This window comes from Saccostrea echinata, unplaced genomic scaffold (assembly GCF_033153115.1).
Source record: "Saccostrea echinata isolate AGI-Se365-2 ecotype Australia unplaced genomic scaffold, CSIRO_AGI_Sech_v1 ptg000030l, whole genome shotgun sequence".
Classification (NCBI taxonomy): domain Eukaryota; kingdom Metazoa; phylum Mollusca; class Bivalvia; order Ostreida; family Ostreidae; genus Saccostrea; species Saccostrea echinata.
Window position 1 is genome coordinate 23,469,264 of NW_026889779.1, and position 63,397 is coordinate 23,532,660.

Sequence of the window (63,397 nt, forward strand, 5' to 3'; positions counted from 1 at the left end):
TACTTTTTGATTGTGCACATGTTCAAATACTATGGAAAAATCTGAGTTCTGTGTTAAATTTTGATATACAGTGGAAACATGTCATAATAGGGTTTTATTCTGAAAAGAATTCCAAAATACAATTTTTGAATACCTTTGTGTCTTTCCTAGCGTATAAGATATATAAATTTAAAATGTTTTGTAGATGTCAGAACAAAACTGAAACAAATGATATGTTACTCTCTTATGTAAAAAATAATATTAAAAAAAATATAGACTCATTAAAAATAAGATAGTGTCATTTGTAGAATTGCTATAATAAATATTTGTTACTCTGTTATTTATGTTATACTAACTATCCTGACCCGGGATAGTTGGAAATTGTAAATGGGTTTGCATAATGATTAATAAATTAAAAAAAAAAATTGTTTAAAAAAAATTCAACGATTAGAGCCTATAGAAAGTTTTAAGGAATTCGATATAACGAATTATCAAATTCCTTTAAACGAATTTAATTCATTATAACAAATTTAAGAAATTGTTTCAACGAATCCAATTCGTTATAACAAATTTTAGAATCCGTTTTTAAAAACGAAATTATTTCAATATATCAATTTTTTGGTATTTTGTTGTAACGAATTCAAGAAGTATGTTATAACAGATTTAATAACAAATTCAAATTAGATGATATAACAAATTAAATTCGTTTTGACAAATTCGACAATTCGACAGTTAGACAATTCGTTATTTCGAATCTAAAAGAAAATTTTTTGATGTCATAAATGGGTCTCTGTTACTGTTTAAATAATAATTCACACAAGCAAATTCTTGCCGAAAATAACATATCTTGGTTTCTGAAAAATTCCTTAAGCTGCTATCGTTTCACCTGTATGGAAGCCCATTTAGGACCTAATCAAAAATATTTTCGAATTCGATATAACGAATTGTTAAATTTGTTATAACGAATTTAATTCGTTATAACAGTTTCTTTGAATTCGTTATAACGAATTTAATTCGTTAGAACAAATTTGTTGAATTCGTTATAACGATTTCAAAAAATCGTTATAACGAATTAAAATCGGTATAACGAATTAAATTCGTTACAACGAATTCTGAAACTTGTTATAACGAATTGAATTCGTTAAAACGAATTCTGCAATTTGTAATAACGATTTAAATTCGTTAAAACGAATTCGGCAAATCGTTATATCGAATTCATATATATTTTTCTATAGGCTCTGATTATTGAATTTGATTTAATGAATTTAACTCGTTAAAAGAAATTGTTGAATTTGTTATAACGAATTTAATTTGTATAGCAAATTTTAGAATTCGTTTAAACGAATTTAATTCGTCATAGCAAATTTTTGAATTCGTTATAACGAATTCAACAAATTTGTTATAACAGATTTAATTCGTTATAACGAATTCAAAGAAATTGTTATAACGAATTAAATTCGTTATAACAAATTCTACAATTCGTTATATCGAATTCGAAAATATTTTTTTGATAGGTCCTAAATGGGCTTCCGTACACTTGTAAGCTTCTGTGCAATAAAAAGTAAAACTATCTGTCGATGTCCTCTACAAGAAATATTGTGGCCTCATATAAAGTTTTATTGTTATACTGGTACACATACAGGCGGTTTTTGAAAATTAATTCATGATCAGTTTTTGGGAAATAAAACAAAACACGTACTATCTGCGTGGACACGAAGAACGTGTATGCTCGTTCAATCTTTTATGAGCACTATTTTTGGCTTAAAAAATCGATTTTGTTTTAGATTTTCGAAATGATAATTAGTTCATTATCAGTTACTGTTCATAAGAGAAAAGGGAAGGAAAACATGTTTACAAAATATATTTAAATGAAAATGAACTAGTTTTGTGTTAGCTCGACTTCATGGTTAATAATCAACAACTAATGTACATGTAACAATGGAAGTAAAATTGTCTCCTGCGTTGAAGTTAAAATAATTGAATTTTTAAATACCGAATTTTGTTTTCTACAATTAATTCATGAAGTATCTTTGTCCATAACAGAGCGGACAGAGTCGTTCTTGTTTCCATAATAATACAACCATTTTGTCAAATCTATGGATCTCCAGAATTCATTTCTTTTTTGAAAATAGCTTGACATATTCTTATTTTATTCTCGTACATGTACATATGCTTTTATATGTTGTTGAGGAGAAGAAAAGTAAAATATTTTGTATATCCAAAAATTTATAAGGAATCTTGTTTCACCTTTCAATTTATTCTGCTTATTTTTCATTTTAATATTACAAGAAATGTAGTTGTTTTGTAGAATATCAAAGGAAATGTTACGAACCTTTGTCTGTTTGATAGTATTTTTATTACCTTTGACGTATACGAGATACTTCCTTGTGATTCCGTTAAATTTAACACATGTTTAAGTACACCATTTTTTTGTTGGTTTTATAACTTTATCCCTTAAATACAGACAAAAAACTTGAAAATTATAAAGAAAGAGATATAAATAAATGGGCATAAATAAACGCTTGTTTCTTCTTTCATAAAATGTATCGAACATCGAACATGATGGACAAACTCTTCAAGCATATTTAGTTTTGCAACAGATTTTTAATACACAAAATTCTTAATATTAAGTCTGAAAATAAAAATATGACCAGAAATAATTATAGACAATGAAAAGCATCCGTTAATGGTGGCCTACATTCATTTTTCATTTCTCTAACAGATAGCTGGATACCGGAATTTCTCAGATGAATGGGCTAAATAAGGTTTCATATCCAATATTCATGAATAAGCATTTTTATGAAACCCCAAAAGGTTTAAGAACCTGTTTAGGTTCCCCCACTCAAAGTTATGAAATTAATTAAAAAAGAGAAAGAAAAAAGAAAAAAAAAAGAAATAACCCTTTCTTAAAGGAAACAACCCGTTCTTAAAGGAAAAAAGCCTTTCTTTATGAACTAATGAATGATTAATAAATAATATTTCTATACAAGTTATGAAATGTATGTCTACATATAACATCTTTCAATTTTACGATTTATTTTAGCCCATTAAGGTATAGACAAGAAAGCGTTTTATTTTTAGTTCCCTTGGAAAAAGGTAAAAATTCTTTGGGTCAATGGAATCTCCATTTGGGTGGATGCATAATGATTGAAGTAATCATTACCCAGTTGTTTTTGAAAGACATATAGAGGATACCTTCCAAGTTTTTTTTTATTACTTTCTGCATATAGGGTTTTAGTAATCCAGTTGAATCGATACGCAAGAACATGCTCTACATATGGACAATTTCTAAAACGAGGCAAGCTCTCGACAAATAAGTTGATGAAACAGGGTTATCAACAGTCTCATTTGAAGTCATCATTTTGCAAATTTTATGGTCGATTAAAGGACCTTGTAAGCAAATACAACCTATCATTAAGTCCAATGCCGACTGACATTTTTCATACTAATTGTTAGGCCATTATTTACACAATGAAATGTCTAAGGATTTTCCCGTTTTTTTCCGATCATGAAAAGGAACACACGGTTGGTGTGACCGGTCGGCAGGGGATGTTCACTCCTCCATGGCACCTGATCTCACCTCTGATGTGGAGGTCCATATTTGCTCTGCTACAGATTTTTATTGCTTTAATAGACTTTGAGCTTGAATACTGTTTGTTTTTCTATATTTCATTTCTACTTCCTCTCTATTCCATGTCTGGAGGCTATAATTTGAACATGAGGAGTAAGTCTTCTGTGTATCTTTAAATAGAAGCTAACGTTTGTTTGTTTATTCTTTAATGTCCCTCGAGAATTTTTCACTCATACGGAGACTTGGTAGTGAAGGGCTGAAAATTTAGATATATTCTCGGCACAGGGCTATTGAGCAGTGAGGAATCTTATTTTTGCCAGCACCTACTGTGTCACGGGACCTCGGTTTATACGGTCTCATCTGAAGGACCCGTCTCCACGTCCCGCAATTGGATTCGAACCCGATTCGAAGGAACAAATCCTTACTTCTTGAGCAAATGCTCTAGATTTGGCTGATGAAGAGTCTGCTGATGTTCAAAATTTTCCCACTTCATGTCCCCACCGCCCTAAGACAATGTATTTGGTAAATATAATTTTTGCCCCGTAATGAGTCTTTCCTATTACAGATTTTATCTTTTCTGTTCCAGTAATTTTCAAAAAAAATATAAAAGCCCCACCATAGCTTTTCTTGTCTAGTCATTCATAATTTAATTAACTAGTCATCATAATCTCTGAAGAAAATAATCTGGCAAGAAATATGTATCAAAATAAACTCAAGAATTTTTATGAATGTTGAGACTGGCCTAGGAATTCAAAGGAAAACTAAAAGAAAGTGTGAAATAATCGGCAGACGGACGTACTCAAACAGTAGTGCTCATTTAAACCTTTTATACCCATCGGCTAAAAAAAAAAAATTAAAATAAATCGAACCATTTTTTGTAAGGTATCAAGAAGACAAAATAAAAAGGTTAATCATTAGCGTGAAAATTTTAATGTTATCCATTAAAGAACTTTTCATAGGTATGCAAGTTCTGTTCAAGTTATATAACTGTTATATTTTTTTTTTCAAAGGATCTGTTCTCCACAGTTAAAATGCATTATGAATGGAACATTTGAAATTGCTCAAATACAACTATATTATGCCAAGTATATAGCTTTATGCATTTCCTTTTTTGAAATAGTTTACATTGATAGGATGAACGAATCTTAATTTTAAATTTCATAATTTCAATATATTAAAGAAAGAAACATTATTGCGCTGGATTGAAACACTGTCTAATAACATTTAACTTCTAATTAAAAATCTTTGATGTTTAGCATTGCTGAATCATACCGTGACTTTCAAATAGTGTACTTGTCACCATTCTTGTCATCTTTCTAAATAAGACAACAATTAACTAATCAGTGTAATTAAGAAACATTTGTTTGTTTTCATGTTATGTTGTGTATAACACAGTATTTGAGAGAATCAGAACCTATATAAACCTGCATCCTTTTTGCTATCGTATCCCACCTCCATAGATAGGCCACTGCTGCTACCAGTCCCAGCCTCCTCCCCACAGCTCTTACAATGACGAGGACCTTGTCTATTCTAGTACTCTTGTTTGGGGTGTCACTCGCTCTCTTCAATGGTAAATACTCTTTAAGTTTTTCATGTCACATCTCATTCTTTATTTTTCAAATAAAGCATACAATTTTTTTTTAATCTCATCTAAAATGATAAGCGGGGCATTTAATCTCTTTAATAAATGTTGCAATTTATGTATCAGTTAATCAACAAATTTCACGTGTAACGTTTGTCAGTGTTGTGACGAACGTATATTCAAAACCTTGCAACTGCTAATAATCTTTCTCAGGCAACAAATCAGTATCTTGTAATTTTTTTCTCTTTTAGATATGAAAGTTAAATTTTCTTCTTTTTTTTTCGTGATTTGACATTTTCTTGATTTAGGTTTATTATTATTTTTACCGCTACAAATTCCAAACGGTATTTAATTAGATTTTGGTATTTATGTATTACCTCTTTTAAGGTACACCCACCCAAGATAGTAAAATAAACATGGCGTATTTGATTGAGGAAACATTACATGAGTTTAAGCATTTAATATATTTTGTTTGTGTTAATGTTTAGGTATGAATAGAAATGGTTTTAATGGGTTTAATAACAACGGCTTCAATAATGGATTGAACAACAACGGCTTCAATAATGGATGGAACAACAACGGCTTCAATAATGGATGGAACAACAACGGCTTCAATAATGGATGGAACAACAACGGATGGAATGGTTGGAACAACAACGGATTTCATGGCATGGGTATTATAGGAGGAAGATCAATGTACGGCTAGAGTATTTAGAGGACGCTGAGATCAATCAAACAAAGGTTAGTGACCAAGTAAATCTAACTTAAAGGTTATTTGTATTCAAAAATGTATATTTTTTTTCTTGGATAAATACTTTGTTGTTATATTTTTCAGATTTTTCTGCAGAGGATTCAGATTGTTCAAAAATAAAAAATGAAATACAAATAAATCATTTGAATCAATTTGTATAGTGATTTGTCTTCTGATAACAAAATTTAACCATGATGTTTATTAGCGGAAGCATCAGAATTATGAAATATCTCTATTGGGAGAAACAAGAGAAATAGACACCATGGAAAACATTATATTTCTTGTTTTTTTAAATTTCTTAGATAACCTTCCATCTCAATTATTCAACCTCAACAATTGATGCTTATAATAAACATTTTTTCTTAAGAGTTATTTTCGCATGAAATAAGGTCCTAACGAATTAGATGATTTTAAAATAAAATGGCCGATACTGATGATGAAAATACCTTAATTAAAAGATGTGTTCAATTTGTTAATCATCAAGAATTAGAAAAGTAGAAATTAAAAAAAAAATTGAAAAAAAAACTGAGTAACATCAAATGATTTATATATATTGCTTAAAGGATGATATAACGTTTTACAAATAAATTAGTAGACCCATTATTTTCGCAGTGAATCGTCTACAGATTTTTTTTATTTGCCCGATCATAACAAGGAGCGCACGACAGGTGTGACCGGTCGACAGGGAATTCTTCTCCTTAACACCTGATCACTGATGTTTAAGAGGTCCATGTTTGCGCGCTCTGCTCTCAATTTTTATTTTTTCAATGGAATATTAAGCTTGATTACAGTTCGTTAACAGCATATCTCATCATAATAAAAAATTGATTGGAACAAAAACTGAAAATAATAATTAATTTGAAACTTGAAACAGATCTGAATTGTGTGTTTCATAAATTAAGCCAAGAACGCTAGAATATATTAATGATTAAAGTCACAATAGTGGCAAAGTGCAACATACCAAGGTGTTTTGTCGTTTATTAAAATGGAGAGTGAGGGCGGTTTCTTGAAATGCTGCGATATAACAAAAACTGTGAGTTGGGTTCGTGGCAGTACACAGAAATGTTAGAGAATGAGAAGTTCCATAAATGAGTTATTTCATTAAAAGAAATTCGCATTGGCAATTGTACATAAAAGTACATAAAGTTTATTTCAATTTTTGAAATCTAACAATATTTTTTCTTTTATATCTTTTGAAAACTGGTTGCTGTTATCATTCCATTAACAATCATACTGAATGATTAAACTGCTTCTAAGAACCTGGTGTTTGAAAGATTTCAAATTTAAGAAGTGGGCTCTTCAATCATTGTACTGTAACACCCTAATACTTATAACTATAACACCCATTCTATACGAATAATTTATACAGTTATAAAGATAAACATTTACAAATGTAATGCATTCTTCCTTCGATCTCGCAATCTCCACCCCGCTTTAACAAAAAAGGCGTATGAAACATTTCTAATTCTGTTTAAGCAGAAAGGCTGCAAAAAAAAAAATAAATAAATAAATAAATAAATAAAAAAAAAAAAATAAAAATAAATAAATAAATAAATAAAGATATATTCTTACTTTCATACTCATGAAATTTGATTGCAATAAACAGAATGTTTCGAAACGATGACATGGTCGATTAAAATATTGTAGAAAACGATTTAAAAAGTTTAGTTTTATATACCGGTAGGTTTTGATCTTCAGCCAGAGTAAGATATAATGAGTAACAATAAAAAGAAATTTCTTTTCCAAAATCCAATAACTAAATATTGTAGCAACATGTTTTTTTTTCAAAGTATATACATTTGATGCACGGAGCGTGAAGAAAATTCAGAGATCTACGAACACAATATAAATTTGAAACAAGATAAGATAAACCATTGTCAGTCTCAAGATCATTTTGTTCCTTGATGAGTTGCTTTTCTTTCTTCACAATTTAGTGAAGTTCTGTTCATTATAAACTAAATAATCAAATACGTACTATAATGTAAGAAAATATTATAAATATACTGCTTAAATAATTTCGTCTTTATCTTTCTTTGGGTGTTTTATCGGAACCTGTACGGTGAAATTGACATTGATATTGAATTTTAGAAATTCACATTTTTTGACCTCTTTAGATATATTGACGACGTATTTCAATTAACAATGGTTATTTCCATTCTTATGTCGACACGATATATCCCGTTGAGCTTGAGATAAAAGATACCACAGAGTCTGACACATCTGTTTCATATTTAGATATTTTACTTGAAAAAGACGTTAATGGTAATCTAACAACCAAGCTTTATGATAAACGTGATGACTTTTACTTTTCAATCGTCAACTTCCCTTACTTATGCAGCAATATACCTTCATTACCTGCATACAAGGTTTATATCTCTCAGTTGATTCGATACGCAAGAGCATGTTCTACGTCTGTACAATTTCTAAAACGAGGTAAATTATTGACAAAGAAGTTGATGAAACAAGAATATCAGCAGTCTCGTTTAAAGTCATCATTTCGTAAGTTCTATGCTTGATACAATGACCTTGTCAGCAAATTCAATTTATCATTGAGTCAAATGCTGACTGTCGTTTTTCATACTAATTGTTAGGCCATTATTTACACACCTGATCCCACCTCTGATGTTTTGGAGGTCCGTGTTTGCTCTGCTCCTATTTTGTATTGTTTAATGAACTTTTGTCTCGAATACTGTTCGTTATCCCCATATATTTCACTCTAGTAAGATAGATTCCATTTCCACCGTAAACAGGGCAAGAACAGAGGTGGGATCAGGTGCGTAGGTGAAATAAGTATCCCCTGTCGATAGGCCAAAACCGCCGTGAACCCTCTGTATTGATGAAGTAAACGGATTGTAGTATGAAACATGTCAATCAAAATACAGCCTAGTGATAGGTTGAAAACAGGGTCTTTATATCGACCACAGAATTTGCAAAATGATGACTTTGGTGAGATTGTAAGAAGTTCAGTTACTTTAACTTATTTGTCAGAAGCTTCTATCGGTCTAAAAATTGATTGTACTCGGAACATTCTCTTGTGTACCGAATCAGCTGGGAGGCATAAATACCATATATTCAATTGATATTGGAATATCACTACAAAACCAATGGAAGTTTATGATGGAAAAGCTGAAGTCATCACGTTTGTCATATAGTTGAAATTTTAGTTGGTCATGAATGTCTATAGTCAGTAAAACAGCTGTATATTAAACAGATATGCCAGGTTGTGGTGTATTTTATTTTGAGTTCAACGGGATATTATATGACACAATATTCATGTATCCACACTTTTCTGCATGTATAACAGATAAACTTTCTAAAGTATACTGTTATTTTTCTAAATATCTTGAGCAATTAATAACTGGTTCACATTTTTTGACAAAATCAAAAGCATCCCAGTCCAGTACACTAAACAGTTTTTCGAGTTTTTAATGATAATGAAACATTTACAGGAGTTAATTTTCTTACGCTTACTTTACACATTGACTTATGTTGTTCGAATTTTTTTTTTTGTTTTCTTTCAAAGCTTTTCAGGAGTTGACGAAAATTATATATGACTTCTAACATGGACCTGTTGCTTCCGTTGGACTACGATCACTACATATATTTGACTTCCATGAATGTCATGCGGGACCTTAATCTTAATATAATCTTAACCTTAATCTCGGCTGTAATTTGGAATGGTTGATATATTAGACGGACGAATTCATCGAATTTTGGAAGATTTCTTCATAATTCATGTTTGGAAATTCAAACTCAACTTCGGTATTATTTTTCACCTAGGTGACATTGGCCTTTGCTCCAAGTAAGTCTCTTAATCTTTTTTACTGCCTTGCAGCAAACGGCAGTGTCATCTAGGTGCAAAATAATACCTAAAACCGGTCGAAGCTAAGTTTGAATTTCAAGACATGAATTATGAAAGACTGTCCGGTAAAGGTATAAGTTCAAATATTCAGCAAAGCTAAATCTAAGCCGAAATTATTTGAATCTCTGTTAACTAGGTGGTAGCATTTCACGCATAGTGATTCCTATATATCTTTTATAGGCATGAAGGAAACATGCTGTTATTATCCGATTGGAACTTTCAAAGAAAATGGTTTCATGGTTTAAACAAATTATCCTTGTAAGGTACATCAAAGAGACAAACACTGACTGAATCTGCAGTGAGAACATATATTTAAACCCTCCTTCACAAATATCAAGGCACTGAAAATAAGATCTGTGTTACTTGAACACTTTCTCGTGGTTTTTATTCCTTATAACTTAGATTTCATAATTGTATTCACCTCACGATTTTATGTAAATTACAAAAAAAAAAGCGAGTCGTTTTGTAAACAAATTAAATCTGTGATATTAAAATATAATTTAAAACTTCAATTCACAATTTTCTAAAATTTATTTTTTAATCATTTAATTTTTATTACAGTGATTTAAAAAAAAAGTACTTTCTATTCTGATTTAAATGGTTGCAGATCCACTGGGTGATTGTGATGGGGCATCGAGGAGGGGGGAAGGGGTTGGGTGGTATCCTTCCCCCTAAATTTCCAAAAATTAGGTTACATGTATGCAAATTTAAGGTCAGACGATACGTTCCTCAAATATCTGTTTTGTATATCTTCGTATTGTGTGGAAAACATTCCAAATTTTAATTATCTTCTGAGTTCTAAACTGGTTTTAAATTGTCTTTTAAATAATGAAACACTAACAAATGTGTTATTGGCTAATTAAGTTTTTTCCTAAAGGATTTTATAGGAAACAACATCCTCTGGTATCTTGCACAAATGCCTGGTAAGGTACCTTGATTTTTTGCGAGTAAACACGTTAAAGTAGCAACACTTCAGTGACAAAATCTTAGAAAAAAATATATATTATTGAGGAAGGTATCGTCTGTCCTTAATGGTTCAATGCTGTCATGATATTGAAATAGGCATTTCAAAATTATATTACTATATGAAGGAAATAGAAGATATGGTAAAATCTGACTTACGTTGATTCAACTTTATTTCGAAAAGTCAATATCAGAGGAGACAAACCTGCCATAAGCTAATTGATGTTTAAAAAGTCTTATGATATGACATTTGTTCTGAAGTTGTTACTTTATTGCCTTGGCAACTCTTTAAAACGCCTTCACTAACCTCAGGAAGTAGAAAAGAAATGTTCTATTTAATGTAAAACGGTAGTCATCGGTCTATATGAATTAAACACACTTCAATTACCAAGTGTCAAAATTAGGAGAATTTGAAGAATTTCTGAGGCTAAAAATGTGACAATTTCAGTAGTGATATATTTCAAATTTTCTTAGCTTCTTAGCTAAAAAGGCTATAGAATTAATTCCTGACTGATAGATGTAATAAAATTATTCATCAAAGAAAATATTCTAAATAATATTTACCATCAAGTGCAAATATAACGGCGATTCAAATGTTTAGATTTATTCTACGAACTCAGTAATTGATATGTACCCCATAAGATAAGCAATAAAAAAAACTAACCAAATCAACTGGTAATGTTTTATTTTGTTAGCTTTATACATAAATTAGGATGATTTCACAAAGTTCATAAAATTAAATGAAGTTATAGTCCGAAGTCAGAAAATCCAAGGTACAAAGAATACCCTTATTTTCGTGATGTTTTGTCATTTTTCCACCTAGGTGATAAACTTTTCTTCGAACACTCCGAAGAACAGTAAAATATCCATGATGAACGTAGTGAAAACATTACTGTTACACAGTATTAGATTAATTCCTAACATCTCAGAATTACAGGATTTAATGTAAATTCGCTTCGACTAACCTGACAAGAAATCGTCCTTAATTCATATTTGGACACTAAATGCTTATTATTCATACAAGAGCAAAGTGAAATCTCTTTAAAATTCCGACAAATTAAAACATATCATGAACAATATTGAATTTTGTTAAAATAATCTAGAATTACTTGAAATAACCATTAAGTAAAATAAATGTAATATGACAGCTGAAGGGTGATATTCTATATGCAATTCGAAAACATAAAACGACTAGATATTATTTCAGACATATGTGCTAGAAGAATTTATATGATATCCACTTTGCTTTACTTGCATTAAATAAAATGAATAGATAAATAAACAAGCAAATAATAATTCAAGAAAAAAATAAAAAAAAATTCTAATACGTTAAATGTATATTTTTAAAAATCAATAATAGATTTTAAAAGTCAAACTTTTCTTGTATCTCAAAGTATAAAACAGGGTTTACGTGTCTAATCAGACACGGAATACGTATCTAGACGATGGTTTTGCAGATTGTAAGCGCTGAATTTTACAACAACTGGTGTGTTTGTTAACTGTAGCAGTATATGTTGTCTTGTTAAATGAATATTCTGAAAGTCTTACTAATCAATGTAATTAGACAAACATTTGTTTTGCTTTAATCTTACGGTGTGTTTTACACAACCTGAGTGAAAACTAAAACCTATATAAACGTACCCAGCTTGCCATCAAATTCATCCCCGACAGCCAGAGGAAACCTGCCATACCGTTCCGGTTTTTGCCGCTCATTCTTGCACAATGTCTAAATCTTTCCTGGTATTAGTTCTCTTGTTTGGAGTATCGATTGCCTACAATGGTAAGTTGTTCTGGACCGAAAGGCTATGGAAGTATTTTCATCCTGCAGATCACATTGTCATATGGAATTTTGGTATTCTTTATCTCTTTGGGGAATATTAAAAAAATATATTTGTGTAAAAGATTTTTATGGCAATCCTTTTATTCAAATTATATTATATATAGTATCTTTAAGTAAGATTTGTATTTTTAAATTGATTTTAATTATAGGAAGTAATAGAAATGGCAGAATGATTGGTCGTAGACTAAATGGTCTCAACAGTAATGGACTAAATGGCAACAGCAATGGTGCCAGCAACAACCGTTTGAACAGCAATGGTTTTAACAGATTCAACACCATTGGTTTGAGTGGATTAAGCAACAACAGGTTTAGTGGATTCAACAATAATGGTTTCAATGGGTTCAACAATAACGGTTTTAATAATGGTTTTAATGGTTTCAACAACAATGGTTTCAATAATGGTTTTAACAACAATGGTTTCAACAACAATGGTTTCAATAATGGATTCAACAACAATGGTTTCAATAATGGTTTCAACAACAATGGTTTCAATAATGCTTTTAATAATGGTTTCAGCAACAATGGTTTTAATAATGGTTTCAATAATGGTTTCAACAACAATGGTTTTAATAATGGTTTCAATAATGGTTTCAACAATGACTTTTTTAATGATGGTTTCAACAACAATGGTTTTGGCAACAATGGTTTCAATGGCTTCAATAATGGTTTCAACAATTTTTTTAATGATGGTTTCAACAATAATGGTTTTGGCAACAATGGTTTCAATGGCTTTAACAACAATGGTTTTGACAATAATGGTTTCAATGGCTTCAATAACAATGGGTTCAACAACAATGGCTTCAATGGGTTAAACAATGGCTTTGATGGGCTGAACAACAATGGTTTCAATGGGTTCAACAACAATGGTTTCAATGGGTTCAACAACAATGGTTTCAATGGGTTCAACAACAATGGTTTCAATGGATTTAACAATAACAATGCTTTTAGTGGACTCAACAGTAATGGACTTAACAACAATGGTTTAAGTAACAATGGTCTTACAAACAATGCACTCACTAACACTGGTGAGAACAACAATGGGGCAGCGGGAGGCATTGAAAGTGGACAAGGACGACAAACATATGGCTAAATAGACGAGAATTCTTAAGATGCAATCATATACAAGTGAGTACATAAGGACTGTAATTAAGTTACTGTTTTCTTGCTGAAAATTAATTACATACTAATGATTTATTAATAATATGGTTTTATTTTTTGATTTCAGATTAAAAATAAGACTCAGAATGTGTTCTTGGATTAAAATATTTCTTATATTGCTGACTTTTTTGCTTTTTTATCCTGACTGTATAATACAAATCTAAAATTAGAATAAATAGACAACATCGTTGTTTTAGCATGAAGGTCTTGTATACTTGACGTTATGATGTGACCAAATCAGAATTATTGCTATGAAGTAAAAATAACTGCAGATCTAGAGTGTATTGGCATAAAAGTACTTTTAAGAGAAACTTCATTCTTATTGATGAATTTTTAGATCATATGATAAAATATGTTCAAGAAATTAATTGAACAAATTAAAGTCTACATTTTAGGGGTATCTTCCTCAACTCACTCAGAATCATTTGGAAAAACTTGAGGCATTACATATTATCACAACATAAATAAACTGAAAACTAGAGAATTCGGAAGAATTATTTAATCATAAATTGATGTCCTTTCGGTCATGAACAGTAATCTGAAAGATTATTTTCACAGGGCTTAGGGAAATGTAGGTAACAAAATACATGGTATAAGATATGGTAACACAATTGAGCAGCTAAATACATACGCTTTATGCTGAGAAAACACACGCTTTCATTATGCCAGCACCATCCATACCATCAGTCGATATTTAAAAATTAAGGATTATCTCCCTCATGCATATCTCTGATCCTTCGACGTATTTGGGTTCAGTCTTTGGCGCCCCTTTTTCAGCTCTTTCAGGATTTTTTTATTTAAATATTTCGGATTTCAAACATTCGGCATGAGTATCACTAAAGAGACATAATTTGTCGAAATGCGCATCTGGTACATCAAAATTGGTATGGTATAAAATTTGCATACTGTGATCTTTTCAGTTAAATTTAAGGGAGATCAATAATTTCTCCTTCAGACTTAAAAAAATAGTGCCCTAAATATTAAAACGAACCCCATACCCAGAATCGAGGATAAAGATGATTAAAAAATTGGTTTAATATTATTATATAGGTTTATCGGTTTAATTATCAACGCACATATTTTAGTACTTAAAAAATTTTGATAGTAAAAAATTAAGTATTACCTCTTAAGATAAGATGATCACAGATAAGCTGTTGATTTAAAAACAAAAATAATATATCCGTGGGTGAAATGATATTATTATACCTCTACTGATATTTTCCCTATACAACATAAGATCGTTAGATGTGACTAATTCCCTAGAAATCGTTATGAATTGACTAATCCCCTTGCGTTAGTCAAGTGAGCTAATCCTTGCTTCGAAAGCTAATTCCCAGTTATCCGTAATCCTCTAGATTTTACTTTTACATTGGTATGATATGTGAATGGACTAATCCCCGTGTGTTAGTTCAGTGAGCTAATTCCTGCTTTGAAATCACGCTATCTGAATGCTCTAGATCTTATGTTTGTATCGGTATAATAAAACAGTTAAAACTATATCATTGCGGGAGTTAGCAAGATTCCAGTTCCCCTCGACCAGGACTATTTCCCTCGGCTTCGCCTCGGGAAATAGTCCTGGCCTTAGGGAACTGGAATCTTGCTAACTCCCTCAATGATATACTTTAACTGTATAATAATAATCAGTGAGGGAGAAACTTCAGGAGTACTGTAGAACAACATATGAGAGAAGTGGTGTTAATCATATTTGGATAAAAAAAAATAAAAAGAACGTTCAAAAAATTTGAAATCCTGAACTTTACTAAAACCAATGACATCAAGACGTACGACTTTTCAACACTTTATACAAACATTCCCCACGATATATTTATGACCAAACTTTTGACATCATAGACAACTGCTTCTTAAGTAAAAATGAAACTCGCAGATTTGCATACCTCCTCATTGGTCATTTATAAACTTCATTTGCCAAAAAAAAAAAAAAAAAAAAAAAAAAAAAAAAAAAAAAAAAACAACAACAAAACAACAAAACAAAACAAAAAACAAAAACCTGTTTCTACTCACAAGTAAGTCAAGGTTGATATCAAAAATATGCTTTAGATTCTCATTGATAAAATCTTTGTAGTTTCTTTTAGATCAAGTCTACATGTACCAACAATCTATTGGATTTCCCATGTGTCTTTATTGTGCCCGTTATTAGAAGACCTGTTTTTGAATTAAAAAGAAAAAGAATTTATTCAAAAACACCTATATGAAAAGAAGATTAATACCCCCACGACACATTATGATGTCAATTTTTTACGTCATTATTCTTTACGAAGTATTGTTATTTACCAAGTTTGTATGCGAAGATGAATTTAAACTTTTTTCTGTGGAATAAACTTACCTCTAATAAATCTGAAAATTCTGAATTGATAAAACGTTGATGATATTTCTAAATGACGAATTGAAGGCCACAGCAAGAGGTTTCTTTTCGTGTTAATGGGTTTAAAAAAAAAAATTACCTTCTCTATATATTAGGCATAGCCCCTATGCGTGTTAATTATTTAATGTCATAGAAACATCAACCTAGCCTTTAATCACTTGTCTTCAATGTTGATAAAACTCCCTTGGATAATGTAACTAAGACGGCATACTATACTGCTGCATGAAAACACCTTTAGGGAAGTAAAAAAGCCTTGGAGCCTGGAGTTTCCAAAGTGTAATAATATAACGATGTATAAAGAATGAAGCATCTTGTAAAATTAAATGTAGATTAAAAACTAAGTTAAAAAATGTTGTTGTTGTTTTTTTTTTTTTAAATATTAAGGATGAATACATTCTGAAATACCTGAATCAAATTTAGCCTTCAAAATTGTGAAGTTGTCACCATTCTTGTCAAACAATACAAAAAAAAACTTATCAGTGTTCTTAGAAAACATTTTTTTTTTGTTTTCATGTTATGTTGTGTGTTACACGATTCAATGGAGGGTTACAACTTACATACACTTGTTTCTCCTTTGTTGCCCACCCACCTAGGAAAAGGCTGTCCACATCTGCCATCATTTCATTTACCTGTTAACATCAGCTATGTCAAAATCATTGTTTATTCTACTACGCTTGTATTTTTGAATTTTGTTTGTTGAATCTCAATAACGATTTCATTTCCTTTTAAAATATTTCATTAACGTTCTCCAGATAAAATTGCACCAATTAGGACAAAAGTTACTTGTCCTTTTATGCGTGTATGTTTTCATTCTGGCAAAAGCAACATTCTTCTTTAAAAATTATCATAATTCTCAGTCAATTAGGTATTTTCAATTTATATTCTAGCTTTGAAAAGTAGTTGTTAGGATCTACACGGCATTTACTGGTTAATATTTACATCCACTGAATATTTTCTCCTTAATTTCTAACGAAACCCATTGCCGTTTATCAGTTCATGAACAACACTAGGCATATCACCTGTACGGATTTCTTGATCAGTGGCTGTTCCATCAATGAAACGTACTATGACATACATATCAATAATACAATAATTAATCTTTTTAATCCTACTTTTAATGATTATTTATACAGATATAAATATAAACAATAAAATGTCTTTCTTTGGTTGTTAGTACGGGAATTAACGTCTCAGCTATTGCAGAAAAAATTCACATAACCCGCTTACGCGGGTTATGTGTTTTTTCTGCAACAGCTGCGACATTAATTCCCGTACTAACAACCAAAGAAAGCATTTTATTGTTTAACAAGATACCTTAACAATATATGTCTCTACAAAATAAAGATAAAGCCATTAATTAATATTTTCATTAAATACCATTACTCCTATCTTGAATTGTGAAAATGGTGTTGTTTTTGTATGTAAGAGTTTCAAAATATAATTAAGGACCCTCTCTACACTGCACCCTATTTTCAGGGTACTTTTGTGTAATTAGACTGACCTACCATTTGATATACAAGTAGAATAAATTGTAATCTGAACTAAATCACATAATTTGAAATAAATCCAAGTATTCTAAACATTATATTAGACCAAGATAGAGTATTTGAAAAGTTTATTTGCATGTATTTTATCCATTTGAGTAAGTGAAGGCAATTTTTCTTTTCTATTACTTCATTGTCTTTGAAGATTTTTCCTGAATAAAAAAGGCACGCTCCCTTTTTGAAAAATGAGTTAGTTATTTTCAAAATATCCTCCTTTATGCTAAATAATTTTCTCAAAGTCCCAAAAACATTTTTCATCAGTGTATAGAGGGTCCTTAAATTAATATATTACCAAATATATCTTAAAATCTTTAAAAAAAATGAAACATATATTAATATATAACAAGAGGACATTCTCTTTACAATGGTGTCGTATGAACCACAGAAATATCACACGTGACAGGTTCTAGAATAATCAGAATCGTTGTCAATAGAGTTATGGATAATGAAGATAAAGACTAGAAGTAATCGATCTTGTGCAAAAAAAGAAGGTGTTATTATGCTTTTCAAATGCATAAAAACGCATATTGAAGGTTGTTTTAGCACCTTTCACAAAGACATAACAAGAAAACATTGATGTAACCATCAATTGTCGCCCGGGAAATAATGGAAATGAGTCTTGATCATCAAACCGCTTCGATATGTGTGAAAAAAGGCATGCGTCTAAATGATGGAGACGATAGTAGAGACTATTTTGAAAACTTATAGTCGGATGAAAATCGAACAAAAACGATACCCTTTTAAACTTTATCAATTCCTCAAGTAAATGTTGGCTGCATAAAATATAATTTGAAACCAGACACATGCATCACCTATTTTCAAAAATGTCTTTCACTTCAAGATTATAAAACACGAACTGTGTAAAGTACGTTTTTACGTTTTTATGCGATAAGTAAAATTCGATGTTTTAAAAAAAAAAAGACCTGTCGTTTTTTCGATAGTAAATGATAAGCAACTTTATATATTAAATATGAAAAACATATATATTTTTACAGATTCACTTTATGGAAGTAAATATATTGTGTATCTCGTAATTTATAAAGGGAAAGAACATTCTGATTAACAATCTTTTTAATGTTTAGAAAACCTTTAATTCTGAATAACTTCTCCCACCTCAATCCCCATATACCAACACTTAAACTTATATGTATAGAGCAGCCCGGTCCTCCGGGCTGCAATAAAGCAAAGTTTAAAGGCATAAGAATACAACGCAAATAATGGCGTTATGTCCTTACGCGAATCAAAAACATTATAACACAAGGAATCGTTTTTATACCTTTCAAAAAGCGTTATAATTAAAAATGAAAAGTGTTATTACACATTTTGAAATGGCATCATACTTTATTGTAATCAAGAATACATGTAGCTGCATGTAAATCTTCGATTATATGTAAGAAATAAAGAAAAGTTCATGTATATGAATTTTTAAGTAATAACCACTGAATTCGGGACAATTTTGTCATCATGTTGATTTGTACACGGTTTGCCCGATAGATTGACATAAGTGAAAAAAATTTCAAAACTTGACCAACTTAGGAATGGGGCCTAAGAACAAGGTACGGTTTCAATACAAATCTGGCCCTGTATTTTTCTTAGTACATTTGAAAGAGATCATTTTTCAGTGTAATTTTCTATCAGATAATATAGAGCACATGCATCGCCCACAAAGATTTTGAAAAATGGAATTTTTCAAAGGTTTTACACAACATATCAAAAATTAAAGTGGGCGAGGGCTGTGGAGAATATTTTCTTAAGGAAAATAACCCCCAAAGTGAGTCATATGGAAGCATTTTCTATTTAAAACTTAGAAATGTACCAAATTAATGACGTCATATTTCCAGAACGGCCCTCCTTCAAGCCATATTCTTTCACGATTTATCATATTTATATACTCAACTCATACTTAAGCCAAGTTCATAACTTTTTAAAAACAAACATTTTAGTGCACAATAAAGCCCAAACCGTACCCATGGATACATAGGGCATGAAGTCCAAATCGCACATTATAATACTGCAATACTGCAAACAGTTTGCAGCGAGTTATCCAGAAAGAAAGATTATGACCAGCCTAATCCCAGCCTCAATGGTCATCTACAAACCTTGGAGACCAATTCTAAAAAGTCATTTGGAATTCTCGTGAGTTCTAGTTTTACCACTTCATTAGCTGGCCTGTTTGTGTATTCTTACTCTGTATTCATATGGTGCAAAAGTTCAAGAACTTCTTCATGAAATGTAGGTCTTTTGCTTTTGCCTACATTTCGCCATTTAAATATATCGATGAAGTTTTATCAATAAACAATATTCATTTGCAGTTATACGTTCATTTGATATATCCATTTGAAAGACACACTGAGTCTGACACATCTATTTCATATAGTGGTCCTTTGTTAGAGGGTTGATAATTATTTATACTTCTTTAATAATTTTTGAAAATACAAGTTACAAAAGAGTTAGAATAGATTTAGGCTTTTAGCACAAGACCATGCGTTGAAATATCATATGTCTGCAAAGCATACATAGGAATGTTTGAGCCATGAAAAATATCATGTTGAATTTCCTAGCTTATCAAAGATTTCAGAAGACTTATTCAAATTAATCTGATTAATACACGGTCGAGAAGTTTGTTGAATACAGGAAACATGCTGCTTTCATTGCAAAAGAACTAACAAGCGACCTGTTTTTTTCTTTAAAACAATTTGTCCCTGGTGGAATTTGCAAATTTTAACAGACAAACTGTCTAGCTAGAGTAAGAAAAAAGTGTAAAGAACATTTTATCATTGTCACAAAACTAAAAATTATGAAGAAGGTTATTTTCGGAATATTTAAACATGGTCTTTCTTTGCCCTCAGAAATAAGCCTTTGTAAAAAAAAAAAAAAAAAAAAAAAAAAAAAAAAAAAAAAAAACCTCACTCTTTTATTCAAATTAGCAAGAAGTTTTCGTGTTTCAAACTTACCTTCATAAAACCAAGACAGTTTTAAAACAGGTTTTACTTAATTACGCAGGTGATTAATAATTAAGTTGTTTTTCCCTAAGAAATTAAATCTTTTCATTTCTATTTAATAGCGATACAGCACTATAGAGCTCTCCATTCTTTTACCTCTCAGGAAACTTTCAATCAAAGCTAAAGCTAACCGAATGACATAGTTCATACTATGATATATTTAGAGGCGTGTTAATGAATTTATTTGCATAGAAGCACCTGTCTAGCCTTAAATTATTTTCGTTAATTGTTGATAAAACTCCCTTGGATAATGCAATGAAATGTATGGTATAACGAACAGTATTCAAGCTCAAAAGTCCATTAAACAATACAAATAATGGAGCAGAGCAAACACAGACCTCTAAAACATCAGAGGTGGGATCAGGTGACATGGAGGAGAAATCATTCCCTGCCGACCGGTCACACCCGTCGTGTGCTCATTCTCATGATCGGGAAATAACGGTAAAAAAAACCGTCGACAGTTATTCAGTGTGAAAATAATGGCCTAACAATAAGTATGAAAAACATCAGTGAGCATTTGACTTAATGATAAATTGATTGATTGATTGTATATTGTTTTACGTCCCACTCGAGAATTTTTCATTCATATAGAGACGTCACCATATACCGGTGAAAGGCTTCAAAATTTGACCTTTACTCGGCACTCACTGCCAATAAGAGACACACCTTGTCATCGGTGTTTTGGTTTAGGGTAAATTGCAATATATTAAAAAATCGTTTATTTTTAAGAGGGGATTTACATTGTATATCACGAAACACGTTTTAAAAAATAAAACATTTGAAGCAAAGCTTTCTAAATGAAAATTTATATTACTATTAAAGTACATGCATTAACAGAAGTATATCTTATTCCCATTATATTTTATATCTATGCTGTTTGGTGCTAAGATTAAAAATATATCCAGATAAAGTTCATTACTTCCGGGTTAATTATGTAATTTGGATGTGCCTTAGGCTCAATGACATTCCAAACAACTTTCTCATTAGGAAATTAAAAGAAAAAAATCAGAATCAGAATACATTGTTTTCATGTATTTTACCAATGTATGTAAACAACAGTGATTTCTTTAAACCAAAATTGCCTTTAAACATTTTTCTTGAAAAAAATTAGCAGGTACCCAATGTTGAAAATGAACTTGATCAACTCAGTATGTACTCCTAAATATGATACATTTTTTTCTTATGGTCTAAAGAAAAAAAAGATTAGTGTTAAGATCTTCCTTAAAGATAATTCTAGTTTTACCTTTTAAAAACGCTTTAATAACATATATAATCACGTTATCTAAAAGCTGTCCGATTGATATCGAAAGTAATTCAAAAAAGTTACATTTTTGTGGCCTCATTCATTCATTACTTGGCCCATTTATTAACAGCTTCTTTTTTTTTTACTATAAATTGTCTGCTCATGTATGATTTCTGTATATATTTACGGTTTATTCCCCGAACGTCTACTCGCTAAAACAACTATTTAATTATCACACTCAATTAAAAGGCCCTCGAAGGGGTCCAGGTAGCGTTTACCTGTGTTATCTTGATTTAACAAAGTAGACAAAATTAAATGATTTAATATTTACTGATAAAATTGTGTACTAAAGCACATATTTATTGATTAAATACTTGCTATTATTGAAGGCACGGAACAAATATTTTTTTTTCATATACGTGTACATGTAATAAATATTTTTATTTAAAATACATTTAATTTCGAAAAAGAAACATAACTGTACAAGACATTTAAATTAACAAATAGCATGTTATAAATTATTTTCAAATAAATCTAACACTTGGTACTTGAAGCATCATTTACATCACATATTCACATTTTAAGCTTTGTTTAATCTAATTATTAAACATGGAGAACTTTTTTCACATCGCATTTGCAGGTCCATATAACGAAAAAGAAGGGGGGGGGGCATTTTTCTGAGCATAGACTTTTCCTGTAGTATAGTCTATTCCTCTAGATCTAATATGTAAATTTCATTTAGATGCTGCCCCTCTTACTTTCTGTTGCTGTAAAGTCGAGCGCTGGCGAATTCCAGCACTTGAAAAAAAAATCTACAAATATTTAGAGAAAGTCCACCCCTCCCCACACATGAACACACCCCTTAGAGAGCCCCTTAATTGAGTGTGATAATTAGATGTTGGTTTAGTCCAGTAGACGTTCGGGGAACACACCATATTTACTTCGGAGATCCATTGAAGACAGAAAAAGAAAACATTTGTTCTTTACATCTAATTTGTTGAATAGAAATCATCATTTTCGTTCTTATGTCAATTTTACACTCAGTGATGGCAGATTGCATTGTGAAACGATGCAATGCAACACCTTTATATTGAATCCGTATATTGTCATGTACATTGCTGTAGTTCACTGTTGCATCATCGCACCATCGAGGTTTAGATCGAGAGTGTGATGTCGCGGTAATACGATGACGATGAAGCAATGGCGCAATAGAACGATGACGATGATACGATGGCGCGATGAAGGGATAGCACGATAACGCAATGATGCGATAGCGATGGCACTATGGTGCGATGAATATGGCGTGATGGTACGATGACGATAAAGCGATGTTCATTATCGTTCCATAGTAGTAGCTCACCATCATCATCTCATTGTCGTGCCATTGCATCATCGTCATCGCGCCATAGCGCCATCGTCATTGTGTCATCGCGCCATCGACCCTTTAGTCGATGCTCGATGGTGCGATAGTGAAGTTCATGGTCCTCTCAGGATCCCATATCTATATTCTTTATCACGACTTAAAGATTGATTGTATGTTGTTATACGTCCTGTTCGAGAATATTTCACTCATAAAGACGTCATCACTAAATACCGGTGAAGGGTTTTAAATTTAGACCTTTACTAGGCACTTAGGGCCATTGAGCAGTGAGGGTTATTTATTGTGCAAACGCCTACCGTGACACGGGGCCTCGGTTTTTAAGGTCTCATCTAAAAGACCCACAACTTCCACTTCAAAATGCCGAGCGCTTGGCGAAGGAACGGTTGCTACCAATTTATTTTTATCGACTTGGGTCAGTGATTCGAACACACGACCTTCCGATCACGGAGCGAGCGCCCTATCGACATCGTGATCGGAAGGTCGTGTGTTCGAATTACGACCTACAGGAATTTTTCTTTAAATTAATTCTACACGTATATGTTCTCTTAATTCAAATTTTTTCTAATTATGTAAACTAGGAAAGAAATGCTTTGAATTATTTTATTTTTTAGTATAGTTTCGATGTGACAGCATAAATTTTATAAATGATATTGCTTAGCTCAGACCAAAGATGAAAATATATGTGTCCAAACAGAAGTGAAACAGAAACTTTGAAAAAGAACCAAAAATCCCAGTTAGTTTTTTTTTCAAATAAAACAAATATTGTGAAAATATACTCTACATAAAAAACAATAGATGTTTTGGACAGATTTAGTGAAAAGTTATTTTTTAAATAGAGTGCAATAAAATAATATTTTTACCGAGGGATTTAAAAACGCCTACGATTGTCATAAACGACAAAATTTATCTTTAAAAGATTCCTTATTTAAAACTGGCATGGCATATATGTCAATGGTTGGAATTCAAATTACAGAATGACCAGAAAACTTTATTTTCCCCAAGCTTTATTCATGTAGACCAATTTATATCGTGAAATAATAAATAGGTTTTCTATACAGGAACCATTGAATTATATAAATCTTCATCTATCCTACTTTATTACTACAAAGACAATGTATAACATGTATAGTTATGATAAAGGACAAGATAGAGTAAGATCCCTTTTTGGCCCCTGGCTTTTGGCTTGTCCCTGAGAACACTGCACTAGTTCATAATCAAAAAATTTTTGTCATCCTTGGTATAAAATTAGCATTGGTTTTAAGTGGCTATGATGTAATACACAGATGTCACAAGAAGGTAATAAAATTCATAACTCTCTTAATTTTCTCAGTTTTTTTTTTTTTTTTTTAAATTTTCAACAATTTAAGGAGAGAGAGTCTGCAGCATTTTTTCATGCTTCATAGTTCTACTCCATATAAACGTTTAGGAGAAATAGATTATCTTCTGTTTTTCCATCTTTACTTTCTCATATTCTTATAGTAATATTCGAGAATCGACTGTTTACGTCTAAAAGCTTATTCGGTGCACAAGTGCTTGTTCTGAGTACAATCAATCTTTTAACTGAGGCAGGCTAATGACAAAAATGTCCATGTAATCGGGGTTTTAAACGTCTTGATTAAAAATTGTATTTTGCAGATTCTATGGACGTTATCATGGCGGGTTTGTTTACAATTGCAACCTATAGTAGGATCGAATGTTGACTGGTATTTATTCCATTTTATTCATTTATGGTGTCTACGTTTCCCAACTGATTCAGTACAAAGAACATGTCCTATTTATGACCTTTCTACAAATACACCTATCATTAAGTAGATACTTTTCAAACTAATTAAGATACCATTTATTTTGACTATTTTGACCACGGATCACTTTTTTCATTCGAATTTAACTGGACAACAGAGGATGCACATTGTCCCATCTTTGTGTTTTCAGGTTCACTGTTCGTTATTTACACCTTTTCATAGTGACTTCAATGCTATACATAGAATGTCAAATTTGTGAAACTGACCTAGAAGAATACAGTTTACCTTTTCTATCAGATCCTCTTCGATCCTTTATTGTCAAGGACTCATTGAATGGTCCAGACTTTCACTTCAAATACCAAACTCTTAGAAAATTCATTTATTACTTAACAGAAAGATAATAATGTTTAATTTAAGGTACATTTAAGGTTTTATTAGAAACACAGCTCTTGCGATAAAGAAAAAATATAAATCAAGATCCACAACATAGAGTACCTTCAGAGTTACCCGTACAAACATTTAAACTACTTTCTATAATAGGACAATCTTTTACGTTAGTCATTGATTAGAAAAAATCAACTATAAGACTTTATTTAGTAAGTTACTGGCTGGTTGCACCACTGTTTGAAGCAACTCACCGAGATTGAGAAGATTTTTATCAAGCAATACTTTGAGCAGTGTCGTTACTATATTTATGACTTCCGCCAGCAATGGCTTTAACTGCGGTAAGAAATCCTGAATCAGCTTCAGAAGAGCTCCAACCAGTTCTCGTACAATCATTCTCCAGTCCGGAAGCATCATATCTAGGAGAGTCACCAATTTTTTCACTATATCAACTAAATCTTTCGTAACTGTTTTCAAAAGTTCGGTAACCTGATTGAGTAGGATGTTCACAAATGGCAATAATCGTACCAATAGAGTCGCAAGCTTTTGAAAGATTTGCTGCAATGTTATCTGAAGATGAGATTGGGACATAGAGGATATTTGTGAGAACAAAGATTGCAGTGGTGAATTCAAAATTTGGGTCAATTGAGGATTCTGAACCCCATAGCCTCTTCTGGCATTTTCTGTAAAAGAAACATATGGTTTAACATTTTGAAGTTTATATAGGTTTAGATTTATATCATTAATGAAAAGCTCAAAATAATGATTTTGAGAAATTGTTTAAAACACGTACTAAAGAGAAAGATCATATTATGAAGAAAGCAAAATGTAATACTATTTAGAAGATACTCACTTTGAGAAACAGCAACTGCACAACACAGAAATATAATGTATATCTGCAGCCTCATTTTCCAACTGGAAACAGTACGACTCCAGTTTAAAACGTATACTGTTTGTGTGACAGTGGGCGAGAGTTTGCCATATATCACTGTGTCTTAATTGCCTTAAAGTTTTAATATTTAAAATTGCTTTTATAACACAATTAAAAATTCAGTGAAGACATCGTATGGACATCAGCGTGTGAGTTGTTTTTATTTTATGAAACGCAGATAGAATAATTCACTTACACCTGTATTTTCAATTGCCATTATTTTATTCACTTTTGTGACTAAACGATCTTTGCATTTAACATAGAAATTGGTGTCAAGTGGACACATTATGCAAGTTCTTGGTCAAGGTAATTAATGAGGTTTGACAGCTAATCACAGTCGTTTCCTGCTAAAATATCATGATTAATTGCTGCTTACAACATCTCTAGATCAGTAATTAACCCTACCTTCATGTTTAGACAATTATATGTGTTATGGGTTGGAGACCCAATTTAAACAAATTACGTAACCACGGAAGACTTTCCAAATCTCTTTCGTCAGTTTAGGTCTAATTTAGCCAAATTCCATTTTTTTTAATAAAGATCCATTATGCATAAAAAAAATTAAGAAAGTACGAGGACTGTTCGGAAAATATTGAAACAATTGTGTTTATTCTTTTGTCTAATGTTCGCCTTTCGGTGAAAATTTGCATATACCTTTGACAAAAACTAAAAATTAATAAAAGCAAGAAATATTTTACAAATATTTAATTTCATTTTTTCAATGGTATATTAATGTGTCAATAGTAGTAGTACCTGACGCAGTCACGAAATCAGACAATGAAAATATGTAACACCTACGTTCAAAATACCGGATGGACCTATTGTAAGAGAGAAAATAATTCATATTATTTTATAATTTTTCTATTTTATTTTGACTTCATTTTGTGCAAGTTTGTTAGAATTTCAATCAGAAATACGGAGATCATTAAAAATAAATCACGGTATAGATATTAGATTAAGACGACAAATTGAATTTTTACGTCAAGGCGGCTCAGTGAGAATACCTAAAATTTTGTGTAACGCTGTGGAGAACTCTTGTTCAGATAAACAACCTGCTAAAAACATGTCTAGGTGTTTTTTAAAATTATTTGTATATTTTTCATTTGTATATTTTTTTCCTACAATTAATTCCCCCAGAGTAAAAACAAAGGCTCCGGACGACCATTATTATGGATTAAATAAAGTTGTCCCGTGGTGCAAAAACCGGTACTGCATGATGCTAAGTCATTCTGTATATGACACTTCATGTAATTTTGTATTGGGTTGCAACAACACACATTTAATTTTATTTTTTGAAGAGGCTTAAAAAAGAGAGAGTTTGATTTTTATAATGTTATGATAGAAAAAGAGAAGGTAATGCTTCGCGATCGTTTAAACATGAGAAAAGAAGAAAAAAAGATCTAAGTCTGACGTTAAAATGGCGTAGCAATGCTGCTCCAGGTCAAAAGACAAATGCAAGTTTATAATTTCACCGAGATATATCTGATTATCCCATTAATAAGAAATTTTACACAATTCTTGTATAATACTTGATGAAGTGTTAACGAATTTTCATGAATTTTTCCCTTTCCTTTATTGAATAAAAGTAAATATCTCAATAATTTAACAATAATAAAGAGCCCTCGTTTAAGAACATATGAAATTTGTTGATAAATGAAATAATCAGGAGAACTCATTAAAATTTGAGAAATGAATAATGTAAATTCAAGTAAATTAAAATTATTTACCCTTGTCTCTGGCTTTTTTCTTCAAAGAAATGAACATGATATTTTTTTTTATTAAATACAAAATTAAAGTGTTATTGTGAAATAACTAATTTTCGTGAGGGGAGGGGGTAATTTTCGTTGTTTTTGTGGTATGAAGAGAACCACGAATACATACCCTCCATAAAATGTTGAAATGTCGTACTACAGTTTAAAGTTTCTTCAAAAACTAAAAAATTAAATCCCCTCAAAATAGTGATTTTTCCTCTAACTACGAAAATTTGACCCCACGAAAATAAGTGATTTCATGGTATTGTTATTTAGAGTATATCGTCGTGACCTATCAAACTACAATATCGATAAAACATCGTGCACTGGACATAACTCACCTATCGTTGGATTGTATTTTGTCTGACATGATACATAGCCTTTGTTATAATTGTAATATTGCCCAAGATGGCAAGTGGAAAAATGAAAAGCGTAAAACCCTTAAAATGAAATAAATCAATTTGATAAATTAGTATATCACAGAAGTTTTGATTGATTATGATTGATATCCAGCTCTTGCCGAAAGCTTGAGGATAGAAATCAAAACTTGTTGGAAATGTCTTTTAGAAACATGTATATTTATAAAACACATGCATCACACAATCACCCCTCCCCCCCCCCCCAACCCCCCAAAAAAGACACTCGGACACAAATAAGTAAAAAAAAAAAGAAATAGAAAAACAAGCAAATAGCAAATATGAGAAAAGCAGTTTTAAAGAAGGGCAAACAACCAAAACATATTAGATCGAAAAGAAATCCTGGCAGCTGTATCTGTACCCAGATTCTGCTGATTTTCATAATCTTAAGAATAGACTACCTTAAACATCATTTTACTTTCTTTACAAATAAAATAAAGATTTAAAAAAAATATCACAATTGTAGGAAAGCATTTGAGCTTTAACATGTAGTGCAACTGATGGTATATTTTAAAAATGTTCAACAGATCACAATTGTTGAAAATATTTGAGCCGTTTCAAATAGGGCAACTTATTCTGACATTCCATTAGTACAAATAAAGCAACTGATAATTTATACATAATAAAACAAGGTGTAGTGTTTATATTTATTGTATTAATATTTACATTTACAAATGAAAAGCAAATTTTCATTTGCTTTATTTGAAAAATTTTTACAATGTATACAATGAAAATTGAAGCTTGTGGAATGGTTGATTTTAAATGACATGCGTTACATTCATCTTAAAGGTAAATTGCACTTCATGTTCACAATTCGGACCAAGTATATTTAAGAAAAAAAATCAGACTTAAAACAGACACAAACATTTTATTTCTATGATTCCAACCAATTTAACTTCAATATTCAGATAATTACATTAAGTACTGTAACTAACAGTTTCAAAATACTTAGAACGAGGCTGTATATTACAACAGGGATCAACAATTTTACTCTCAAGTGCAGTTAAATTAGAACTTTTTCATTATCCATATGCCTAGTCAGCTGATTGTTGCACATTTTAAGTAAATAGAGCAGGTTTATTAAAATTTTAAAAAAGCTTATTCAAAATGTACAAAGGATGACTGCACTTAACGCCGGTTTTGGGTCTTTTTCAGTTGCTTCTGTTGCTTTTATATTTAAACTTTATTTCACTTTTGTATGTTTATGAAAGAATCCTGTCAATTTGAAACCAGATTTAAATCTTAAAATGATTTTAGACTGTGTTACAATAAAATGATTCAATGTTTTTTGTCCTTACTGCTTTTCAAATATAGAGAATTTACACTTACCTGCCCTTGATTGATCATAAGATATGCATGAGAGGTGGAGCTAACATTGTAAGAATAGGTCTAAAATTAGACTTGATAAATAACAATGACTTGTTTGAAAAAAAGAACGTGATCACTCTTTCCAATCTTCCTCTCCATTCTGTATGGCACAAATATACTACTGACAAAGGTTTCAAAACGAAATTAACGATATGAGCACGTCTATGTAATTACAGCAGATTTTATATTAATGCCAGATTCCTTAACGTATTCGAACACAATGTCCTAGTAAGCACAAAACATGCTACCTTACAAGTCACGTGACGGAATATAGTATTCACAAAGTTATCTGAAGTACGAAATCACGTGGTGAATTATAATATTCATCATGTCACAACCCTTGGTTACAACAGAGAGAGCGAAAGTAAGAAGAAGCAGTCTTTTTCTCTTTTTTACCATGAGCGCATGTTTGCCTATTAATCTCCTTTTGGCACATTATTATTTATGCAAATATACAATAACTGTTAAACGTAGAACAATAGACGAACATGCGCTGACTATGTATGAAGTCAGTAAAAAAGTGGACGTCCTCATTATCGAACGGAGATTCAAGAAATTGTGATGACCCCTCCCTTTGAAAACAGATTCGAACTTCGTAAATACATACTTTTATTAAACGTAATTACATAAAGTTGTAGATTGGATGTTGACCATTCTTGCAATGAAAAGAAAAATGCTTGTTTTGAAAGTTTATTTTGTCGCAAATTTCGCATGTCATTTAGTGCAGTCATCCTTTATTTAAAGATGTATATGAGGTAAAATCTGAAGGAAAATAGTATGAAATATCACTTTTCTATCGTATATTGCTTTTATATCCGTATATTCTAAACGCCCGAGCAGTTGATCCTTACGTCGCGGGGTCGAATTCCCACTGTGGGAAGTGGAGACCGGTCCTGCGGATGAGACCGTATCAACCGAGGTCCCACGTCGCAGTAGATGCTGGCACGAAAAAGATTCCTCACTGCTCAATGGCCTTGAGTGCTTAGTATAGGTCAAATTTAGCTGCTCACCACTGGCAAGTGGTGTCTCCATATGAGTGAAAAATTCTCGAGAGGAACATTAAACAACAAACAAATAAACAAACAAACTTATATTCTAATGATATTAAAAAAAAATATCACGTAAATATTTGTCTCATTTCATAAGTGGCTCAATTGAATTGATAGCATTTTCATAACACCGAATCGAGCTATAATGCAGCAATGTATAATTCTAATAGATTTGATTACTTTTACATCAATAATTCCAAAGAAAAAGCAAACGTACACATGTAATTATTTGCATCAGGATTGTTAATTTCTGAGACAAAGTCTGTTTTTGAAGCACATAATTGGTCATTTTGAGAGTTTGTTCCCATTTATTAATGTTTTTCCATGGAAGTGTAAAAATGATGTCATAATATGTTAGTTAAGACTGATTTATTCAAAACAAACTTGATATCATTGCTTATTGACGCCTAAATCGTTTTAATACTAATGAATAAAAAAAATCTCAAAAGTTTAAAGAAGCAGTTTGATGCTACCTGTTTATATATCTGGAAATAGAAATTACAAATAGGAGTTATTCTATTCCAATCCCCTGAGTATTTTACTGACGAAATTCAGAATAGGAAAAAAAAAACTTTTCAGCACTATGTTTTATTGAACACTTTTTTTCATATCAACAGTTACATTAACGTTAAATGAGCAAGAAGAGCTTTATAAACAAATTTTGTGTAATATCATTGTTGCTTTGAACACACTTTCAGACAAAGTTTTATCACAAAGGCACAAATCCTGCAACGAACGATGACTGTTGGCCTCTGGAAGCAAAGCAGCTGACCTTGTCAGCAAATACAATCTATCATTAAGTCAAATGCTAACTAATGTTTTTCATACTTATTGTTAGGCCATTATTTATACATTGAATTGTCGACGGATTTTTTGGTATTTCCCGATGATGAAAAGGAGCACACACGGATGTGACCGGTCGGCAAGGGATGCTCGCTCCTCCATGGCACCTGATCCCTTCTCTGATTTTTAGAGGTCCGAGTTTGTTCTGCTTCAAATTTGTATTGGTTTAATGGTCCTTTGAACCTTAATACCGTTCGTTATCCCCATATATTTCACTATGCATTGTATTGTTCTTTCAAGGTACTTGCATCAATGTATTGTTACTTCAATTAACAATTTTTATTTTCATTTTTATTCATGTGGTTGATTCGGTATAATTCCGTTGAAATGAAATGAAGGACACCACGGTGTCGGACACATCTACTTCATATTTAAATATTTTACTAGACAGAAATATTGACAGCAAACTATCATTTAATATTTTTGATAAAGGTTATGAGGTTATGATTTGAACATTTCTATCGTCAACTACCCCTATTTGTGTATCAATATACCATTAACACTTGCATATTGGGTTTACGTCTCCCATTTAATTCGATATGCAATAGAGTGTCTTCATGCGAACAATTTCTTAATTGAGGCAGACTACTGAAAAATAAGTTGGTAATACAAAGGTATCTATAATCTCGATTGAAGTTTACATTTCACAATTTCTATTTCTATGGTGGATAAAATGACTTTCTTTTCAAAAACAATCAGTCGTTAATTAGAATGTTGACTGAGGTCTTTCATAAAAATGCTATACCATTATTTTCATACAGAATTAACTGCAGATTTCTCCGTTTACCGGATCATGACAAAAGGCACACGGCGGGTTTGACCGTTGAAGAGGGGATGTAATCCTCCTATGCACCGGATTCAACCTCTGATGTTTTCGGAGGTCGGTGTTCTTTTACTCGCAATTTGTATTGTTTCATTGCAATCATTGATACTGTTTGATATCTTCATATTTGATTAAAAATAGTTCAAAGTATACATTGCAGAGAAAATTTGCAAATTGTAAATAATGTACTCGTAAATGTTATCGGTTAGTTAGACATCTGATGATTGAGGCCTCGGATAGTGTATCGTTTTAATATGCGGTTCTTATTTTGTTGACGGGAAAAATGGCAACTACTTATGTCACAAATAAGATCTTTAGAAGAGGAAATTCAGGGACTTTAAATTGGACTGAACATGACTACACCTTGGCCAAGGGTTTAACTCTATTTTAGTCATTGTAATCAGTAGGGTTGTAATCAAAATCTATATTTTGTTGCAGGGGTTAAAAAGTATTCAGTTTAAGAAAATATTTTATCCTGATTGATTACAAGACATCGACTCTTGAAAGTGTTTGTCTTACAATATTTTTTCATTCTCACAACGTCAGAGGTCATGAATTCACTCGTGGTCGTGGGACCCCTGATGTACTTCATTCGTTCATTACAGGCTGACTGCTGACTTAAATATCAATTAATTGTATAATATTTGTTATTCTGATTAGTTGGATCCTTTAATTAAATATTAGCTGAAGTTTGGAGATAACGAACAGTCATCAAGCTGAAAAGTCTAATAAAACAATACAAATTTGGAACAGAGCAAAAACAGACCTCTAAAAAATCAGAGATGGGATCAGGTGCCATGTAGGAGTAAGAATGCTCTATGTACTGGTCATATCCGCTCATTGTCATCATTGGAAAAGCGTAGACAATACAAAGATTAGACAATGCCCTAACAATTAGCATGATAAACGTCCGTCAGCATGCGATGTAATGATAGATTATATTATATTTGTAGATGTTTTAGAGGTACGTGTTTGCTCTGCTCCAAATTTGTATTGTTTCTTTGAAAGGACTTTTGAGCTTGATTACTGTTCGTTATCTCCATACTATGTAATTGTAAGAAATACAAGGTGTAGACTTCAACGTAAGATATGGTGGAATAGAAGAGTGGACTTTTTGTGATTATGAATATTACTTATATATTAACCGCTTCAATTCCTTTATGGGCATATTGAAGTTAAAGGAAAAAACATGTTGTTGGAACAGTATTTTCTACTGTAAAACGTGGCGATTTAAATAGCCTATGATTTGCAATATCCATAATCACAGACCAGAGCCTGTATTGTGGTGTCGAAGAATCCAAACATGGTTTTCCTTGACTTTTTCAAATAAACTATTTAAAATTTTTAAAGGGACAGAGTAAAGTTTGGTGCAAATGTGATGAAGACCTAGCTGTTTATTTTCACAAGGTAGTAGTGAGTCAAAGAAGACATCCAGTATATTAGGTTTATAATAAGACCAATGTCCATGACTACGCTTACGTCTCTGTGTATATTGTTAAAAATTCCCATCAAATTCACATTGCGACACTGTTGATCATGACTTGAAAGATACCCAAACTGTTGACATTGTCATCGCTACCATATGGAAAACCTCAGCCTAGTTTTCTAATCCAATATTCTTCTTGTTTTCTACAGAAAGGTGAACTCATTGATGGGCTATTATTATAAAGGTAAATCTCTTCTAGAATTCTAACTTTCATTGACAAAAATACAAACGATCGGGTTATTTAAAGTACTTGTATAAAAGCTGCTGGTCCCCGTTGTTAATTTGAAATATAGGTTTCATGATAAACTTAAACCTAAAATTTAAGGTTTAGATTAGCTAAAATATTTTAAATAGTATTAAACAAAAAAAAAAAAATGCACAATGTAGAAAGGAGTCGATAAAATAAGTCTTCAACGAAAACATGAAGATAATGAATAGTGAAGTGTAAAAATAATCACATTTTTTATTGCTCATGGCTTACATAGGAGGGAGGAATTTTATATCTGTAATTCATAACATTGTGTCATGTTAATGTTTCTGAACTAATTAAATTCATGGTTTAAGTGTCACATGATATAGCATTAAAATCGTCGTAGACAAGACATTTATGCTGATTATCCATATAATCTGAAAAGGACATACCGTTTAGTCTCAAGGACACAATAAAATCATTAACAAAGCTCCCTGTTTTGCGCTATAGTTTACAATAGTACACATTTTTATTTTTTGGTTTATTATGATACTTTACTGTTACTTCTGATTTATAGATTACAGTTACTCTAAATCCGTTTTGGAGATTTAGAGATTTAATCTCTTTCAAATTTTATATTTTTGGAAATGAATTAAAAAAGTGATATTTCATTTAAATATGAAAAATACCGTTTTAGAATTGGAATGATTGGAATGAATAAGCTAAAACATATACTTAATTTCGAAGGAAATGTACTTTGATTCACTCCTGTAAAACGTTTGATACTGATTACTTTAGTTAAAAAGTTAGTGTATTGGTTTACGATTTGGGCAAAACAAATGCTTTTCGTAAGGGGGTGGTGGTGGTAAAAATGATAATTTAATTTACTTGTACTTAACTATAGTTCAGCATTTTGGGGACAGACCAAACACCCTCGATTGCAGAGATTTTCTTTGGTTGACTAGAAACCTTTCAGTTACCTTTCAAACCACTGAGCTCATTTTGATCCAATTGTGTAAGTTGAAAATAAAGCCAGTTTTGAAGAAAAAAAAAATCTTTCATCAATTCATTCAAGCAATTACCAATGAAAATATGTAGTTCTTGTATGTTTATATAATTTGATCTATAGCAAATTGGAGGTTATTTGTCTTACTAAACCCATAAGGGTGCCTTATGATTTAGATAAGCCCATCTAATGCACCAAACCAGGAACGGAGTTCACTCTTAATCACTAACCTCTGTAGAAAGGTTACGATATTCGCAAAGTGCAAAATCATTTCGCGATTAAATGCACAACAGAAATATTCCTTTCATAGTACAAGAGGATGTATATGCAGAAAACTTACATGGGTTCATACCAACAATCCTTTCCTAAAAGATCACAACAGAATCCCTATAAAGAATTAACAAATTCTGTCATCAAATTGCGGAATAGATCCGCATATGGCTGCCATTTGACGCCTTAGAAACCCATGCTAGTAAGAATCATTCTATTGCCTAACGGGGGATAGATGTCCCTTTTGTATTTCCAGCTCTGACACAGAAAATCCAAGCAACCTCATCACTGGTCGTAGCTGCAAACTCTCAGGCAAAAAAAGCTGGAGAATCTGTTGGAATACAGATTGAAAGAATATGACAGTGGTTGCTGACCATAACACGCAGAGAAAATGAAAAATGAAAAGATCTGATTGCACAGAATGAAGCCATTTTGCTGCAGTTTATTTCAATAATTATAATGTGTTCAAAACTTCACCAGGATGAACACTCATTTAAAATTTCCTCCTGTCTTAAGCAATTTTCCACTTTGCATGTTTCACCATTTAATAAGTATAACATTTTATATGCTATCGTTGTTTTGTTTTTCTTTATGTATATGTATTCTTACATTCTTTATTTTAGATTTGATTTCATTATTTTATCATTTATTTTTTTTATTTTTTAGATTATTTATCTTTATATAATCAGTAAGTATTTTGTAGAAACAATTTCTAAATTTATTTTATATTGAATTAATCATGAGATAATAGAAATCTAGAATAAATCCAATATGCAAAGAAAGACAATTATCATTTGAATCTTATTTATTTGCCTCGTTACACTCATGTTAATATATCAACACTTTGTAATTTGTCTTTTTCTTGCATGGTACTCTTCTCAACTGCCTATGAAGTCATACTTTGAAGCATAATTTATTTGCATTTAAAATTTGATAGATAAAGCAATATATTGCAATCAATGTCAATTTTGCTTTTTATATTTTAATAGATACATCTATACTTTGCAATCAATCTCAAGTATTTTTCTTTGCTATATCAATCTAAAGTTTTAGGGCTTTGTAATGTCTGCAATCGGTTTCTCTGGACATTGAATATTAACGAATAAAAAAAATTCAATCTCTACCTTGTTTTATTCAATTATTCTTTACGATTAGGTATAAAAAAAGATATAGAAACTTCAACAAAGTATAATGATTTTTATATTCTCTAATGATTTTTTGATGATATTGATTGAAATTTCAAATTGAGATATCGACAGTCTCGTTTAAGGTAATCTTTTCGCAAGTTTTTCGGTCGATACAATGACATTGTCAGCACATATACACAACCTATCATTGAGTCAAATGCTGACTGACGTTTTTCAAACTAGTTGTTAGGCCATTATTTATACACTGAACTGTCTACGGATATTTCCGGTTTTTGTTTCCCGATCATGACAAGGAGCACACAGCAGGTGTGACCGGTCGGCAAGAGATGCTTACTCCTCCATGACACCTGATCCCACTTCTAAATTTTGAGGTCCGTGTTTGCTCTGCTCCTAATTTGTATCGTTTCATTGGACTTTCGAGATTGAATACTGTTCGTTATCTTCATATCTCATGCTGTTCGGTAAAGAAAAGAGAAAAAACGCTGTAAATTCTGATTACTTAGTTGTGAACTCGTTTTCAGGAAAGTAATTTTGAAGTTAAGAGTAATTGTCAATTAACAAACATAGTTTGGCTCTAAAGTCGTGTATAAATTCTGTTCTTTCCTCAAAGGTTAAAGTCATGCAAGGTATTTAATTTTAATCAAAATGTCTAATTGACCTGCAATCACACATTTTCATTTGGGGGGGGGGAGCAAAAAAAAAAAATCTTGATCAGCCTAAAAGATGTTATTATCAGGGGGACAAAAGTATTGAATGGCTATGTTATTTTTGAAATAGTAGACTAAATGTCTGTAAAATTATTGGGGACACGGCCGCCGTAGCACCCTACCCATCCTTCCTACGGCCATTCTTTTATCCCTAAAACCATAAATTATAAGAAATTGATGAATTATTAATTCAAGCTTATAAATCTTGCCCAGGAAAAATGCTCCGGTTCTTGACGCAAGGTCTTAAACAAAATTCGTCACTTTGCCATAAAGCTTCATAACTTATATTATCCTGTTCAAAAAAATGATTGCCTTAATTTCTCTAGAACAGTGGTTTTTTAAATTTTTCCTTTCTTTTATGTTGCTTTAGATTAAAAAATATGAACTGTACGTTTTGTAATCAAGGCCATTCAAGGATAAAAGTTATACTTCTGTGAATACAGACTTGTATCACAAAAATACAAATTTGAAATTCTTCTAAAAGAGGAAATTAGTCTTTCATTTGAATCATATATCATTTATAATGTATATAATAAATCGATAGAAGCCTCATCTTTCGAATCCTATTTGACGTATGTTTCAGCTAATGAAGGTATGTTACATGTAATCTTTTAAATAACGGTTAAAAAGTCTACATGGTGTATATGTAAAAGAGAATCATAACATTGAAACAATCAAATCTCTGCTCACTTTATTTTGAGAGAGAAATGATTCAATTCCCTAAAGATTTTTAATTTTAACAATCTGTTTTTCAACCTGGTAAAGTTTTATTTATAAAATGTTGACGAATGTGTTAGCATCTTTTTAAATAAAAATTTAATAGCTTCTCGGTATGCTACAAAAACAAATACAAACTGTGTAATTAATTAAATCAGATAAAAACATTGATAGCATATGTTTCTACATTTAGCATCAGTGTTGCTATTTCTATAACATTTCCTTGTGAAATTTTGTTCCTTATACGTTAAATGTTTGTTTAGTAAAAACATCACGCTTCCATGCTAATTAATTGACAGGATCTGGTGTTTTATGAACACAGAGCGTTTATTTTTATAAATAAATTCTATTTGCTGCCCTTCTATCAATCCTAAATTCTGTGTTAAAATTACGCCTTTAATTTCGTTTTGTGGTATTTTTTTTTGGCCAAGTTAATTTTTCTTCTGAAATGTGAAAGAAAAATCACTTCTCATTTTTAGCTAGTAGCTGTGGGTTGATGATGATTATGATATTATAGGTTGTTATATATTTAATTTAATTTGGTAGTTTATTAAATTCATATATGGTATGTACATTAGGATTTTTTTTATGTATCTGTTCGTGTCTGTTTTAGGTTTTTCTTGCTCTTTAAAATAATTAAAAGATTATTTAACAAGACGTCTTTAAGGCAATGCTCACTAGTAATACCTCCTCTCTTATGTGAATATACACTCTGATGTGAAAATACAAAGTTCAATAACGGACAGACACAGGGATAAACAGGAAGTTGACATGGGTTTCGTACAAAAATAAATCCGACCATATGGCATGCCTCAACAAAGAGCGTGCTAAAATTTCATGCATCTGCGATGAGAAGTTGCTGAGAAAAATTCAACGAAAATTTGTTATGTATGGTACGGACAGACGCACTGATAAACAGGAAGTTGACATTGGATTCGTAAAAAATGAATCCATCATATGGCAGGACTCAACAAAGAGTGTGCTAAAATTTTAAGCATCTGCGATGAGTAGTTGCTGAGACATCTTTGACGAAAATTTGTTAAGTATGGTACAGACAGACACACGAATTAACAGGAAATTGACATTGGATTTGTACAAAAATGTGGCATGCCTCAACAAAGAGTGTGCTAAAATTTCAAGCATCTGCGATGAGTAGTTGCTGAGAAAATTGCGACGAAAAAAATTTGTTACGGACAGACAGACAGACAGACAGACAGACACACACACACCCTCACACACACACACACACACACAAGGGTAAAGCAGTATACCACCCTCTCCTTCGGATCCGGGGTATAAACATGAAAATGTTTGTTGTAAAAAGTCATCATTTTTAAATTTATTAATTTTGAATATTTTTTTATATTTCCTGATAAGGAGGATGCAGATCCTTGAGGAATTGTGATCACAATTTGACAATCTGGACATTGCTGGGGAGGTCTCAGTGGGAGCTTTTCAAGTGCAAAGAAAATGGGTTTTGCTGGGGACGAGGTAAAATTCCCTTTCGCACTAATTTCCTTTTGGGCTCCTAGCTCGGAGAAGGTGCAAGACAGAGATCCTACAATCGTACATAAAAGATTAAGAATACCTCAAGGAATCATTCCACATACCAAAGCTCAGCCTCATAGCTCCTAGGGCGGGCAACCTGTGAACAGTTGAAAATCTTCTTAAGCTTATATCTTCGTTATTTATCATCAGATTTGGTCATGCTTTCTGTCGTTGAAAGGAAAAGAAAGAACAACATGATTGTGTCAAAGTTTTGAAGCTATGTTTGCAAGAGAAGGTGAAAACATGGGTTGTCATAAAACCCAAAAAGATTATGCTGAAAAGTTCAGGGTTAGGTTTCATTAACGGGTTAAGCAGTTTTTATAACACAGTTCCAGGGATTGAATAAGAATTCAAGAGCTCAGTGTTTTGGATTGATTGATTGATTGTATGTTATTTTACGCCCCATTCGAGAATTTTTCACTCATATAGAGACGTCACCATATACCGGTGAAGGGCTTCAAATTTTGACCTTTACTCGGCATTAAGGGAGATTGAGCAGTGAGGGATATTTTTCGTGCCAACGCCTACCGTGACACGGGGCCTCAGTTTTTAAGGTCGCATCCGAAGGACCCGTAACTTTCACTTCAAAGTGCCGAGCGCATGGCGAAGGAACAGTTACTATCCATTTTTTATCGACTTAGGTCAGTTGCGGCCGAGATTCGAACTCACGACCTCCCGATCACAAAGCGAGTGCTCTACCGACTGAGCTACCGTGAATGGTCAGTGGTTTGGGAAAAAAAATGCTTTGAATGTTTTGAACATCATTCTGAACTTCTTTTTTTTTTAACCTCTATCAATTTTGGCATATTGCATCTATGGGTGAAGGGGTACAAAAATTTTGAATTTCATGGTCCCTGTCCCCCCGAGCCTGAGGGTTGGTTTTAAAACTATCAAAATACATGTAAGTGCTAACTTTATAAATCATCTTCACTCTTTAATCCTGGACATCAAGTAGTCAAAATGTTGGTATGATTGTAATAAGCATTGATTCCTCTACCAAAGTTGTAAAATTAATGCCTCCTGGGTCAGGGGTCTGGAGTAAGAACGGGCGCCGATGATCATATAGTGAAAATACCTTTTCTTTTAAAATCTACTATCCCTTTGTATATTTAGCAGATAAATTAGGGGACATGGTTTAGAATAGCAAGGGTGCTTCTTACAAAATTATGAAAATTGTGGGTCGGTTAAAAAAATTCTGAGGGTGGGGAGTGGGGGAGGGGATGACTCTATTGATTATATAGTGAAAGTACATCGTTAATTTAAGAAATCTTCTTCCCTACACTTTGGTATCAAGCAAACAAAATAAGTGCATAGTTATAATGACCAAGGGCGCCTCTTTCGAAATTTGCAGCTATTTTAAGGTGTCCGAAGGCTATATGCATTAGATATATACTATTTTATTTTGAGCTATGTTTTGATTTCATTTTGTAATCTATGTATACATACACAGTTAAGTTGTAAAGAGAGTTGAATAAGGTATTATAAAACAGCATTTTTGTGATGTCACATGACTGTGTTGGTCACGTGACGGACACTTATAAATTTTCTTAAATGTTGCACAAAAATTTCATCGGCACAAGTGAAAAACAAAATTATTGTGAACGGCTTGTTACATAAATCAATTAAACGTATTCTTGGGTCGGGGGCAAGTATGAATTTTATTTCTTAAGAAAATATTTCACGAGAAATTCAACTTACCCACATACAACGGGTCATTTTTCACTCTTCATCGCAATTTATACAAAATGGGATAAATTACATACAAACCCCCAGCAAAATTCAGTTAAAGGCTATATTTCTCTAGTAGATTCACACAGAATATCTTCAATTAATCCTTATTATTCACTTGTGCCAGTCTAAAATATATAAGATTTATAAATTCTAACTCTGTCTACGGACGTGTAAGGGGGAGCATTTCACATTCTTTTTTGCAGTTGTTTGAATACGTACATGTTAGACAAGAAAAAGGAATAACGATATTATACTGCAAATATTCACCATCATAACAACAATCAAGACACATGAATTAAACATCAACGTAAAGATTTCTTCATGTGTTGTGAAAGGAATGTAAAAATTATGACACTTTCCCCGTCATGTCTGTTTAAATTTGCAGTGACTTGACGTCATATGCCATTATAACGTCATATCTAGGTAGTTCAGAGAAGTTACTACGGCTGGTACACTGTGACATTCATAGGACAGCCTTATCCTAGCCGCCTTGTGAATTTCATGGCCCCTGGGTTAGGGGTTCTGGTGTAAGGGCGGGGCTTCTAGTGAATAAATGCATTAATTCTTTGAAAAATCCTCTCTGCGTCTAAGCATTTAATAGGAAGACTTAGTGCATGGTTATGCTGAGCAAGAATGCCCCTTCCAAAATTTTGACATTTGAGAACTGGGATTGGAAAATTGTGCCTTGAAAAATCAGTCCCATAGACAAAATAAGGAACTTTCCACTTGTTTTATTTCAATTTGTAAAATGTGTCTTTTATTAGAAGACATTCTAGTTATACCGCTTCTTTGCCATTTGAAGTAAGTGAATGTTACATAAATTCTAGCATCTTGGGTACTAATTGCGAAAAATCACTAGTTTGGCATCATAAGTGGAAATTATGTAACCTTCTATTTACAAACGTTTTCGTTAGATATTGTCGATAATGGCGCCGTCTAGCAATAATGCTAGCGCCAAATCATCATTCAGTACCGTGTTTAACGGGGTATGACCTCTGTCCATAAGGGAAAAGTGAAAACGTTAAAGATAGCGAACAGTGATCGATTAAAAAAAAAGAGAGACCCCCCCCCCCCAAAAATACAAATCTCTGAACAAGACATAAGACATGAACCCTCGGAAATTCCAGCGTATGACCAGGTGCCTAAGAGTAAGTTTTCCTTGTCGGCTCGTCACATCTGCCGTGAGGGCTAAGAATTGATGAGGTAGACGGAATATTCCGTAGTCAAATTCAGTATTAAAACAAAGGACTAGTAATTGGTTTAAAATATGTCAGACAAAATGCGACCGAATAAAAGGTTATATTTGCAAAAAAGGCCATTATAACGATCAAAGAATTTACAAAATGCTGACTTTCAATGAAGTTGTTGAAATCTCTGTAACATTTCTTATTTGTCAGTAGCCTGCTTCAGCTTAAAAATTGATGGTACTCGTAATAAAAAAGATACCACAGAGTTTGACACATCGGTTTCATTTTTGGATAGTTCACTAGAAAAATACGTAAATGGTAATCTGACAACAAAGCATAATATGATATGACTTTAACTTTTTTATCGCGAACTTACCTTATTCTTTAAATTTCATTGACGATGAAAAAGCTGATATCTTGTTTGTAAACACAGTTAGTTGTTAGTTGGCCCTTATGGTCTATAGACAGTAAGACATAAAAATATGAAACTGAAATGGAAAGATGGAGCGACAATAATGTACCCATGTTACTGGTTTAGGTTCAAGGATGAATGGTCATCCGATGGAGGAGGTGCTAGGTAGACGAACAGATTTGATGATAAACTAAAAAGCCAGGGTCTGTACATTATACGTGGAGACAACACTTAAACTACTAGTGATGTTGGGATCATGACTGAAGTTGGGAAATACTCTATTCAAGGAATTAATGCTGCGATATTTCGATGACTCTAGTTGTGACAGATGGGTACCGCGTTACAACCTAAAAATCAAAGGTGTCTTATTTATAATTTTTTTTTAAATTCTAAAAAAAAAGCGCACATTTCCCAAATATCACAAAGTATATTCTGCATTTTGAACCTTTTTTTTCTAGGATGAACGTCATTTGTATACAGCAATTGATTTGAATTGTTTCTGATTGTAAGGTTTTATAGGTTGTTGATTTGATTGTTATAACTGATTTATATATAAGCAATCTAACTGCTTTGTTGAGAAGTTGTATAATCGAAAGAAAAGTTGCTATACAAATACCAATCCTGTTCTTAATACTGAAAATACTATAAATCTACTTATTCCCTTTTTTCACGCACTTAGTCTTTTCTTTTTAAATGTTGTAAATTAATTCTAATCAATTCTAATTTTTAAAACTTACAGACATATCATAGATTTTTAAAACAAGATATGATGCTCTAGTGCTTGATGACTGTCAGCTCTAAGCAGTTAATTGAATGCTAGAACTGATGATTACATGTCATTGCTGCTAATTATGCTTGCAGTTTATGCTGATTACTTCCTGACAATTTATGCTAATATTCAGCCGTTTGATGTATGTTAATGCTTTATTGTAATACTTAAGTTTTTTTTTCTTATCCTGTTTATTTAATAGAACCGTACTGAACAAAAGATCAAGAATCTCCACTTTTTTAAACAACGAATACGTATATAGTTTAGGAATATATGCATGTATTTTCATTCAGAAAATGTAAAATGAATAAATTGATTTCATGAATATACTAATTGGAAAAAGACTGTAACTCGTCTTCATTTAACCATTACTCAGTTACTCCTGTTGTGACACTATTGTGAATCGTCAATTGTCAATACAGAAACAATGGAGATAAGAATATTTAAATAAGATTTATATAAGCATTCGAAAACTATGTTAATTTATTTACCCTTGTATCATAAATTGGCATGAACATATTTTTACTTTACAATTAGTATTCGTTTTGTATTTTTCAGCTATTTAGAGGTTATGAAATTCCATTAACCCGAGAACATAGAGAAAACAAAGCCTCTTATGTAATTTACTATGCCGGTGAAAAGACGAATAATGATCATCGTAGAAAATGACCAGGGGCCATTTTTCAACGTTGACAAATGACCTTCTAGCCGTAGAAAAATATAATATGAAAATAACGAACAGTATTCAAGCTCAAAGTCCATTTAAACAATACATAACGGGAGCAGAGCAAACACGGACCTCCAAAAACATCAGAGGTGGGATCAGTTGCCATGGAGGAGTGAGCATCCCCTGCCGACCAGACACATCCGCATTGTGCTCCTTGTCATGATCGGGAAAAACGGAAAAGATCGTAGACAATTCAGTGTGTAAATAATGGCCTAACAATTAGTGTGAAAAAAGCCAGTCTGCTTTTGACTTAATGATAGTTTGTATTTCCTAACAAAGTCATTGTATCGACCATAAAACTTGCAAATTATGACTTTATACGAGATTGTTGATATCCTTGTTTTATCAACTTGTTTGTCAATAGCTTGCCTCGTTCTAGAAATTGTTCACACGTAGGGCATGTTCTTGTGTATCGAATCAAGTGGGAGACAAAAACCACTTATGCAGGTGAGACCAACATATTATCCCCGCGCCCTCATTTTACTTATAGCTCATTTGAGCATTTGGTCTATGGACCTTTTAATTTATAATTTTTAATCCTATTAAGTTAAAAATGCATTATTATCCCTACCAAAGCGTCTTAAGAAAATGTCATAATTGAGTTTTTAAAATGACTCCAAATGTATTTCTTTATAAGCATCTCTCCATTGAAAGAGGTATAACCCTTCATTTTAATCCCATCATCCAAGAATCTTTTATAGAAAGTCTGGTTGAAACATTGAGCAAAAGGTCAAGCTAGTGACTAAAGTGACCAATAAAAATAGAAAAAAAAGTAGTGCGTTAATTTAAGAAATGAGTAAAATCTACATTCACAACAATATAACTTGGTTGGTGAAACATATAATAGTATAATGTTTCAAAGAGAGTGGTTTTGTTTTTAGCTATAACAGGTCAAAAAATGTGTATTGACAGTGTTCTATTAGATGCCATTATCAATACTGTATTCACTAACAAAGTGATTTTTTTTTTCCAAAGGTGCATCATTTCGCTTCAAAAACTTTCCACGTGACCATTGTTAAAGTTGTTTATAGAACTCTTTATACAATAATTCATTAATCTGAATTTACATTTTATTTGATCTTTAAAATTGAGACTGGAAAAAATGCTTACCTTGATGATCTGAGATTATGATTATGTTTCTGCGTCAAGTTGTTCCAGGAGGGAAGAACTTAGGGGTAGGAAGGTCCATGATGAATTTCATCTACATAATTTTTAGACTCATCAAAATGGAGTTCATTTATTGGAATCTTAAATAGCTCATTTTAAGCGTCCGAAATTTCATGAGTCCCATTCTTCAAAACGGCGAAAGAAATTAAAACTATTTTGAATTCTGTCAAGATTATGCAATGCGATGGGTCAATAAAAGAGAGAAAACATTGACAATTCGTCAAGTTGAATAAAAAAAAATTGAAATCCCGTATTTAACGATTCAGTTTGAAAAATGCTTACCATACATATGTCTGTCTTCAAAAATAAAAACAATTAGATTGACCTCATTATCAGCATGTATTGGTGTCAGAACAAAAACATTTAAGGCATATACTTTTTAAGCTGATTACTGCAATGGCATTTTAGAGGAACTTGACTTTAATTCTACAACGATACTGCTCGTCCAAGTTATACATGCAATTTATTTCAAAGAGGTATTCTTCATTTTTTAAAAAAAATATATATTATCTATATTTTTAGCAACATAATTAATTTAGAAATACTAAATTAAAAAGTTTAAGATAATGAAAGTGACCGATCTCAAAACCGCACAAACAATACAAATTTTTAACCGGGGCATAAAACATGGACCTCGGAAATCCATAGGTGGGATCAGGTGCCTAGGAGGAGTAAGCATCATCTGTTCACCCGTCAAACCCGCCTGAGCCCTATTTATTTGATCAGGTAGAAGGAACTTTCTGTAGTCAAATTCAGTATAAAAACAAAGGTCTTACAGTTGTTATTATGAAACAATTCAGCCAAAATTTGACCAAACTATAGGTTATATTTTGCTAACAAAGTCATTATAACGACCATAGAATTTACAAAATGCTGACTGTAAACGAAGTTCTGAAATTCTTCTAACATTAACTTATCTGCGAGTATCCTCGGTTTAAGAATTGATCGTACTCAGAGCATGCTATTGAGTATCGAATAAGTTGGAAGACCTTTTAAGATGTTGCTCTAGGTCTTTATTTTCAACTATATTAACCTCTCCGGTTATCACGGTCCAGCGGAACTGAATTGAAAGAAGAAGAAGAGCAAGAACAATTAAAAGGATTTTGTTTTGGATGTTCAATAACTAGACACAGTAAGATTTGCTTATGATTGAAAAGTTTGGAAGCAACATTTTCGGACTTTCTGTAGGAAATGCAGGTCTTAAACTTCAACTTGAAATATGTCAGAATGCAAGACTGAACGTTTTGATGATTGAGAATGTTACCAATGCTCACAGCTTTTTTGCTTTAATTTGTTGGCAAAGTTAGTTAAAGGAACCGAGAGGCTGATTCAGAATTATCTTCCGACACACATGGTGGCTTGAAGAGCCTGTACTGGTCAACGTCAATAACCACAAACTTGTATATTCTGCATTGAAGAATCTGAGTATGGACTTGCTTTAGCTTTTTTAAATAGTCCATTCAAATTTAAACCTTTGCTGTATTTTAAAAGCGTGATTCCTTAAATATATTACAGAGCAGTTATCCTTTTTTTCTCGAAAAATAGTGTGCCACAACAATTTCAAGACTGTTTTTTATTCAAACATTGGTAAAAATAATCCCGAAGATCGTTTTGGAATCAATTTTTTTGCCATAAACACCCTTAAAAATGTACGACTTTTTCACACTTTATACAACCATTTTGTGTTATTAATGGAAAAAAGAGCTTATGAAATTAAAGTTTATTAGTTTTCTTCAATAAGAAATGGCATTAATAAGCACACACACACCCACACACCCACCCTCACAACCACACACAAATTCTTTGAACAGCCACAATGAAGATGAGATTAAAAAGTAATTAGAATTTATGATTGACAGTATCTCTATTGTCTTAGAAGACCTTGCCTGTACAGGATCATGAAACAGACTTAGATTTACGACAAAATTCAATTGTAAAATGTCTATCAATTAATGAATCAATCTCTAAATTTGCAGTTAACAACAGTTTTTAAAGCAATATTGAAAAATATTTTAATTTTAATCTGCTTTCCTTCTATAACATTTTAGTTCAACACGAAGATTTTGACTTAAGCTTAAGATATTTCATGACTCTGGGGCCTGGCGTTCAGGCTATCTTTTAGAATTCCCATTAGTTCTTATTGCGCCCCATTATAAGCCGACCTGTCTTTGTATTCATGTGTAGCAGATCTTATTCTTTGGAAAGAAAAAAAGTCACTTGATGTGACCATTTAGATATATATCGATGAATCCGTTTTAAAAGGAACATATTGTTCTTTCCTCTATCTCGATATTCCACTGAATTTAAAATAATACTAGACAACACAGCGTCTTTTTCATATTTTGATTTATTGAAAGAATTAGGCAAGACTGCAAATGAACAAAATAACATATCTGATAAAAGTGACTACTTCACTTTTTTATCGTCAACTCCCCATATTCATATAGCAATATACCAGGAATATGGTATTTTTACTGTATTTCTCAAAATTTATTCAATACGCAAGAGCACATAAGTCGACTACCTACAAATGATAGGATGTTACAGGGTATCATCAACCTCGTTCAAAAATATCATTTTGCAAATAATATGGTTGTTGACTGGCGTTTTTATGCAAATTGATGTTGTTTTTTTTTTTTTTTAATTTCGACTCGTGTACAGATTACATCTTTCACCTGACAAAGACAACGAACTCAGACATTTAAAAGGGGGATGCTTACTTTTCCATTATATCACTGACCCACCTTTCATGTTTCAGGGGATCTGTGTTTGCCTCGTTCTCAATTTTTATTGTATCATTGGATTTTGAGCTTGAGCATGTAACCTTCATATTTGCTTCCATCAATCTCGGTCAAAAACACTGATTTTGCTTTATTTTTTAAAATCTTCCTACTTATTGATTTATTTTGTTCCTCTTTATTTCTTAGGCATCAATTTATTTCTGAGGATGCTTCTTGAAGTAATACCGAATCATAATCATTTTAATATTGTATTAACTGTATTATCTTCAAATTTACAACAGAATCTTACATCTTTTCTTTCTTTTTATTAAGATTTCATGTCGTGAAATTTGTCAGAAAATAACAACCTGACAAAGACAGGAAATCAGTCCGCGGAATATATATCAATGGGCGTATACAAATCAGCTCCGAATAAAAAATATCATACACCCGGACAATGCTTATTTAAACTCTATTAAGTGTTTTCCTTAAGCCTTGCACTATGTCAAGTAGGATCATGAATCTTTGACGTTGTAGAAACTCAATCGTCCTCAATTTGCATTTATTGAGGAAGATGATAAACTGTTAATGGTCATAGTTGCCGATATATATTGCGGGTAATTAAGTACAGAGATATAGAGGCATATTCAGATGTGATTAAAAATTAACCTTATACACAAGGAAAAATTTTTATGTGCGACACGTCTTCAAAAATCGACATCAGAGTCAAATATAATGAACCCGTTTTAAATAGCCTTTAATAAAGTACATATAAACCTTTCATAATATTTCCTATAAATTGAACTGCATTTACTGAAATTAATTAAAGTGAATGTAGACTGAAAAAATACAATGTTGTCACTGTTTCAAGCTGTCTTCGTTCTATTTGCACTGTTTGTTGCAGTGGTTTTTTCCCAAGGTAAGAAGAAAATTTTTTCTAAATTTTTTGATTTTCATAAAAAAATATTTCTCTGAATGGTTAAATGAATGGTTTAAATTCCTTCAGCACACAGAAATTCTTCATTTTTTTTCTAGCAATAATACTTTATCCATTTGTAAGATTTTTTGTCATTCATTTTGAATAAAGTCCCTTAAAATCCCTGTGTATACCGGGGTTAGTAATATGAGTTATGGTGTACATTCCGTGTATTCATTGTATTTAAGTGCAAATAACAATTTGATCTTGGTTTACATGGTGTACGTGTACGAGTTAAGTCCAATGGTCATTTTCAATTAGTAGATTAGTAAAAAAAAAAAAAAAAACCCATTTTATTCTGATTTCTTGGTCCTTTTTTTCTTTATTTTACACTCATTTTTAAAACAATAAATGACATAGAAAAGAGGAAATATTCATATATGTCGCTTCACAAATCGCTCATTTTTCATATTTTGATAATCGTGGACGCTAAACATTGCTAGGGAATGAGTATAAACTTATTTGAAAAAAAAGATTATTATGAAATTGATATATTTATATTTTTGTACGAAGAACAAAGAAATAAATAAACTATTTTATGAGACAGTCACAGTTCATGCACTAGCTTTTGTCTACGTCATGCAATGTTTTTTAATTTCAATGCATGAGAAAATTAACATTCTTGAAATATATTAATTATATTTAAATAGACATCGATTAAAGGTCTTGTTAACATGCATTATACTATAAATGTTCATAAATTGGCGCACTCAAAATTGTCCTCCATATCTGATAAGCGCAATCATAATTTAGCGCTCTTGATGCTCAACAATGACTTAATTACTTTTAATCATATATTAGCGTGTGCAAAAACCCGCGCATAAGAAACTGTTCGAAAGGCACTAAAATACATTATGAATATACCGTATATACTCGGCTATAAGTCGGTTATATATTTTAAGTTTAAATTAGAGGGATTGACGGTACATACAGTATGAATACCGCTAAAAAACGATAACGTTTACACTATTTCAATCTTTATTGACATAAATTTATTTTGTAAATCATGTAATGTGATAAGAGATGAAGAAAATAATTCAATTAAGGTTTATCATATCATAATGTAGTTTTCATCGACAATTCCCTTTTTAAACCAAATGTAAAAAATAATAGATTCATAAATGAGATTTAAGAACTCGTATTTATTGCACTGTAAATTATTCATAAAAATAAACATTTCAAATACCAATTCCATAAGGTCTAATCTACGATATGTGCCTTCTGGGAAATTATCAATGTCGGACAATAAAATCTTTTCGATCTTTTAACACTCTCTTCCTCTGACTATTTTATTTATTTTTTGTTGTCAGACATTGATATTTGATATGGTTCTTAAGATGTAGATCACAGTATGTTAAAAAAGACGAAATTTGCAAAAATCTGTCTTTTACACAAATTAATTAGAAAATTGTTATCGATATGCTGTAGATTTTGAGCAGTAATACATTTTGTCAACATGCATCATGTCATTATATAAGCGCATTAAAGTTGAATCTTACTGGTAGTAAGTTATGATAATTCCTTTCAATTTTTGAAATATGAGAATTATTTGCTCTAAAATATGCCTTCATGCAAAACATTTGTTTAACCATAATCTCCGTTTAAAAGGGTTTGAATTAATGACAAACAAACCAAATCCCCTGGAGTTGTGATATATTTCCTGAATTTAACATAATCTGAGATTTTCCATTATACATTTCTTTTTATAGATTTCAACGCCTGGAATAATCGAAATTGGCCACAAAATAATTTTGCAAATGGATGGAATAGAAATAATATGCACCAAAATTGGCCCAATCAAAACAATGGATGGTTTTAGAGCAAAGAATGTGGAGGACTTAGATGGAGATATACTTTGATTCCTTACAGATGCATCTATATTAAGTGGAAATGTGGCAATTCAATAAAAACTTTTATACTCATATTTTTGATTAAAGATATATAAAAATCATTTTTAACCTTATTGAAGTAATGATAATATTAAGATGAATACATGTATCTTGCAGTTATCAAATGCAACAATTCAAATTGTCTGCCTTAAAGCAAGAATTTTTGCCTAAGAAAATAACACAAAGGTAGAAGATCAAACAGAAGGCATAACAAATTAGCGACCAATGCTTTATATCTTATCAAGACAATAAATTGGCATAGGTTGTTTAGAACATCTATAGCAGTAACAGTGTACATTTGAGCGCAACTGTAAACAGAGAAGATGGAGTTCAAAATAGTTAGTTTCAAAATGACCAAAATTATATAAAAAACATTAAAGATAGTCACATGGATTTTAATGCTGCTAGTTTAGATAAATGAAAGAAGAAACTGTAGCCGTTCGTAGCAAATCTGAATAAATTAATATCCGTATGCATTATTTCGAAGCTAAAGTTTCCAAATAATTTTAAAATTATATTTTTAAAAAGTTTGAGTGAATCTTATTTTATTAAAAGGATTTTCTGACATCAGTTAAAATACCATAGCAATTTCCACTCGACGATAATGAAAAAAATATACACTGCAAATCAAAAAATGTGGTTAAAATTTGCCTGTGGCCTAATATCATAATCATCTCCGAATTTATAAATTGTACAGAACAATATTTGAAAAAAAAGAATAACATTAGCATTACATTTGGAATCTTTAAAATATTAGATGAAATTTGGAGATAACTAACAGTAATCAAGCTCAAAAGTCCATTAAAATAATACACACCGGGAGAATCAGAGGGTTGGATCACGGACCCCTGGAATCGTAAGAGGTGGAATCAGCTTTCATGGAGGAGTAGGAATCCCATGTCGACCGATCACACCCACCGCGTGCTCTTCGTTATGATCGGAAAATTGGGAAAACCATATTTAGTTCAGTATGAAAATAAAAGCATAACAATTTTTATGAGTGAAAAATATTTTCTAGCCATTTTATCCTTGTTTTGCATGTATGATTTGTTAAAACGTTGGGACATTAAAAGAATGTTAATGAATATTTATTCTTACACACGCAGCAGCTGTCTATCTTCTGGTATCAATTAAAACGAACATTTCACAATCTTAACATTTGAAAAGTTATTTCAAATAATAAAGTGAAATATGGAGATAACGAACAGGGTTTAAGGTCAAGAGTCCAGGCAAACAATATAAAACAGGAACAGAGTAAACACGGACCTCAAAAATATCAGAGGAGGGACAGGTGCCATGAAGGAGTAGGAGTAAACATTCCCTGCCGACTGGTAACACCCGCCGTGCTCTACTTTATATGAACGGGAAAAACAGAAAAATCCATAGAAAATTCAGTGTTCAAATAAAGGTTGTTGTACATGAAAAAAAATATTTGACGACATAAACAAAGAAAAAAGTAACACATACTATAAAAAAATCTTTACGTACATGGTCAAAATATTCTATCAAAATGTTATAAATGAAATATATGGAAATACGAACAGTATTCAAGCTCAAAAGTCCATTAAACATTACATAATATGTGCAGAGCAAACAAGGACCTCCAAAACATCAGAGAAGGGATCAGGTGCCATGGAGGAGTGAGCATCCCCTGCCGACCGGTCACACCCCCGTGTGCTCCTTGTCATGTTCGGGAAATAACGGGAAAATCCGTCGACAATTCAGTGTGTAAATAATGGCCTAAAGATTAGTATGAAAAACGTCAGTCAGCATTTGACTCAATGATAAATTGTATATGCTGACAAGGTCATTGTATCGACCATAGAACTTACTAAATGATGACTTTAAACGAGACAGCTGATATTCTTGTTTCATCAACTTCTTTGTCAATAATTTACCTCGTTTTAGAAATTGTACATACGTAGAGCATGCTCTTGCGTCTCGAATCAACTGGGAGATGTAAACCCCGTATACAGGTGATGAAGGTATATTGCTACATAAGTAAGGGAAGTTGACGATTGAAAAGTTAAAGTCATTACCTTTATCATAAAGTTTGGTTGTTAGATTACCATTAACGTCTTTTTCAAGTAAAATATCCAAATATGAAACAGATGTGTCAGACTCCGCAGTATCTTTTATCTCAAGCTCACCGGGATATATCGTATCGACATCAGAATGGAAATAACTATTGTTAATTGAAAATACGTCGTCGATATATCTAATTGTCGAGTTAAAGGCCACAGCAAGTGTTTTCTTCTTTTCACGTATAAGATTTTGGACAAATTCTGCTTCATTTGAATACAAAAAAGGTCTGCTAATAACGGGGCGCAATTGGTACCCATGGGAATTCCAATAGATTGTTGGAAGACCTGGTCTCCAAAAACCACATAGATATTGTCAATCAGAAACTCAAGCATCTTTTTAATGTCAACTTCAGAGTACTTGTGTTTACAATCAGAATGTTTAACAAAATAATTTTGCAAATGACCAATGACAAGGTGAGTAAATTAACGAGTTCCATTTTTATTGAAAAAGCAGCTGTCAATGATATCAAAGAGCCTGGATTTTAATTTATCGTGGGAAATGGTTGTGTATAAAGTTGAAAAGTCATAAGTTTTTAAGCTGTTGATTTTGGTAAGATCTTGTGATTTCAAATTTTCCAAAAGTTCCTTGGAATTTTTAAGTATCCACATCTGATTTACACCACTTCTCGAATATATTGTTGCACAGTACTCTTGAAGTTTCTCCTTCATCACTGTTAATATCTTAGTGAGGAGTAAAGATAGAGGCTTGGTTGAACATTTACTGGAACCCGCTATGTATCTTTGTTTGTAAGGATAAAATAATGTTGTTTGTAAGGATAAAATAATGACAATTTTAGGTGATTAAACACGACATATCATGAAGTCAGGGCGCAGTAAACACTTGTGAGCTTTCTCGTACTTGCAAAATACTGCTTGCCTCCCTCCCCCGCGTGTCCCTCCTTGCTTTATTTTAAAAAAAAAAACAAAAAACAAACTTCTTTTTTTTCAAAATACATTTTGAGTGTACCAGGGAACAATAATATTTCTTTGAATGCATCAATACTTTAATTAATTAAATGAATCTTCTCTCCATTTCTATTAGCAATGCTAAGTTATTGGTAAAATTGCTTTTAAATTAAATAAACCGTTTTTTTTCAGACACAATCGATCAACATTAAATCAGCCCTGTAAGCAAATTAACTTGACCACTTTCACACCCTATTACCGGCATCTGGGACTGTCGATGCAACTGGGACGACAGACGGCAAAGTTGTTTTTCGCTATGACAGAGACCTGATTTTTATCATATTTTTGCCTATTTATAACATTCATTTACTAACGTATGGTGATTTCCCGTTAAGATCATACCATAAACTATATTCCTGTAGAATATAAAAGTATGAATTCTTGGGATTAAAACAAAATAAGAACAGAATAAAGTTAAATTCAATCGTAGTTCAAGAAAATTTCGTCAAACTGAGGTTATATAATTAAAACTGCTACTCCACTGTCACATTTCTTGTTGTATATGATAAATATATGCTCGTAACGACAAAACTGCAAAACATGGGTAGTCTTTGTTGTTTAATAAGTGTGCCGCAAGTACTTGATTTTGGCTATCGTGTACAGCAGACGGGGCGAACAAGAAGCAGATTCAAAACAGAATTTAGCAATCGGAAACAGTTGATACGATTTTTAATAAAGTATAAATTTACTGTATGTTATTAAGCTTCAAATTTCGGAAAACATTTTTTTTTTGGCTGTAAATATTGGTCGTATACGAGGGGTGATCAAAAAGTTCGCGAACTTTCTCTATATTTACAAAACAAAAATTCAGATCTAAATGAAATTTGGCACACATATAGTCATACAAATGTTCTATTGCTAGCAGATGTTACTTGATGTTTTGCTTCATGTTTGTGATGTCACAATGTGAAAATAACGTCAGTATGTAGATGACTTGTGACAAAAAATGGTTGACTCAGTCGTACTCAAGCAACGAAAAGTTGTGAAGTTTTTGGTATATATCTTCGAAATTCCTTTAATAATTTGTACGATTATGAAGACAAAAGTCCAATCATTAATTGGATTGATTGTTTTAGAGAAGGAAGGGATATGTTTAAAAATGATGTTTGTTCTGTTGCCCAGTGAAAACAAGCTGAGGGAGAGATGTGTCCTTAGTTGAGCAATTTGATAAGAAAAATTGCCAAGTTACAGTTAGAAAAATAGTTTAATATCTTAACAATAATATGATTATTAAATCCCTAAAATATTGTTTACTTTAGGCTTTAGACATATAAGATATGATAAAAAGAAGGCACCCATGCTTATCCACATTGGAAAACGACACTCCCAAGACAGAGGACATGGATTTTGATGGTCACTATGCTCATTCTGGGAAAAGATATCCTTATTCACCATCCTATTGCCGAGATATAACCATTTCTGACAAATGGACTGTTCTTGTCATAAAAAATAACTTCCATAGTAAGAAATATAAGACTCAGAAAAATCTTTAGCTTCTGTGAACAGAACGCTTCAGATCATGTCAAATGACTGCCTGGATCATGTGATTCTCGCATAGACAGAACGGTTGCAGATGTACGTTAAAATCGGAGAGGACTACTTTAAAAGATAATGAACACTGAAACCTTCTTTTATGGAAGCAATTCAATTAGTTCGCGAACTTATTGATCACCCCTCGTATATAGTAGTTGCTAATCGACAGTTACTGAATCAAATTTTTCCTTTATTACTAACATGAACATTGGTGATTTATGAGTCGCAAATTTTGTTTTCCGGCGACACGAAAAACAGATATTTGGGACTGCAAAATATTCCAATCTTTATGCACAAGTCTTATGTCATCATAAACTTGGGATTTTGAATTTGCTGGTTTTAGCATTTCTGAAATACTAAAACATACAATTAAGAGATATCTAACATGATAAAATGCAATGTAAAATGCTTACTTATCTCGTGAAATGAATGCTGTAAGTTTGATTCCTGATGACCCTCTCGAGCCCGGTTTTATAATTTTTTTGACAAAAACTTTTGTAAAGGGGTTAATTAATTATCCTAAAAAGCATATACTGTCTGCAAAATAAACCAAAGGCGATAGTTGTGGGAAATGACAGCTATCGATACATCATGCAAAGCATAACCCAACTATCGTAGACTATATAGATTTTATGAAGAAAAAAGAGAGATTAAAATGATACTGTTGAGCTAGGTGATTTTAAATACATTATTGCAATATGCAAAAATAAACTGTGTTAAGTATTATTCACAAAAAATATTGGTTGAAAAGTTATTTAAAGACATTTACCAAAGTCAGAATAACAATTTTTCAGCTCATCTGAGCATAGCTCAAGTGAGCATTTCTGATCAAAGGGTGTCCGGCATCAGTCTGTGGTGTAATGTCTGTCGTCTGTATTTTTTTTTTACATTTTCGACTTTTTTTTTCAAGAAACAGCGTGTCAATTTCAGCCAAACTCCTTCAATTGAAGGACCATACTCTCTTTCAAGGGGAGATAATTAAGAATTAGAGAAAATTTAATGGCGCATGTTTTAAAAATCTTCTTCTCAAGAACGACTGGGCTAGAAAAGAGGAAAAGTTATGTGAAAGCTTTATTGTATAGTGTAGATTTATTTTTTTTCAAATCATGAACCCCGGTGATTAGAATTTTAAATATAGCAATATATAGAAAAATTTCTTTTAAAACCTTCTACTTACGAACAACAAATCCACGATTAATCATATTTACTAGTATACAATACACGAAAGCATCCTTATGTAGTGTAGTCTGGGGGTAAGGTAGGGCCACAATATATTATCAAAGTTTTACATGGCAATATAAGGAGAAAAATCTGCTGGAGGACAGCAGAACCATAGTAACTATGGTAAGCGATGTGACCCAAGGGCCTCTTGATAAATCTTTAAATGTTCCAAACTATAATAATCCTTTAAGTAATTCCAAATATATATGGTTGCTAAATAGAACACAACATTTTGGTCATGAGAACATCGAAAACTAAATTAAAATAAAGTTACCGATTGCCATCATCTGTAGTCAGTGTTTGCAATGTTAACATCCATATGCTGTTTACGACAGCCAAAAGACCTTGACTTTCCAAAATCAAGCGCTCATAGCACACTTATTTAACAACACAGACTATCCACATTTTGCAGTTATGTCGTTAAGAGCCTAAATTTATTATATACAACATGTAATGTGAAGGTGGAGTAGCAATTTAAATTATATAAGCTCAGTTTGACCAAATTTTCTTGAACGACGGTTGAAATGAAACTTTATTCTGTTCTTATTTTGTTTTAATAAGAAATCATACTTTTATATTCTACAGGAAAATAGTTTATGGTATGATCATAACGGGAAACCACCATACGTTAGTAAATGAATGTTATGAATAGTCAAAAACATGGTTAAAATCAGGTCTGTGTCATAGTAAAAAACAACTTTGCCGTCTGTCGTCCCAGTTTCATCGGCAGTCCCAGTTGCCGGTAATAGGGTGTGACTTTGCAACGAGAGATTAAAGGTTATTGTATTTGACTTGCGTTATTATGTAGATAAAATCCTTTGAAACACACAATAAATACATAAAAGTGTACCTGTACGTGCATTAAAACGTCTACAATCTGCTGTATTTTATACATATTCAATTAATTTTTGAATAATTTAAAGCATACTTGTAACAAAAAAATAACACATTACATTCTTGACCCTTTATTGCAATTATATCTTAGAGTAAAGAAAACGCACTTCCATTCACCAAGATATAACTAGAGTTTTGTAAATTCATATTAAGCCTTTCCAATAATTCTTCAGTTTTCATTACTTTTCTTCGTCATTGTTTCCAAACTAGTTGTTAATCATTGAAAAATCCATTGTCGTTAAAACCGAAGAAACCATTGTCGTTAAAACCGAAGAAACCATTGTCGTTGAAGGGACCATCATTGTTGTTGAAAAAGTAAGGGAAACGGAATGGGCGCGGGAAGGGAAAGTATGGTCGAATGTAAACTACAAATAAGTGATAATGATTGTAAAGAAATGTGAAATATATAAATAAGTAAACATAGGATTCTATCGTCAGTCTAGGAAAATATTTCTCCCGTAGAATTTCAAAGAAATGTACCTGAAAGGTAAAGCTGTGCCTTCCTATCTTAAAATCTTAATGCTATTTTTATCATAGATTTAACCTAGGACAATATTTATAACAATGCATGAACCATTCTAATATAGTTTTTTTGTAAAAATATATCGGTATTCACTTTAAAATTCCATAACTTTTCTGAAAAATGACGACTTATTAAAAAGTATAAAAATAGTTTTCAACCATTTAACTTCTTTTTAAAATAGAGAAAAGTAATAGATCAGTAATAGTTTCTTTGTCAAGCGTCAGATCTTCTATCAAAATAATAACTTAAAAATTTCTCCATTAATTGATTTTAAAAAATAAAAATGAACTTATTCCGTAGATTGGTAATCTGTTTTTCATGTAGAATTTCATAGATTGATATGTACCTGAATGAAAAGTTGTGCCTTCCTTTCTTTAAAATTTAAATGTTATTTTTATTATGGATTTACATAGACCCATGAATATATTTACGAAAATACAAGAAACATAGTTTTAAAATGTAGTTTTTTCATAAATACCATCACTGCGACTTATGAAAAAGTATTAAAATGGTTTGCATTTATTTCATTTCTTCTAGAAATACAAAAAAGTAATAGATTAGTAAAGGTTATTTTCCTCGGGAGTCAGATTTTCCATCAAAATAATGATTATGAATACCAAAATGTATCCATGAATTGATTTAGAAATTATAGATGATACTTATTCGGTAAAAGGATAATCTATAACTCATACTCACAGCGTGACAAGGCAACAGTGAAGCACAGAGCAAAGATCAACAAGAGACGCAGCATTTTGAGAACTTCTCCGTGAGACTTCCCACTAAAGCTGGTGAAATGTGTTGTCTGTATCGCCTCTTTCAAAGTGCTCAATATTTATAGACTGTTTTCTTAATTATGCACATTGCATTTCCTTTTATTCGTAATGGATATTTTTTATCATCAATTATTGATGAAGATATTCTAGTTTCATGGTTAAAAATTCAAATATTACGTGACATGCTTATTTGATTATATTCTAATTATTTAAAAAAAAAAAAAAAAAAAAAAAAAAAAAAAAAAAAAGCATTATTTTTAGACTTATTGAAGCACATGAGAAGTAAAAATCAATTATATTTTATCTAACTATGTCTAACTAATTATTTTCTGTCTGTTTAAACTGCAACACTTTACTCATTTGAAGTAAATTCGTGTCAACACCCTATTTGGTTTTATTGTTTTATTATGAAATATGGAGATAATGAACAGTATTCAAGCTCAAAGACCATTAAAACAATACAAATCGGAATAATTTTCAACATAATAAGGTTTATCTCATCAGGATAAACCAGGTTACGGTATTTGAACAGTAATTGTTTGTGTGTGAGTGTTTTTTTTTTGGGGGGGGGGGTGTGGAGGTGTGCAAAAGGCAGTAACTATTAATAGTCAGTTAAATGTACAGTTCCCCCTTTCATGTTCCATTTTTTTCAATTTGATAGTAATACGCAATCATGATTTTTAATTGATGACCATGCGCGATCAACTCTTCCGTTTTTTTCATCAGCTCTTGAACAAACAACACAAAATTTTGATCTCGTACAAAAATCGACTATATATCAATTGCATCGGTAAAGAAATCAGAAAGATGTTGTGGACTCCAAGAAATTCGAACAGTATACACTTTCCCTGAATCATTTGCTCGGCATTCACGACCATAACTGTTGTGACCACACCAGAACCTGAAGCCATTATACAGACTGACGCTGCACCGATCACACCAAGGTTGCCGACCGTGACCCCACTTTATTTCCTATCCACTCGCTACAACAATGTCTAGCTTATCGTCGTCGAGCCAAGTCAGCCATTATGTCAGGCACAACAAATTCTGTAGCCTAAAGCCTTTTTTTAACAATTCAGAGAGGGGTACATGTAGATAATATACAGTACCAACCAGACCCAACCTGACACCTAAGCAGTCCCAGAAAGCAGTCCCCGGGACTGCTTTTGGACCGCTCTGGGACTGCTGTGTAACTGCTCTGGGACCGCTATGGGACTGCTGTGGGACTGCTTTAGAAAACAGACCCGGCAGTCACAGCAGTCCCTGGGACTGCTTTGATCACTCATGCGTGAAAAAGGTTCAGAGTGACATGATAGTTCCGCCCCTTGTGTATTCTGAATTTGCAGCTCCCTGTTGTTGTTTTGTTTACTTTCTGCAGAGAGGTGTTTAAGATAAAAAAAAAAAATAAATAAAAAACGAGTATTTCTTACAAGAATTAAATAAGAAGAGATAGTTATACATGTAAATATTAAATGTCTTCAGGGGGCTGTAAATTTAAACAATTGTAGTCTAGAATTAATTTTAAAAAATAAAAGTAGTTAAAAGGGGAAGTCAGGGGGTGATTTTTATCTCTTAAATTAAACTTCAATACAGGTGTTTGAAAAAAAATTATCCAGGCCTATTTAATAAATTAATGTTGTCAAATTACATATGTACTCAAAGTTTGCATTAGCACTATTTAAAAAACAAAAAACAAAAACAAACAGACTTGTCATTTCAGTAAGATACATGTATTCAGAGGAATGTACTGTACTGGATTTTTTTCTTAATGACAAAAAACTAATACCATGCTTAAAAAAGAGCACTCCATGCTATTTTTTACCACCCTCAAATAAAACCTAATAATTTATTAAATGACCATGAAATAAAATTATTCTACTATTCTTCTGTCACATAAACAATGTGAACAATTATTCGGGGATTTATTTATGAATTAGTTTTTAATTTATAAGCAAGTTATTAAAAGAGTACATTTATTTTACAAATAAAAATTTGTAAATATCGGGAATTGTTACTTGTTTCTTATTTGTTTTGTTTGTGTTTACCTGGCCGATTAATAAAAAGCAATACAATTGTATAAAATGGTGTCAACACCTGATAAGAGGTTTCAATCGCCTTTGGGCATAATTAGAAGAAAGTCAATGCATGTTATTTGGATATCAGTGTTACACATCACTGAACACGCTGGTCAACATTGACACTAATTTCAATCTATGTACTGCAAAAAATCTTTGTTTCAATAATTGTGTATAAATTTATTTCGGGATTAATTAATTTTGAACATAATCTGAGGGTTCCATTTGCGTGATTTACAGATGTACACTCGAACATTTATATAATAAAACACTTAAAACTGAGAATCTAAAGATAATTAATTTGGCAAGTCATTGAAAATAATCATGACTGAAATATGATAGTCGGCAATGTTTAACAAAGAATTTTTCAAAAGCTCCAATACTTAAGAAAAATGCATTCAGAGTATAGTATGGGAATCGGCATTGCTCTATAATTATTATGTCTATTCAAAGCTAATTCTAGTAGTAAATAAACAATTCAAGTTTAAGTTTCTATATAAAAAAATAAATATGAAAACCAATATCAATCACAAAAAATAAACTGGTTTATTTTGGTGAAAAATTAATATACCAAATAATTGTGTTTAAATATTCATGTTTTTAATAGGTTTGAATGTCTTCTTCATTCAATGATTATCACTTGTTTCTATACGCGTACTGTGATTTTTTTTAACAGTTCAGAAATGACTGTCGCGGAAGAATTATAAATATTTGTTGATACTACTTAGAAAGAAATTATCATCAATTTCAACTGCCTTTTATATAGTTACATTGTTTATTGGTAATCTCATTCTGAGTAAGCTCCGCCCATTAAATTAAATAACCCCGCCCACTGGGACTGCTGGGACTGCTTTCTGAGACTGCTGGGACTGCTTTCTGGGACCGCTGGGACTGCTGGGACCGCTGTGGAACTGCTCTGAGACTGCTGTGGGACTGCTCTGGGACCACTGTGGGACTGCTCTGGGACCGCTGTGGGACTGCTTTAGCAGTCCCAGAAAGCAGTCCCCGGGACTGCTCTGGGACTGCTTTGTGTCAGGTTGGGTCTGGTTGGTACTGTACATCTTGGATTACAAGATAATGACATTCAATTTCGGTTTTTTAAAAAAGTCAATTCTGTAATCAGTTGGGTATCAGTTGATGAGATATGAAAATAACAAACAGTAATCAAGCTCAAAAGTCTATCAAAACAATATAAATTGAGAGCAGAGGAAACACTGACATCTAAAAGCATCAGAGGTGGAAAACGTGCCATGGAAAATTACGCATCTCTTTCTACTGAACACACCCACCGCGTGTTCCTTGTCAAGATCGGAAAAACGGGAACATCCGTAGACATTTCTGGGAGAAAAAATAGATGCAGAACTATGGCTAGTGAAACTGTAGGTAAAGCTAAAATTAAATATGTACAAACAATTCTATGATGTAAACATTTACTGAAATTTAACTATTTCAGTTACTGAGTAAAAATACTCAGAGTTGAGCAATAACAGTTTCATTGATCTTTCACTGTTATCTTCTTACCATTTTTAGCATTAAGATAACAATAGATCAGTAAATACATGCACGGGGAATTTTACTTATGAAACTGTAAATACTTATCAGTAAATATATACAGTCAGGCATATTGCTACCAATGCAAATTAATTTATAATTTCCGAATGATTAAAATTATTTGCAAAAGAAATAGAATATTGTAATTCAAGATCAACCAAAAAAAAACTAAAGTACGCTATCAGTGACAAGTAGAACAATAAATGTACGTAATCGCACGAGAATAAAAAAATAGACGGAGTTTGCGGTCTCTGGGTTATATCTTCATCTTTTAGATAATCTAACAAAATTATTCAGGATAAAAAAAGAATTATGATTTGAATTCGCGAAGAATCAAAAAAGAGAAAAAAAAATACCAATATGTAGTTAAACATATTATGTAAAGAAAAAATAGACATGTATTATAAAATATCTGTCATGGCATATTTATGCCATTCGCAAATTAAAATTTTTGTCAACATAAGATACAGCGTCACCTAAATATAACTATCTTGTCAAGTCAAAATGACTAACTCGTTTGGTCGAGATACACCAAATTCTATCTTGCCATATCGAGAAAGC

General features: G+C 31.9%; 2 protein-coding genes and 2 long non-coding RNA genes across 4 annotated transcripts; 2 read left to right on the forward strand and 2 right to left on the reverse strand.

Annotated features, from left to right (window-relative positions):
* Positions 1–12,412: 12,412 nt before the first annotated feature.
* Positions 12,413–13,822, forward strand: LOC133196575 (probable serine/threonine-protein kinase clkA). The gene is made up of 3 exons (XM_061332444.1): positions 12,413–12,488; positions 12,698–13,673; positions 13,774–13,822. Exons 1-2 carry the CDS (start codon positions 12,431–12,433, stop codon positions 13,636–13,638), a joined length of 999 nt encoding a protein of 332 aa, XP_061188428.1. The 5' UTR covers positions 12,413–12,430; the 3' UTR covers positions 13,639–13,673; positions 13,774–13,822.
* An 11,543-nt stretch (positions 13,823–25,365) lies between these two features.
* On the reverse strand, positions 25,366–26,446 carry LOC133196576 (uncharacterized). Its single transcript, XM_061332445.1, has 2 exons — positions 26,239–26,446; positions 25,366–26,068 (listed from the first exon to the last, which is right to left on the reverse strand). The coding sequence occupies exons 1-2, from the start codon at positions 26,291–26,293 to the stop codon at positions 25,581–25,583; spliced, it is 543 nt and encodes a 180-aa protein (XP_061188429.1). The 5' UTR covers positions 26,294–26,446; the 3' UTR covers positions 25,366–25,580.
* Positions 26,447–49,184: 22,738 nt separating this feature from the next.
* On the forward strand, positions 49,185–51,278 carry LOC133196577 (uncharacterized). Its single transcript, XR_009722378.1, has 2 exons — positions 49,185–49,270; positions 51,037–51,278. It is a non-coding gene; the product is annotated as an uncharacterized LOC133196577 (long non-coding RNA).
* Positions 51,279–57,969: 6,691 nt separating this feature from the next.
* LOC133196578 (uncharacterized) lies at positions 57,970–59,250 on the reverse strand. Its single transcript, XR_009722379.1, has 2 exons — positions 59,134–59,250; positions 57,970–58,279 (listed from the first exon to the last, which is right to left on the reverse strand). It is a non-coding gene; the product is annotated as an uncharacterized LOC133196578 (long non-coding RNA).
* Positions 59,251–63,397: the final 4,147 nt, after the last annotated feature.

Coding starts and splice junctions, on each gene's coding strand:
- LOC133196575 (XM_061332444.1), top strand. CDS start 12,431: ATGTCTAAATCTTTCCTGGTATTAGTTCTCTTGTTTGGAGTATCGATT. Junction 12,489..12,697: donor AGTATCGATTGCCTACAATG/GTAAGTTGTTCT, acceptor TTTTAATTATAG/GAAGTAATAGAAATGGCAGA.
- LOC133196576 (XM_061332445.1), bottom strand. CDS start 26,293: ATGAGGCTGCAGATATACATTATATTTCTGTGTTGTGCAGTTGCTGTT. Junction 26,069..26,238: donor TGCAGTTGCTGTTTCTCAAA/GTGAGTATCTTC, acceptor TTTCTTTTACAG/AAAATGCCAGAAGAGGCTAT.